This window comes from Panthera leo, chromosome F3, assembly GCF_018350215.1.
Source record: "Panthera leo isolate Ple1 chromosome F3, P.leo_Ple1_pat1.1, whole genome shotgun sequence".
NCBI lineage: Eukaryota > Metazoa > Chordata > Mammalia > Carnivora > Felidae > Panthera > Panthera leo.
Window position 1 is genome coordinate 42106699 of NC_056696.1, and position 70020 is coordinate 42176718.

Below are 70020 nucleotides of genomic sequence, written 5' to 3' on the forward strand. Positions count from 1 at the left end.
CACATCCCTCGTGCACACAGTAGGCTCCCACCAGAAGTTGGACAGGTGGATGGTGTATAATAAGAGCACGTAGTCAACATTGGGCTCATAGAGGCAAAAGCACTTTGAAAAGGCAGAAAGAGTTGTGCAGTATACGGCGGTTATATCTTTCTTCTCTATTCTCCATCTCAGCCCCTTCCTCCCAAGTCCTCCCCAAGCCAGACCAGCAGACTGGCGGAGAGAATTAGCCAAGGTTTACTTGAGGAACGAGCAACCCGAGGAAGAAGTTCCCTTCTAGAATTTCTTTCCTGATATCTGGTGGGGGCGGGTTGCCGCAGCGAGGGTTAATATGTGGTTGTCAGTGTTAGAATCTAAGACGAGCTGCCTCCCCGGCTCTGCTTGCCCTCCTCGCTATTTGCAAGCCTGCTTGTTAGGGAAATTCGAGTCTCCCTAGAACCCACCACCTGGAAAAATACCTCACAGCACACACGGTGAACAAGGAGGGCATTAATGGGGGAAGGAGACCAGTGGTGGGCCCCGGACCGAGGCGCCCATCAGTTCTGGAATCCGGTTAAGTCTTCCAGTTGTACCAAAGGCATGTTGTATCTGGCCCGGAAGGCAGCCACACATGCTTGGCGTCCGAACGTGTCCCTCACTCCCCACTCTCCTAGAGTCTCAGGGAACCGTGGAATCAAAGGGCCATTGCCTCACGGGGCTTCCAGGGTTGGCTCTCTTTGCAGGCCTTTGCTAAGTGCCAAGGGCACCTTCATGTTCAGTTCCCTCCATGAGCAGAGCCCAGTGGGTGTTCGGGGAGCAGGAAGAGAACTCCTGAGATACACAGGTCTGCCTTGGGGGCTCTCAGCCTGATGGGAGACCCTCCTGTCCCTGGGAAGTTAGGGGAGAGAGTCTCCCCCAGGAGAGTAGTGCATGTGGCCATGTATGACCACCAAAGCTACCCACCTCTGCTATGAGGACACCCGCTCCAAGGTGGGCATGGGGGCTTTGGAAAGGTTCGGAGGAGAGATGTGAGTTGGGCCCAGCACAGTTCCCCCAACCAATATGGAAGAGGTTGTTCTGACCAGCACAGAAACAGGAGGCGTGTGCGGGGGCAGGTGTGCGGCTAAAGTCAAAGCCACCTGAGCCACCCCCACACTGTGTGAATAAGAGAGAAAAGACTGGACGTCTCTTTACTTCCAGCCCACAGTCTTCTCTGATCTAAGGTCAGAGAAGGTGACAGAGTGGTTTGGAAAGAGGTGGGACCATAAGGCAGGGGGGAGGGGGTCCTTTGGAGAGAGAGGTGAGCTGTGGCCCAAGCCCTAGGCCTGTGTCACTGGCCGACCCACTAAAGGCCTTTGAACAAGCCCCTCTGGCCCTACACCTCAAAACTCAAAGCCAGCATCTGACTTGGGAGAAGGAACCGGGACGGTCTTGCCGGATCATCCTCAAGCCAAGGCGGTGTTTGGCACTATTGCCAGCTCCATCTCAGCCCCAACCTGCCCCCTGTCACCTCTCAAGGCCAGGGGCCACTCCCCAGCAGGCAAGAGCCGGCGAAAGCACCATCCCTGGAAGCCTCTGTGGCCACACACGTGAATTTTGCATGCACCGCCGGACCTTCCCTTCATCAAAATAAAAAAGGAAACTGACGGGCTGGCGCCACGGGCTGCGTCTCACAAAATGAGATTTAACAGGGATAAGTGTCAGGCCCGGCACCTGAGTCGAAAAATCCAAGTGCACGAGCGCAGAATGATGGAGACGGGGCTTAGGAGCGGCGTGTGTAGGAAAGCTTTTAGGTGTTACGGGATGATGAGCGTGTTGTGACCCAAGTTGCTGGTAAGAGAAACACAAAGAGATGTAGGACGGGGATGTTTACAGTGTGCTCAGCACAATCTCTTGCCATCCTCAAAATACCCTATGGGGTGGGCACTACTCTATTATCCCCCTTTGGCAGAAGACGGAGTGGAGGCACAGGGAGATTTAAGCAGTCGACCCAAGAACTCATAGCTAGCAAGAGGTAGAGCCAGGGTTCCTCTGGGTCCAGACCCTGAATGTTCTGGGATGGAAGCATGGAATTTAGGACGGGGAGGCAAGAGTCATTTTCTGGTCTGTGCTAAAAAGACCTGTTTTCCAGAGCCTTCTGTTTTGTTCTAAGACCCGTACTCCAAGTGTTCCTTAGAGGCCAAACGGAGCACGTTCAGAAGAGGGTGTTTGGAAATGTGGCCGAAAGGGATGTTTGGGGACGTCACGATCCCCCTCTTCGTCCTCCCGGGGCTCCAGCCGCTCTGTGGGGAGTCATCCTCAACACCACCCTCCAGGCCATTCCCCCACATCCAGCCAGCACCAGCCCCGAGTCACGGCCAGCTTCCCAGCCCCTAAAGCCCTGAAGGCTTCCCACACGTGCCACTTCTCAGCCCTGCCTTCTGCCTCCGGAACATCTCACCTTGGTGCCCTCTCCTGTCCCCGGCCACTTCTCGGCCAGAGACACCAGCGTCTCTCACCTCGATCGCTGCGGACCCCGCTAACTGCTCCCGTCCTCACTTCCTGCACGACCAAGCCGCGGCCACACGGCAGCCGGAGCGGGCTCTGACAACCGAAACAGGCCCGTGCCACCCTGCCACGGAGCCCCCCTCCACACTTCACGCTGTACGCGGAATAAAGCCCCACCCCTAACTCTGATTCTACCCATTCTCCAGCCCTCCCCTCGCAGGCCCTCACACACGCTGTTCCCTCTGCCCAAAATGCTCTTCCACACCTCCCAGCTCCTGCAGCCGCTCCTTCTCGTCCTGCGGGTCTGGGCTCCGGGCCCAGCCCCGGGACCGAGGCTCGTGCACGCCAGCCCGCCCCCGACGTGGGCTTGCCCTGCCGTTCTCTGGCCCAGCACCCTGACCCCAGCTTCCTTCACGGTCCACAGCACGGTCTGAGATTATATTTATTCATTTGCGGCACAGGGCCGTTTTGTTTCCTTCGCACAGCAAGCACAAGGCCAAACACAGACACACATGGTAAGTGTTCAATAAATATTTGTTGAGCAAATGAAGGGCCCGGAGAAGAAGAGCCTCAGGCCCGGAGAGCTCCATACCGGAGAGAGGACTGTCATCGGTGTGATCCTGGATTTCACAATCGCGACCCTCTCGTTGAGCAAATGCTGATGTGCACTTAGTAGGCGCCATGGACCACTTCTAGCACCTTCTGCACGGTGGTGATTAGTCCTCCAAACAGCGCTGGGAGGCAGGGGCCAGCATGGCCACTGTGTCACACACGAGGAAGCTGAGACCCCCCGAGAGGCCAAATAACTTGCCAAAGCCTCCACAGTCATTAGGGGCAGAGACTGATTTTGAACCAGAGTCCACGCTCTCGAGCACCTCAATATGCGTAGAAACTTCTGGAAGTCCCCTATCTATCAACAGAAGACACGCCCTCCAAGGAGGTGGTCCCAGATGCAAAGGGCAGGTGCCAGAGGCCTGCTGGGCCAGCGTGCGGGGAGGGCATCAGGCCTGGACACAGCTGACCTCGGTGACCTCTGACGCCAGTCTCTCTACCGGCACTACCCAGGGCTCCAAGGGACATGGGTTCATAGAAATGAAGGTGCTTTGGCAAAGGTAGAATGTGCTCCAGGGTCGTGCTGTTTCCCATGCTGGCCAGGACTGGAATATCGATGAGACCTTCTAGTCAGACTGAAAGTCAGGGGCACAGCCAGGTAGGGACGTGGTTCCTGCTAAATCAACCCATTATTTCCCTTCCGGCCCTTCTGCCTGCCCTCTATTCCTGACCTTCCCCACCTCCAGGAGGGGGAGAGGGGAGAGGGAGGAGGGGGGAGGCAAAAGGGAGCAAGGAGGCAGGCAGCACAAGAAAAGACAGGCTGCCCTAAAATAACAAACAAAAATCCCCTCCTGATTTATGAGGTTTGGTCCAGGCTCAGAGTTTTTGGATTCAACCAAAACCCCTTGGCCCATCCTGCGGTGGCTCGGCACAGGGTTTGTTTTCCAGGCGGATTGCCTCAGCCTGCCCTGGAATTTTCTGGCGAAGGGCCAGTGAAGCCCAGGGAGGAGGGTCTGGGGCAAGGAGAGGTAGCATGGAGAGGTTCCATCTTGTGGAACACACAGAGGCCCCGGGGGGTCTCCTGGTGTTTTGTCAGAGGAGCCAAGAGGGCGGCCTCAATTCCTACTTCTCCCCAAGCAGGCAGCGGGGTGAAATTGCAGGTGGGACCCTGTCTGCAGACTCACTGGAGTTATTTGGTGTCCCTCTGCCCAAACTGCCTGCCACAGGAGCTGCGTGTGGAGACAGAGATAAGCTCTCTGCCAGAAGCAGGGACCGAGTGTGGCTGAGATGCTTGGATCCCGGCGAGACGCTGTGGGAGGAGGCCGTGTAGGGGACACATCTCGTGGAGCCATCTGAAGACAAAGGACAGGGATAGGGAGGCCAGAGAGGGAGGTGGGGGTAGCTCCAGAGCCCTGGGGAAGGGGAAGGAGAAGGTAGGTTAGGACATGGAAGAAAGCATAAACACACAACATACAAAAAGGAAGGAGGACAGAAAAAGGAGTTTTTTGCATCCTTCTGGAAGGCAAAATAAGGAAGATGGCTTCCTCCCTAGACTGCCGCAAGAAGTGTTGGGTTAGATCCCAGGCACAGTGGGGGGAATCCTACCTGCCTTGATCTGCTGGCATGAGTTACACGGCAAGATGTCCCCCTCAGGAACTCGGATGGAGGGGATGTTTTGGAGAGTGGGCCAAAAAGTCCCCCAGAAGCCCTTCTAAGTAGTCTTTATGAGTTTCTAGGAGCCAGGGAAAGGACGGAGAAGCCAGAACAATTCCCAACAACTGGGAGGAAGAAGACAGAATTGACATTCACTGAGTCACCACTGGGTCTGCCATTTTCTCACCCAGAATTCACACGCTGGCCTCGGTGCAGGTGCCAGATCTCCCTTTCATAAAAGAAGAATTGAGAGGTGAACAAGGCCGACTAAGTAGCAGAATCACACAAATGCCCACGATCTTTCCACCAGGCTACTTCTTGGGAAAGGCAGCAGGAGGAGGCTGAGTGGCGGTCGAGGGAGAGAGCCTGCGGTCGTGGGGTGACCGCTGGTCCTCGAGGACCAAGGTCAAACCTGTGGATCTGACATGCAAAAAGGTGCCAGATGTCTCGTGACCTTGGAAAAATAATTTCCATCTTCTGGTCTCAGTTTCCAATCCTATAAGGTGAGGGCGTGGGCTAGGTGCTCTCTAAAGCCTTTTCCAACTCTAAGCTTATTCCGTTGGGAACCTGCTTCCCATTGACTGCCATAGTCTTCTCATTCCGACTTCTGGTAGTATGTTCTATTTTGCACATACACTCCAGGTGTGGGTACCCTGCCTGCAAGCCCATTCAAGACTGAGGGCCAAATATGTACCCCAATGCTTAGAGCAGCACTTTCAACAATAGCCAAATTATGGAAAGAGCCTAAATGTCCATCAACTGGCGAATGGATAAAGAAGACGTGGCTTATAGATACAATGGAATACTCCTTGGCGATGAGAAAGAATGAAATCTGGCCATTTACAGCAACATGGTTGGAACTGGAAGGTATTACGCTAAGTGAAATAAGTCAGTCAGAGAAGGACAGATACCATATATTTTCACTCATATGTGGGTCTTGAGATACTTAACAGAAGACCATGGGGGAAGGGAAGGGGGAAAAAAGTTACAGACAGAGAGGGAGGGAGGCAAACCATGAGAGACTCTTAAATACAGAGAACAAACTGAGAGTTGATGGGGGTTGGGGGGGAGGGGAAAGTGGGTGATGGGCATGGAGGAGGGCACTTGGGATGAGCACTGGGTGTTGTATGGAAACCAATTTGACAATAAATTATATTTAAAAAAAAAGATTGAGGGCCGAGACTGGACATTACGATGACCCCTTCTTTGAGAGGATGTGATCGGTTAATTAACCAAATAAATACCCAGTTATTTATTAAGTCCACTGTGTGACTGGCGTGGCAGTTAAGGAGCCATACACAGGACAGTGAGCCTTGACCTCCAGCTCCGGGGGGCTTACAGACTAACGGGGAATCCACACCCACAAAGGCAATGTTTGCCAAGCGTGATCAGAAATCGTTACCGCCTTATGGAAAAGCTTTGCAAGCCAAGGCCACTTCAGCTCAGCCTCCGCCACTTGGAGATGAGAAGGAAAGATCCACGTGAGCCGGGTCGAGGATGTTTGGGACACACGATCTCTGTTAGGGCGGCTGCACTTTGGGTCCCTGGCTACCAGCTGCCTCAGACATTGGAGTCTGTGTTGCTGGAGTCCTAGTCGCACGTCTCTGACCTTGGTTGGCAGCCGCTGGGGGAATATGGCAACGCGATCACGGCTGGGGGACCGTGGTAAGTGTGAGCGTGGGGCAAGCAAGGGGCCATGTGGCCACACGAGGAGGCCTGACTGACCTGACTGGGAAGGGAGGACCCTGTGAGGGAGAGACCACCGACGTGGAGGCGGAGGGTGAGAGCCTTCCTGCCAGGGGGCATGAGAACGATTACAGATGAAAACTTGAGTCAGCCGGAAGGGAGAGACGGAGACACCGGTCAGAGACAGAGATCAGAGACAGTACTAAAGTGCCTCAGGAAGCCAGCAAAAGGGCTTGGGGGAGATGCCGCGCTTTATCCTGAGAGTAACAGAGACGACGTTCCTCTTGTCTTTTTCCAGAACCACCCTTCTGTGGACAGTCCCCTTTCCTGCCTTTCTTTACAAGGCCGCCTGGGATAACTGCCCTTCTGCTTGGCCTGGTCCAATCCTGCCCACCCTCGCAGGCACTATTTAGATTCCCTTTCCTCCAGGAAGCCTTCTTGGACCACCTCATTTCATTCATTCATTCACTCACTCATTCATTCGTTCAACCTTGAAATGTGCATTAATCGCCTCCAGTGGGCCCAGCACGGTGCTAGGCACTGGCCGAGACCAAGCAGCTACGGTTCCCACCCTCGTGCAGCCTGTGGCTTACAGAGGTTTAGAAGCTTCAGCGACAGCTCCTGTTTTGATCTCCTTTGAGGTGCCCGGCCAATGAGGCGTTCAAGGTCTCTCCCTCCCATAAGCACAGTGTCCTCCCTCTAGACAGACAGCCCCTCGGCGCCGAGGCCAGACCTCTTCGTGACTTTGTTCCGGGGCCGGTCGGCACTCGGAGGTGCTCAGCGCACGTTTTCCAGCTATGTCTGGCTTTCCCACAACGGTCAACAAAGTGCGAACTTCTAGCAGACCCCCGTCCCTTTCCCTACTCTCCCCAATTCCAGCACAGACCCTCTGCGAGGAAGGAAGATGGAAACTCCAAGTGAACCTCCGGCCCCAGGATGCAGAGGGGAAAGCAGAGAAGGGAGGGGCTGGGAGGGAGGAGGCGCCTGGGCGAGAGACGCCAGCCCCCGGGTGTCTCAGGCCAGGCGGGGGTTCTCGGTCCTCTGCGTTTTGGAATGTGACAAGGGCTTGCCAGGCCGTCTCGGAGCGACTCCTTCCGGAGCCACTCACTCCTCACCCTGGACAGAGCCACGCTGGCAGCTCCCCCTGGGCCCTCGCGGTACACTGGTGCCCCACGGTGGACAGAAAGCAGGCCCTGCCTGATCTCACTCCCTCCCGAGGCTTTGGGTCCCACTGGTAGAGAGGGCTCCAGAAGCCTGGGTGTCCCTGCTGCCCGCACGCCGTTCCTGCCCTTGCAGGGGGGTCGGCCTGGGGCACGGCCCCTGCGCTCTCTCCGCCCTGACCAACAAGCCCTTGCCTGGATTCTCGGGGCTTTGCCGGAGGGCACAGCACACTCATTATGAGGATGGGCTGACCCCAGCCCCGGTGTCGTCCTTCAAACCAGACAGAGACCCCCTCCCCGCTGGTGGGCGTATCCCAATGCAATCTCGGAGACAGAAGCGGGCTGTTAGTCTAAATCCCTGCATGGGGGCGGGGGTACCCCGCGTAATCCTCCCACCTTTGGGGTGGGGGAGATGGCAGTGAAACCCAGGCTTCCTCCAGCCTGCAGCTCACTGTCTCTCTAGGCAGAAGTAGGAGGGCACAGTTGGAGGGGAGGGTGACGGAGAAGCCATTGAGGCCGGGGTGGGGGGGGGGGGAGGGCGATGGATGGCTGGAGAAGGATGGAGTTGACCCGGGGCTGAGACAGAGCCCTGGAATGCTCTGGAATGCGGGAACATCCGGGTTTTTTCTATTTGATTTTAATTTTATTCCCCACACTGCCCCCCTCCCCCATATTAAGCTGTGTTCGGCTGCTAGAAGAAGGTGGGTGTTAACACTCCAGAAGCCACCAAGTGAACAGCCCCATCCTTAGGGCTCATCTCTGGGTGCGATGTTGGCCCCTTATATCCCAGGGTCACTGCCATAGGTCTACCAAGGGGGTTAAGCAGAGCTAGTGAGAAAAACGCTGCAGGAAGAGGGGCCAGGGAGGAGTAACTGAGCCTGGAAGATGTCAGGAGGAAACAAGGCCAGAGATAAGGAGGAAAGAGCAGGAAGGCAGCCTGGAGAATTTAAAGTGTAAGGAACGGTCAGATCAGCTGCCAGACGTGGGCAAAGACTGAGCTTATCCACCAAAGGGAAGGAAGAGCTCAGCACCCCTGAGACCCATGTGCTAGGGGCTGTGTCAGGGGTTTGCAGACCCTTATTTCATTTGCCCCTCGTTGCGGCAAAGCCCCGACTTCTTTTACAGGAGCCTGAAACATATATAACTCTTCAAAGTAACTTGCTTTGGTCCCACGGCTAAAGTGGTGGATGTGGATTTGAACCCATGCCATCAGATTCCCAGTGCGTGCCTCACATCTGAGTGTTCACCTGAGAGAAGAGGCATGGTTGATCAGAGAGAACAAGGGGACTTAAACCCCACTTAACCCTACGGGTCCCTGGGGGGCTCAGTCGGTAGAGCATGCGACTTCAGCTCAGGTCATGATCTCACGAGCAGCGAGTTCGAGCCCCGCGTCGGGCTCCTCGCTGACAGCTCGGAGCCTGGAGCCTGCTTCGGATTCTGTGTCTCCCTCTCTCTCTACCCCTCCCTTGCTCACGCTCTGTGTCTGTCTGTCAATAATAAATAAATGTCAAAGAAAAAAAATTTTTTTAATAAATAAACATTTAAAAAAAGAAAAAAGAAACTGAACACTAAAATCAGGCCATCAGACAAGCACAGAGCCAGCCAACCCTTGTGCTTTGCTCCTTTCCCCTCCCCCTCCCTCCCCTCCCCCCTCCCCCTTCTTCCCCTCCCTTCCTCCCTCCTTCTACCCTTGTTTACTGAGCAATTACAACCTGTCAGGCATGGTGTTAGTTCTGAGGAACAAACTCAGATAAGAATCAGCCCTTGCTGGGAAAACTCACAGTCTCTTGGGAAATTCCAGAAAACTGAGGCAGCTCTTTACACACACACACACACACACACACACACACACACACTGCTCACTCTCAAGACGGTTCTGTCCTCCCTGTCTTTACTTCTGAGCTCCTCACGGGGGCCCAGCAAACCTCACACTTCTCCCTCCAGCCCTGGCTCCCTCAGCTCTGAGCGATGGGGCAGCTCCGGCCAAGCCCGTCCCTCCCAGAGCCGCTCCAGGGGCTACGGCCAGAGTGGTCAGTGACGCCACAAACAGGCCCGTAAAAGCCCTGGGCCTTTGAGCTCTGCGCACACATCTGGACACGGCTGGGCCTGGGGCAGCCCGAATTCTCCAGGTCATAAGTCACGCTGGAACAAATGAACATTTCCTTGGCTTCCAGACTCTTCCCCTCATAGCCACCGACCCAACTGTCTCCGCCGCGAAGAACCGCTCACCACACCCCATTCCTCTCTGCTCTGAAATCTCTGCAGCCCTTGAGCCATCACCCACACGGCCCGCTCTCGTGGTGGTTGCCATCAAATCAACTCAGTCTGGCAACCGATAAATGTTTCAAAATAACTCAAGCTGTTTGTGCAGATTCTCCAATACTACAAAGAGGACACGGTGGCTCAGAACAATCTTCTCAAAATCCTGTTTTTCCTCTCCCATTTATTTCTCGGCATACCAGATCGGATCCTGTACCTCTCTTCCAGATTCTTACTTCCCAAAATCCTCTTCCAGCTGAAGCCACACACCCCTTCTCCTCCTTCTTGTCTCCCTTCTCCTGATCCGGCAACACAGAAGCCTACAGTCTGTCTACACGGACACAGACACTGTCTAAACAGTCTGGCAAAGCCGGGGGTGAAACAGATGACTGGGTAAAGCCCCTCTTTCCCAGGCACAAGAGAAGGCCAAAGGCTGGAAACATTCATGCGGTGGTCATTTTCTTCCCCCCCCTTCGCTGGAGCTGTCACCACAGATAGTCCTTCTAAGACCATGCCAAGTCCCAGCAGGGCAGAACTGTTTCTGGACAAAGTGACCGTACCGACTTGGCTATTCTGGTCAGCCATGATCTAAATATTTTGCTCCCATCCTGAGCTACAATGAGCCACCATTAGTCAATTGTCCCGATGTTGAGGTGGGAAAATATGGTCACCAGATCTCTGACCCACCCTTCCTCTTGGCAACCCTAGAAAACCCTGATGATATGAACTACTTTCGATATTGCTATCGACTGAATGTTTGTGTCCCCCTAAAAGTCATCTGTTGAAATCCTCATCCCCCAATGTGATAACATTTGGATGTGAGGCCTGTGGCAAGTGAACTGATGCCCCATTCTGCCCTCCTGAATGGATCAAAAGATCCATTCTGATCCTCCTGAAATGGATATAAAAGAGACCCCAGGGAGTTGCTTTGTCCCTCCTGCTATGTGAGGATACAGTCGAGAAGAGGGCTATGAATCAGGAGGTGGTCTCTTACCTAACACCAAAGCTGCTGGTAACTTGACATTGGACTTCCCAGCCTCCAGAACCATGAGAAGTAAATTTGCATTGTTTATAAGCCACCTAGTCTGTAGTATTCTGTAACAGCGGCCCAAACAAACTAAGACATATGCTGCTACTGATTCTGTTAATGTCTGCTTGGTCACCTGGGGACTGTAGGTTCCTTAAAGTCCCGGACTATATTTATTCTTATTCTGCATTAAGCCTCATGAATAGGTCTGTACTAGTTAGCTAATGCTGCATAACAAATCATCTCAAACGTTAATGACTTAAAAAAACAATCATTATTTATTATCTCTCGGTGTTTCCGTGGATCGGGAATCTGAGAGTGGCTTGGCTGGGTAGTTCTGGTTCACCTCTCACGTGGTTGCGGTCAAAAGGCCAGTCAAGGCTGCAGGAGCTAAAGTTCTGATTGAGCCTAGAGGATCCACTTCCAAAGGTTACCTATTCACAGGGCTGGCAAGTAAGTGCTGACTTTTGGCGGAAGGCCTTCCTCCCTCTTCCCCTGAACCTGTCCATGTGGCCTGGGCTTCCTCAAAACATGCTTGTTGGGCTCCAAAGGCAAACCGTCTTGAAACAGAAGGAGGTAGGCAGAAGCTGAATCCTATTTTCTAACCTAAGCTTTGGAAGTCACATAGCATCACGTCTGTTGTGCTCTATTGGTCAGGGCAATCCCAGGCTCCCACTGATGCAAGGGGATGATTAAGCCCCACGTCTCGGTGGGAGATCCAGCCACGTTTCAAGAAGGAATGGGATAAAAATACAGGCGTGGCCACCTTTGGAGGAGACAGCCGCAGCATCCTTGTGAGCCCATAACAAATGCTCGCTGGTGAACTTAGCATCTACTGGCACCTGGAACTGAAACACCTATATCACAGGGAGCCTGAGATAAAGAGGAAAATCGAGTTCATAGTCCTAATTCTTCACCCCTCCCAGTATCCATACTCTTGCCGTGAAATCTTAGCATGCCTTCCCTACCCCAACCATATGACTTGCCTTGACTGATACCTTGTTAGCAGATGTGGGTCAGGCAGAGGCTTTAAATGCATTTGCACGTTTCTTCTGGGGTGCCTGCACTCCTGCCTTTGACCGGAAGATGAAGCGGGCCGGCCCGTTGGACGGTATGAGAGAGGCGGAAAGGAGCCGATGTGCCTCAGTTGGACCACCTGAAGAGAGCCGACCCACAAATATGTGAACAAGACCAGGGAAGATGAGAAGAGCCACCCATCCCCAGCAGGCTTGTGAGCTATATGGACAGGTAGAGTTTTCAGGCCTCGGGTTTGGGGGTTGGTCAGTTACACTGCATTTTTGAAGCAATCCACAACTTACAGAGGCGTCTCCTCATGCTATCATGGAAAGCACCTCATGAGCTGGGAGCCTCTGTTCTAGGTCAGATCCAGTGTCTATAGTAGATGGACTAAAAGCCCCTCAATGTCCACACCCTAATTCCCAGAACCCGTGGATACATTCCTTTATGTGGCAAAAAGGGACCTTATGGATGGGATTACGGATCTTGAGATGGACTGACAAGCACCAGATCGAACAGGTTGTGAAGATGCTCTAGGACATTGATGCGGCCAAGGTCAACAATACCCTGATCAGGCCCGATGGAAAGAAGGTATGTGTCCCACTGGCTCCCGACTATGAGGCTTTGGATGTTGCCAACAAAATTCGGATCACCTAAACTGCGTCCAGCTGGCTAAATCTAAATATAAATTTTTTCACCATAAGAAAAAAAAAAAGGATCTTGAGATGCAGAAACTACCCAGCATTATTCAGGTGGGTCCAGTCTAATCACAGGGGTCAAAGTCAGAGGGGAGATGTGAGGGCAGAGCAGAGGTTGGAGGATGAAGGGCAGGGCCAAGGAATGCAGGCAGCCTCTAGAAGCTGCCAAAGGCAAGAAGACAAATTCTCCTCTAGGGCCGCCAGAAGAAACACGGTCTGTTGAAACCTTGATTTTCACCTGTAAGACGCATTGCAGACTTCTGACTTCAGAACTATAAGAGAATAAATGTGTTGTTATAAGCCACTAAGTTTATGATAGTTTGTTACAGCAGCAATACAAAACTAACATATCTAAGAACTGTATGACCGAGAAGCAGTCAGGTACCACTATGGGCCTCACTTATTCCTTCTGGCAAATGGGGATGTGTGGTGGATTAAAGATGGCTACTACCCCCCCCCCCCTTTTGAGATCTGGGTTGGTCTTAGTGGCTTGTTTGACTAAGAGAATGTGGCAGAAGTGATGTTCTGGAATTTTCCAAGCTTGTCATAAGAAAGCTGGCAGGAGCCAACTGGGTGGCTCAGTTTGTTGAGCATCCGACTCCTGACTTCGACTCAGGTCACGATCTCACGGTTTGTGAGATCGAGCCCCATGTCTGGCTCCACACTGACAGGGCACAGCCTGCTTGGGATTCTCTCTCCCTCTCTCTCTGCCCCTCCCCTGCTGGCACACATGCTCTAAATAAATAAATAAGCAAACAAACAAATAAGTAAATAAATAAACTTTATTTTGAAAACGAAAAGGAAGCCTGCAGCTTCCTGCCAGTTCTCTCAACACCCTGTGGAAGCCCAGCAGCCAGCCTCCGTTTTAAGCCAGGCCTGTCTCCCAGACAGCCGGTTACCCCCGCTCAATCTTTCACCAAAAATGTCTACCCCTCAGAGAGCTACTGACCACCCCTCCCACCCTGCCCCAGTCCCTTCAGACTCTTCAGGGAGACCCCAGGGACAAAACTTTGGACAGGTGCCCACAGATCATCGGGACAGAGAATCCAGCTTCCCACCCAGTGATAGCTTGGCTCTCCTCCTCTCTGTATCATGCCTTCCGTTGGCTTCTGGAAGCAGGGCAGGCTTGGCAGCTTCCCTTGGAGCTGTCATCCTGGGCCATCCCCCCCTGCCATTTCCCTGGAAGCCAGAGGGTTAGGCCCGAAGTTTGGTGATGTCGGACGGGGTGGGGAGTGTGGTTCCACGGAAGGCCTGGGAGTTAGCGGCCTGGAGTTGAGCGGGGGTGGGGGAGGAGCAAGCTGGGCCTTCACAGGTACCCCGCTTTTCCAAAGTTCTCGGAGTGCCCCTCCGCTTTTGCGAAGGACCCACATTGGTACCCGTGTTCGCTAACCGAGAGAAATCCGAAGAGGATTTTCGCTTTCATGAACAAAGAAGGCGAGCAAAAACAGGGTGTGGTGTTGGTTTTGCAGGGAGCCTTCGCACGCAGCGCCCCCCCCCCCCCCCCCGAGAAGCAAGACCGCCCCCCGCCCCCAGCTCCTTCCCCAGAACAACCCTCAGCATCTCAGCGTCCAGGCGCCAGAGCTGTGAACTTCGTCTGTGAGCATCCAGGCTCTATCTCCACTCATTCTGTGTGTCCGATGGCAAGATGTGTCCTGAGGTATCAGAAAAGCCTAAGAGAGGTTCTTTCGGGGGTCTGGGAATGCTCACAGTTTTTTTTCCACGTAAATTAATGGTAAGTGCTTCTTTATACCATGTTTTCGGTTTTTGTTAGAGAGAGCGCACGCCCAAGAAGGGGAGGGGCAGAAGGAGAGAGAATCTTAAGCAGCCTCCACTCTCAGGGCAGAGCCCGACACCGGGCTCCATGCCCAACCCTGGGATCACGACCTGAGCTGAAATCAAGAGTTGGACGCAGACCCTCAACCGACAGAACCACCCAGGCGCCCCGCCCCCTTACAAACGTTTTCACAGGAAGGCCCCACTCTCCAATATTGGGGGGAAACCTGTATTTGGAGGAAGTTGTTAGTGCATTCCAAACCTTCCAGCTCATTTACTCCAACTTCCCTTTCCCATAAGCTTTTAGCAGACATGGCCTCCACTTCTGTATTTGCCAAACAGGGACGGGTGACTGTTTTCAACAACAGAAGTTTCCACGTTGCCCCAAAGACACCGTCTATAGTTTTAAAATAGGCTTTCCACCTCTTCTCTTTTCCTGCACTTGTCTAGTTATCTCTCAGCTTTCTATATGTCACTCACCACTCCACATCCTTTCTAGAAAATGCTACTGCCTAGGAGTTACGATCCTGGGCTCTGGAGTCAGAGCGACCTGAGTTTAAACCCCAACCCACCTCTTAAAGTCCATACAGCCGTAGGCGAGTTACTTCGCCTCTGTGAGCCTTGGCTTCCTCTGAAAGCCATTTTTCTATGAAAAATGGAGCCGATGAATGTCCCTACCTCCCAGAGGAATTAAATAGGACAGACTACATCAAGGGCCTGGCATAGAGCAAGTGCTGGAAAAAATGTTTAGACTCTCACTGCTTGGTTACCTCTGAATAACTCATTACACAGCTGACTTCATCCCTGGGTCTTTATCTAGAGGACAAGATGCTGGGAAGGGGGGAGACCGGGGTGCACGGCCTTGACCCAAGCAAGGAGTTTCTGTTCTCCATCCCCACGATGGGCAAGGTCAGAGGGGTGGGCTAATGAATTCAGAAATATTCCTAGGTTTGACAAGAGACTCCGGGACAGGGTCAGGGGAGGGAGGGTAGACTGTTATCTTCTCTGTTCTGTCCATTTCTTTGCTCTAGAAGGCCCTTTAAAAAATGCAAAACTGAGTGATGGCATTAAGTGAGGGAGTCACCCCCTGTTTCCAGGCATTTTTTTAAATGTTTATTTAGTTTTGAAAGAGAGAGAGACAGACAGACAGAGTGCGAGTGGGGGGCGGGGCAGAGAGAGAGGGAGACGCAGAATCCGAAGCAGGCTCCAGGCTCTGAGCTGTCAGCACAGAGTCTGATGCGGGGCTCGACCTCATCAGCCGCGAGCTCAAGACCTGAGCCGAAGTCGGACACTTACCAACTGAGCCACCCAGGCGCCCCCTCCAGGCAACCTGACCCAACTCCCACCATCCCGGTTTCCCTGGGGACACGAACCTGTGCTTTTTGGTCCAGCTGATCTGGAAATGCTCCCTGATGTCTAACATGAATCCCTCCCCCCTGCAGCCCTCCAAAGCCCTTTTCTCCCTCGTTAGGGGTCCCCGTCTTCTTCAACAAGAATATTTTCCAAGTGTGTGTTTGCAGCCCATCCCAGTGGGAAGCCACTGAAGGTTCCATGGCTCCACCTCACAGACTGGAGTGGGTGGGGGGGGGGGGGGGGGGGGGGGGGGGGGGGGGAGGGAGGGGGCGGGTAGGGTGTGGAGAGTGCAGGACTCTCCAGGGTGCCCTTCACAGGAGTGGGCGAGGCCGCTGTTCCAGACATCAAGGCCGCCGGGACATTAAAGACATAAAGGTCAAAGGAGCCTGTGTCTGGACTCTCCTCAAGGCTCCCCTCACCAGCAGGCACTAAAACACGCTGCGTTCATGACCCCATTACACCACCCGAGGTGGCGACAGCTACAAAATTGCAAAACCTTTTCCATCTCTAGCCCCTGTTCTGGTAACTTCACTGTTCATTGCGAATTCTTCCAGTTTTTCCATATTTGCCTAAGATGAATGAATGACTAGATTCAAGAGATTTTTTTTTTCAGTGAAATGTTTGGAAAATGGCTGCTAGCACTACAATGACCCTCTTTCTCTCTCCCTCTCTCTCTCTCTTTTTTTTTTTTTCAAGGGAGAGGGGTTGGAATAATTTTTCCTGCTTCTTTTAAAAGGCACTTAAATAGCTACATTTGTGGTGAGCATAGCATAACCGGTAAAGAAGTTGAATGGCTATGTTGTATACCTGAAATTAATGTAACATTGTGTCAGCTACAGTCAAATAAAAAAAAATTTAAAGCACTTACAGTACAGTGGTCACCCATCTTGTATCTTCCCAGAAAGTCCCAGTGTTTTAATTTTTTTATTAAAAAATGTTTTTAATCTTTACTTATTTTTGGGAGAGAGGGAGGGACAGAGTAGAAGCTGGGGAGGAACAGAGAGAGAGGGAGACACAAATCCGAAGCAGGCTCCAGGCTCTGAGCCGTCAGCACAGAGCCTGACGCGGGGCTCGAACTCACGAACCGCGAGTTCATGACCTGAGCCGAAGTCGGACGCTTAACCGACAGAGCCACCCAGGCGCCCAGAAAGTCCCAGTTTTTTTTAAAGGCAATTTGTTAAATCTGTATGTCAATATGACCTAAATTTTATGAATCGTTCACAAAGTCATGTGTGCAAGAGGTGTGACTCTTGTTTTCTTTCATTTCTGTTTTGACTTTTCATTCATGTGGACTGGCAGAATCTTCAAGAACCAACCCTCTTCCCAGAGTTGTGTCTAATGGATAGGGTAGAGTGGGTCCATGTCCCCATTCGCAGAAGCCTCCTTTGGGACCTCCACTACCCCACTGGTCTTGGTCAATGGACGTTTCAGGTTGTGGGTAGATGCCTCTTGTTCCTGCCCCATGATCCCTTCAGATTGATGGCTCTCTGTTAACTTCTCAGCCACTTGGCAGTGACTCCTGGAGCCCCACCTCATATGGAACACAGAGAAAATTCCATAAGACCTTCACCTGCCAAGATAGCCCATACAAGCCCTTTCTTCCCCAAGCTCATTACTACCTGGAACTGTCCCAGGATGTAAGGTCCAGACCCCTCATTCATAGATTCCTTGTAATTCCTGGTAATTCCCCTTCTCTGGGACTCAGCCTGGACACTGAGTGAAGAAATGGGTGTAGGGCCAGCTTCTCCAAAGCTCATCAATGTCTGCGCTCCGTCCCCCTCCTCGAATGCCATACATCTGAATTTTAGCAAGTGTCACTCTGGACAAGGGGAGGAAGACAGTCCTCTCCCAAATCTTTTATCTTATTCCTATCATCTAGTCCAGGAGACAAAGCCAGGCGGAGAGTGATTTTGTGCGGCTGATACAACCCTGTCCTGAGGCGATGAACAGAGAAAGGCCTGACTTTGGAGGGGAAGGGCAGAAGAGAAGGAAACAATGTGAGAACATGAGTTACTATTTCCAAAAATTTTCCTGCCCGGCCTAAAGGCTTTTAATATGGTGCCCACATGTTCGCTATTTTCTGTGCTTGCCCCCAGTTTGGTTAATTTTATTCTTTAAAAGGAGACCCTCTGTTGAATCTGTAGCTAAACTTGCTTAAAGTTGCCTCCTTTGGCAGGACTTTTCCTGTAGCTATATTCACGGGTGCAAGTGGGGAGAGGGTGGGAGGACCCTGAGGTCAGCCTCGGTTCCCTCGTGTGTGGGATGCTTTACGGCAAAGCGGGTGCCACCAGTCAGCAAGTCCCTTTGTGCTAACCGGAATGGAATAAGGCATTTCTCAGAAACCCCTCCAGAAAAAAAGGGGGGAGGTCCCTGAATATTTACAGCTCTTGAGGGACCATGAGTGTGATCCCTGGTTCCCCAGCCTGCCAGGGCAGCTACCCCCTCATCCAGAGAACTGGGGCATCCCATCTGCAAGGACCCTTCCAACATGACCTCACAAGCTGGTCCCACCTGAACTTGGAGTAGTGACAATGACATCTTTCACTCCCCACTCATTTTGTCCTTGCTCTTGTCCCTTATCTCCAAGGGGAGCATCCCTGACTTTCCTAGTATGTTGGCAGTTGACCGTCAGGGTTTCCTTTGCAGAGCGTGGTGTTCCGTAAAGGCGAGTCTCGTGTGTAGAAGTGACACCTGAGCCCAATTCTTCCCGCATTACTCCCCCCAACCCCCACTCACTGCCTCTGGGTCATCCCAGCTACTCCCAGGACTTCAGCCAGCACCAGGCTGCAAATGACTCTTGGAGTTTCCAGGAAATGCCGTCAATGTGATGTAGCTGGTCCTTCTACCTGAGGGGAGTTGCCCGCCCTCTTTGCCGGCAACCTTCAGGCAGTAACTGCCTGCCCTGGGAAGCCTCCCCTGCCTGTCCCTGGCAGACCTGATCCGCCCGTACTCAGTGGCCTTCTCCACTTCTACGTGACACCCACCACGCTGTAGGGCAGCCTCTTATACCTGTGCACCTTTAATCAAATACAGACGCTCCGGTTCTGCCTCCTCTCTGGTGAATCGGGGGGTTCTGAGCCTCACCCTGCATGGGGAACTTTCTGCAGGAAAGGAACCCTGCAGGGCCTTTCTTTGTGTTCCTATTGCTTGGATGCACCAGACTATGAACTCCTTGAGAGCAGGACAGGGCGCGCAGAGCAGTGCCCGTACCCAATAGCGTGAGCGAGCACTGCCGCCGTCCTGGAGGCTTTCCATGCACTAGCCCATTCAGTACCTCATAGTTTCCCCGTGAGATACTTTATTAATCCCATTTATAGATGAGGACATAGTTAATGAATGGATGAATGAGTGAATCATACTTTCTAGAGAGCTGATTGGTTTAGAGAAATCTAAACCAATGATTCATTGGTTTATTTATAAACCGTATTCATTTTACAAACATGACGTTTTCGGGGACGAGAAGTGTCTCACTCTGTTCTGATCACGTCTAGGGAGGGGAGGAGAGGATCCAGGAACAGATGTGATTATTTTCTGGAAAAGAGAACTACTCGTGTGGCGGCAGACGAGGGCTTCCAGAAACCCACCCGTGAAGCCCCAGGACAGTCCAGCCTGAGCCAGCCTCCCCCCAAAGATGAGAGGGCTCGGCACAGGACAGACCCCGAGAGTGACAGGATCGGAGTGAAGATGGCACTCTTGTTTCCCACCTCCTTCTTCTCATGGCCACTAGCCCCGAGACGCAGCCTCTAGATGGCACTTGCTCTCTTGGGCGGAAAGTGACCAGAGGACTAGTTTATATCATCAAGTTATTACAAAGAGGCAGGCCACTCACCATGCCCATTCATAGCTCCTGGCAAGCTGAACAAGGTCGTTGAGACTCCAGAATCCTGCCCCTTACCACAGAATGAATCGTGGGACACTCCCCGCCGGAGGTTTGTCAGGAAGGGCAAGAAGGATTCAGAAAACAGTGCAGAAAAGTTAGTGAGCAGGTCCCCAAGTCACGGCACAACCGTGACACCTGCGTGGCCCCCATTGTCACCGGCTTCCCATTTTTCAACGTCCCTATCCTTCAGGGACCATGTCTTCCAGAAGCCTTCCTGGAAATGGCATATGGCTGTCCTCTTGCACGTTCACGAGCGACTACACAGCAGGGATGTTTCTCGTGCCGATCCTTCTTTCTCCCCAGTTGGAGGCTATGGGCCTCCGCGTGCAAACCTCTCCCCGGGGGACTCCCGGGCATGCAAACTTCCCTGCCAGTGCTGCTACCCCACGATGCTCGAGAGACTCGGACAGCCTGTCTGTTCCACTTCCAGACAGACTGAACAACTTGCCTTGCACTTCAATGTCGACTTTAGGGTCGTCTCAACGCTATTTTCTAGAAAAAAAAGGTACAGCAAGAGCTTAAAAGGGTCCTGAACGCTAGACCCCCGACTTCTTGGTTTCCAATCCCGCTCTGCCACTCACTCAACGTAAATTCACAGGCAAGTTCCGTAAACTTGCTGTGCCTCAGGTTCCTCATCCGTGATGTGGGGACAACGGCACCTACGTCGTGGGGCTCGTGAGTGAGCGTGTGCAAAGTGCTTGCAACGGGGTCTTCCACACAGCAGGAGCTCATAATGTGATCGTCTCGTCAGTTAAACGGATGTGATTCCCCCCAAGTTTCGTGTGATTCTCCCAACTGGAAAGCAGGTAATGATGCGTCCTCTTCGCAGAGGAGGAAACCAGGCACGAAGAAGCCCAATGACTGGCCTCAGGCAGCACAGCTGGTAAGTGACCACACGGTTCCTCAAAGCCAGGATTCTGAGCCCCACAGACGTGGCAGTTGGGAGCCGTGAACTCTGGCGGCGTCCCTACCGTTGCTGCCTCCCCCTCCTGTGGCATTCCTGTGGCTTCCCGGCATGTTCTTGAAGCCTCCCAGTTAACGGCCTTCCCACCCCAAACCCACCATAGGCCCGGGGAATGGTGTCCCCCTCACCACATTCCTGCCTTTCTGGTCATGGGCAGGGAGCCCTGCAGGAACCACACTGGGCTCCAGAGGCAGTGCTGGTGGGCGCTGTGGGGCAGGCAGCCTCTCCCAGGACCCGGGCTGCGCAGGATCCTATAGATGATCTCCTGGCATCCACCTGTCAGGCGTGGCCGGCCCAGCTGCCCAGGACCTGGTACGGTGGAGCCTTGGGTGGTGGGGACGCCACCGACCCTACGACTCTGCCACCGAGACAGCCTGGCAGAGCAGATGTGCCGGGAAGGGGGCTGAGTAAGGGTCCCGGGACAGGCTGGGGACCTGCTCTGTCGGGAGCCAGATGTCATCGCAGTGGCAGATGATGTTGCGTAGAATATGCGGGTGGGACCCTCGGACGGGACCGGCCCGGACAGCGGCGCGCTGGAAGCCCCTTATGAAGTGCTCACGTGAATTGCTGTGAGGGGGCATGCAGGTCCCTTCGGAATGTTCTAGGTTTTGCAACCCCCACAGCCCATTCACAGATGCCGTCTCATAACCGCCTTCTGAGTGGGTATTGACACTATCTCCATTTACAGGTGAGGAACTAACACTCAGGGCCTCTGCCTCCAGTTCAGAGGGCTTATCACGAACCTTACCTTTGGACAGTAGTAAACCTAAGCCGGAGACCAGGCAGGTCCCAGACTCATGAGTGAGTAAAGCGGGCAGGGAGCAGGGTGGGGACAGGATAGTGGGCGCTGCCCGCTGCCTGCTGATTATTGCCAGGTGGGAATGCAGCCTCAGGATTGCGAGATCTTTGGATTTTTCCAGAGAAGCTGAAAATCTGGATTTTTTAAATGTGAAATTTCCCCGGTTTTTCATGTCGGAAACTGATTTAATTTATCTTAGAATGTCTAGTGGGCTAAACAAAACACATTCTTGGGCTGGACTTGACTCAAGGCTGCCAGTTTGCCGACTTGGGCCCACACATTCGCCTCCAAGATGCCAGCAAAGCTGGGATTAGCCCCCACCCTCCCCATCTGAATTCAAACATTCAAGTGCCCCGGCAGCAGGGGGGGAGGGGGTCGTCACACATGAACGTCAGATTTCGTTTTGGAGGTTATGGATATAACTTGACAAAAACACTCATGTGAAGCTTATATTATTCTAATTTTTTTAACGTTTATTTATTTTTGAGAGACAGAGAGAGACAAAGCAAGAGCGGGGGAGGGGCAGAGAGAGAGGGAGACACAGAATCCAAAGCAGGTTCCAGGCTCTGAGCTGTCACCACAGAGCCCGACGCGGGGCTCGAACTCGCTCACGGACCTCGAGGTCATGACCCGAGCCAAAGTTGGGCACTTAACCGACTGGGCCACCCAGGCACCCCGAAGCTTATACTATTCTAAGTGGAGAAACATAACGTGAAGATAAATTTGTAAAAAGTTTTAATGTGTTAATAACCGCTAAGGAGAAAGTTAGCAGGGAAGTTTTCTGCAGGAATTTCAGTTACAGATAAGGTGGCCAGAGATAGCCTCACTGAGGAGAGGAAAAGTGATAAAGACCTGAATGAGAGGAGAAGGGGGAATAGTGCACTCATCTGCAGGAGAAACATCCAGAAAGAAGAAACAGCAAGTACAAAGGTCCTGAGGCCCAAGGAGAGTACTGGAGTGGCAAAAAGGAAGGGGCAAGAGGGGCAGGAAAGGGGGTATATGGTAGAATTAGAGGTCAGAGACGTAAGAAGGTAAGGGAGGAGGAAGCCAAAGTACGTGGGGCCTTGGGTTTTACTCTGAAGGAGATTGGACACCATTGGGGGAACGGGATCATTCTTGCGGCTGTGTTGAGACTAGAATGAAGAGAAGCAAAGAATGAAGCCAAAAGAGCCTTCACGAGGCCATTGCGATAATCCAGGGGGAGGAAATGATGGTGGCTGGGGCCAGGGTGGCGACTGTGAAGGTTGGCGAGGAGTGACCCAATTCTGGACATACCTGGTAGACAAATGCAATGGTGTGGCGGTAAAGGCTTACCAACCAGGTCTTTGGGGACGCGGCTAGTTCCCATGGTGTAAATATTCCTGACATGGCTGGTTTCGAGCTACCCACAGGACGTCAACTGGCTCACAGGATTCCTAACAATTTTGCAATTGGCCCTTGCAAACCGATACAGGCAGGGTCCACACACCACTGGGCAGAACTAACAGCACTTGCCAGTGGATGGGGCGGGAGGGGTAAGAGAAGGAGACACAGAGAACTCTAAAATTCAGGCAATTGATAAAATGGAGTTGCCACTTGTTTAGATGGGGAGGAATCTGATGGGATCAAGCTTGGGGGAAACGTCAGAGGTCTCAGTTGGGACATTACAAGTCTGAGAAACCCATTATACCTTCTCGTTTGAAACCTCACAAGACATTGTTACCGTTTCACATAGTGAACGTTCATTTAGATTTACCCACATATTTGCCACTTTATTTGCCTTCATTCTTTCTCGCCTCTCAGACCTTCCATTCGGGCTCATTTTCCTTCTGCCTAAAGATCAGGATTTCCCATAGTGAGAATCAGCTCGGAGCAAATGCCCTGTTTTGTTTTTTACTTTATCATCTGAAAGCATCTGTATTTCACCCTCATTCTTGAAATGTATTTGAAATGAAATTCTTGAAATGAAAAAAAAGAATTTTAGTGGGACAGCTATTTTATTTCAGGATACCGAAACAATTTTTTTTTTCAAATGGGTATTAATTTTTGAAGGAGAGAGAGAGTGTGTGAGTGGGGGAGGGACAGAGAGAGAGAGGGAGACACAGAATCGGAAGCAGGCTCCAGGCTCTGAGCTGTCAGCACAGAGCCCAATGCAGGGCTCGAACTCATGAACTGTGAGATTATGACCTGAGCTGAAGTCAGAAGCTTAACCAACTGAACCACCCAGGCACCCCTGAAGCAAATTTTTAAGATAATATGTGTTTCATGTTTTTCTTTGTGTTTTGATCTACTAAAGTTCCATGATGATATGTCTGGTTGTGGATATCTGTTTATCATGCTGGAGATTCATTTGCTTTCTTGAATTTGTGATTTGTTGTTGTGTTTCATCAATTCTGGAGCATTGTCCGCTCTTATTCATTTACCTTACTGTCTTTGAGACAACTTCTCTCTCTTTTGTTTCTGGGACTCCGATTACACGTATGTTGGTTCCTCTCCCTCCGTCCCTCTACAGATCTTAACTTTTCCTGAATAGTCTCCATCTTTTTATTCCTCTGGGCTAAATTTTGGTTAATTTTTCTATCTTCTAGTTTATTAGTTCTCTCCAATTGCATCCTTTGGGCTTTCATTCATAATAATGAATAATAATAAATTCATTATTTATATAAATTCATTTTATTTATATTCATTATATTTATATTCGTTATAATATTCATTATATGTATATATTTATATTCATATAAATTCACTATAAATTCATTATTGTGAATTTATTATTTCTGGAAGTTTGATTTGGTCTTTCCCCAGATAGAAGTTTTGTAGTTTCTTATTAACTACAAGTACACTCAAGCACATCTTTTATTTATCTAAACATTGTAATCATACTTGTTCTATAATCTGTGTCTGATAAATATAAAATCTGACATTTTTGCCGTTTGGTTTCTCTTGTCTGTTGTATCTGTCCTTTCTTCCTTATGGTGCCCATTCTCTGGTATATTTGATTATTTTGTGTTTGCTGTTCATAATACTTGAAAAATGATTTGTTGAGATAGATGGAGGGGATAAGAGTGCCTTCCTCCAGAAAAGCGTTATTGTTTCGTTTTGGTTTTTGCTTTGGGCAGGCACTTGTGGGTGTTTTTGAGGTTCTCTGAACCAGACATTGATAGGAACTCTGTGAAATTTTTGCTAAGCTAGTTTAACCTTGGTTTATCTTCCCCCTCAGGGTGTGGTCCTTTGGGGCCCTTGCTTATGGAGAAGAACATCTTCCTGGCTTCTTCAAGACCCACGCTGTGATTTGCATCCCCCTGGCCCTTGCAGGTATCAAGACAAAAGTTCAAATGTACTGGGATCAGCAACACCCTCGGGCCAAACCTTTACTTTCTGTCTCTGGCTTTTCCATTTTTCCTCTTCAGTTTGGCCTGGTTGTGCATTCTCCATTACTTACTTTCTTGTCCGCTCTTATTTTTTAGGGGGAAAAATTTAATATCTGGCTTATCAGTTTTGCTTTTTTTCAGTGGTAGAGTTGCTTCAAATAATTTAGCCCACCATCACTGGAGATTGGAAATCCCACTGGATGGTTGGGGCGTAGTGGTGACACGATGGAGTTTTTCAGGGTAACGGAAACATTTTACATCCGTTGGGGTGAAGGTTACCCCAATGAGTACGTACATTTGCCAAAGGTCATCCAACTGCACGCTTAAACTGGGTGCATTTTACTCTATGCAAACCGTAACTTAAAAAAGAAAGTTGGTTTAAAAGTAAGAAAAAATACCTCTTGTTCTTGATGAAGAATGGATTACAGAGTAGTAAGAGGCCCTGTACAGGACCCTTAAGAGAGAGTAAAGACTAGGCACCGTTCACTGTCCTAGCCATCTGTGAGTCTAGAGTCTGATTGTAGGTGGAGAGTGAAATTCCCCCATTTATAAATGCAGTGCTAGTGAGCGTGTATGGCTGTTAAGATGGGTCAGTAGGTAGCACATGGGGTTGGGCTATTTACCAAAATAAATCCAGAGCTGAGTGGGAATGGATCTGGAGGAACTGAGGAGCTTGAGATGGGCGGGATGAACCCAGAGATGCGTCTTGGAGAAGGCAGCCTTGTCTTACAAGAAGAGAAGGGCCCAGAACGCCTTATCCCTACCTCCCTTATGGGCAGACCTTCGCGGAAGGGAGGGTAGGTAGAGAGACATAGAAGCAAAGATGGTGGAGTGTTCTGGGACATGAGTGTCAAGGCCTGGAGACCAGGGTGGGCCTTCCTGTGCTTCTGACAGTGCTTCCTCAGGTGCAGAGAGGTGTGTGAAGGCACCGAGGCAGGAGACCTCCAAGTAGTAGATCCAGCAGGAGCCTGGGACAGAGCTGTCCTTCCAGGTCTGTCCGTCCCCATCTGCTTGGTTTCCCAGCAAGTTTTGGGGAATCCTGGGGGCCCCTGCCCATGGGGTGATGAAGAAATGTAAGACACAGATCTACTGGTGCTAGCTGTGTGGCTTTTGACAAGTTATTTAATCCGAGCCTCGGTTTGCCTATGTTTGAAATGGGGATAAAAATTTAGATGAGGCAATATATCAAGGTTCTCAACATTCGCCTGGCACAGAGTAGCCGTTTAACACATGAAAATTACGATGATTATGATTAATGAGACAAGACTAACACAAGGCAAACAAATGAGAGACTAATTTAGGATGCGATATAATTAAGGATATTTTTAAGCGGTATAGACCAGACAGCCTTCAGGCTTGGAAGCAAGTAGGGGCAAGAAATAGGTTTAAAGAAATTGTAGTTAATTCATCATTCATGCCTATGTATTGGGCAGCTCCTATGTATCCTTTCTCTACAAAGCACTACCTATGACATGGTGATTTGACATATTTTTACGTTTATTTTTTGGTTCTGTCGACATAGGACTGAAAATAATTGTACAGATTTAGGTTTTACACTGCGATCCTTTTTTTTTTTTTTTTAAGTAGGCTCCACGCCCAACATGGGGCTTGAACTCGTGGCCCAGAGGTCAAGACTGGCATGCTCTCTGTAGGCCATGCCAGCCAGGCACCCCTATGCTGTGATCGTTTTAAAGGTGTTTTATTTTCTGTTTCTCCCACTAGACTAGCCCTGCAGGAGGGCAGGGGACAAGTCTGCTTTGGCATCTTCAGAGCCTAACATGGTGCCAGGCACCCAGTAGGTGCCCAGTAAGCCTCCGTGAATGGATGCCAGGCCCATGCAGGGCACCGGGACATACTGTGAGCCTCACACAGCTGTGAGTCGAAAGGGGAAGCCTGACTGATTTCACTTAAATAATCCCTCTGAAGGCAGCGTCAAGATCTTTCTGAGAGCAGAAGGTATCAGGCGAGAGGCCTCAGGTGGTGAGATGACAGGGCTGGCACCGGAGCCCTGACAGGGAGGCAGCAGGGGGACCAGATGATGGGCTTGGGACTCACAGCAATGGCGGGCTAGGTGGCCAGAGAAAGGGCCCAGCGCTGGGCTTAGAAGACAGCGTGGCACCCGAAGGGTGGGGGAAGACCCCAGGAGGGACGCTGAGAAGTGAGCAGCTAAGCTTGGAGCCCCCTGGCCTTCACTGGAGCCCCCTGGCCCTCATTGCTGGGGGTGGGGGAAGGGACCTGGCTCTGGCGTGGCCCAGGGCCTGGGGGGCAGTGGGCACGGGAGCTGAGCTGAAGCCGGGCAGTCCTGGCGGGCCTGCAGGGTGCGGAGGCTGTTGGGCCCGATGGGAGGGGAGGAGAGCACTGCTGGAGAGCCGCGGCCCATGACTTAATCCCGCGGCAATGTGGCCGCTAATGAATTTCATACCCCTCCCGAGCTCTCCCCGAGTGGGAAGAGAGAGGAGGAGGCCAGGAGCAAAGCAGCAGCAGCAGCGGAGGAGGAGAGGAGGCCGGAAGCACAGGTGAAGGGGGCCAAGGGGGCAGAGAAGGCTGGAGACGGTCGGGAGGAAAAGGGTCTCCAGGCCCCGGAGTCAGAGTGTGACAGCCTCATGGGCCAGCTCGCCCACATCACACCCGCCCCGCCTCAGCCCTGCCACCAGCGAGATCCTGGAGGTGGCCGGCTCCCCTCTGCCTGGCCTCCCGCACCCCCGTCTCCAGAACAGACAGGAGGGAGCAGTGGCCGCCTGCCGGAGAGCTACTGAGTTCAGAAGGGCCTAAGGATGAGTAACACTAATGCTAGAGCAGGGCCAATGACAACGCCGCCGGTTACCCGGCACCTGTCTCCAAGGAGCCCAAAGCTCCGCAAATCCAAGTTCCGCTTTAGGCAGGAGGGGGCCTCCCTGTTTCCCAATAAGGTTCTACATACAAGAAAGGAGCCTGAAATCCAGCAGGAGAGAGGCAAGGTCGGCGAGAGGAAGAATTTCCCGACAAGAACATTTCAGGCTGAAGCGCCAGGCCACCGAAGACTGGGGGAAGGAAGCGCGGTGGGGTGAACGGCCTTCCTTCCTGGGGGTCTCTAGGGAAAGCAGAGCCACCACTGTCCTGCTGTCTTCCCCAGCCCCCACAGCACTTTGCCAAGCCCACAGCCTCTCGTCGAGCCCTGGCCCACGGAGCAGACAGATGGGGCTGCCAACCACCTTCCAAAACATGTTTTGCCTTTTTGCCTTCGTTCTGTGGCTTGGCTCAGCTGGGCCCGAAAATTCCCCACACCTGAGGTGGGCCAAGATGGGCCGCTCCATGGCTAACATCACTGTTTCCAGCCCGAAAGCCCTGCTCTGTCCTCAGAACCGCCTTATGGGATGGGACAGCGGGTCTGAGGCCCTCAGATTAGCAAAGAGCAACTTCCAGGGCCGCGTGACGGGGGGCGAGGCATGGGTGGGGGGGCATCACAGGAGGCCACGACTCGGAGCCTGGGTTGGGAGTGGGGGTTCTTGCTGCACAATCCCTTGTCCCATTCCCAGAATGCCTCCCAAAAAAGGGCATCCAGGATGGTTGTCTAAGACCTGGCCGGGGTGGCCACATGAGCTCACTGCAGAGGTGACTGGATCGATGGGGCAACAGCTGTGCCCAGTAAATTACTTCCCAGCTCCCGGCCTTCAGGCTGGAGCTCCCTTGGCTAAATCCTCTGTTGATGGATGCCAAGGCCAGCGTAAACACACGAAGGAAACACAGTGTCTCTTGGCGAAGACACTTCATAACAATGCTCTGGATCCTTCCATAATACTGTTTTCTGAGCCACTGCCATAAAAAAGTATCCTTTACTGTGTATCTTTGGGGTCAGACAGCCGTTATGGGTCTTGATGTACCTTGGTATCCTGTCTGTCTATGTGTGTATTGCCCGTTTTAGACTGTGAGTCAGCTCTCAGAGTAGAAGAGAGCAAGTCTCCTCGCTTGCCCCATGGAACCCTTTGAATGGACCCCAAGGCCCCCTGCCACCCTCGCAGGGTACCGACTGCGGGGAGGGAGAACAAGGAGGTAGCCAAGCATGGCTGCTCTTAGCTCTTTCCCACGCCATCACCCAAGAAAATCCCTTCTCACACTGCTTTCGGAAGTGCCAGTCTGATGGGGGAGACGCGGCCTCTGTCTGGGGACACGGTCAAGCTGATAGCCTAAGGGCCGAGCAATGCCACAGGAAGAGTGGACATAGGAGACCCAAGAACAAACCACAGGTAGATGAATGTGGGTGGAAGGCAGGGTGAGTGTAGGAGCGGAGGGCCTGCTCAGGGGGCCCCTTTCCTTGGCGAAGGGATGCTTACTTGCACACAAGTTGGGTGGTGGCTTCACTCTCTGGAGAATCAAGCCAGGGCACAGGCAAGACAGCTACACAGGGGCAGGGCTCCCCCTCCTTTCTGCTTCAGCCTACTGCTGTGTGTCACCAGCCCCAGGAGGCTACAGAAGCCCGGGGCAGTGGGTGGGATTTCATTTGCACATGGCTTGAGACATCCTCCGGGAGCACTTCTGACCCAGCAGGCTGAGAAAGCAGGAAGCTGGGGGCCGGAGAACATTCTGGCCTCCATCTTTGCCTCTGGCTGGGTCCTTTCCCTTCACAGGGCCCGGAGTCAGGAGGCTCAGGGACTCAGAAGGGAGCCGGGGTTGGGCAGCCTTGTGGCTCAGCCCCTGAATAAGGCTGTGATTTGCCTCTGAATAAGGCCAGGGCTGTGCATCGAAGGTGGAAGGAGGGGGCCCAGGGGGCCAGGGGGGAGATGGGACATGCTCCTCGAGCCGCAGGCCAACCAGTCATTTTTCTCAGACTTTGCAAAACAGAATAAAGGAGACATAAGAAGAAAGAAGGCTGAGGCTTGTGCGGCAATGGAAGAGGTGGGCGAGCGTCCGTGTCACCTGCTAGAGAAGAGATGGGAGTTCTGTTATTTCAGTAAAAACCACAGACCAGGCCTCCAGAGACCAGGGTTCCAACCTAGTTTGACACCAGGAATGGCGTGGGCAGAAACTGAGTCATATCATGTTTTATTAACTAATACCCCCCCCACACACACACATACACACACACACACACACACACACACACACACACACTGCGGATTACCATTCATTCTGTGAGTACTGTCAGTATAGTGTAGACAGCAAGGACCTTGGAGCCAGGCTGCCTGGGTTCAAATCCTGGCTTCAACATTTAGTGACTGTATAATGTTCTGTAAAGGGATGATAGTACCCATTCCTGGGGTGGTTATGTGGATTTCACAAGCCAATGCAAAGTGCATGCCTGGTGCATAGCAAGCTCTTGGTAAGCGTTAGCTGTTCTGATCCTTATATATCTGTCAGGTCCTTTGCCAGGATCTGGTTTTCTTTTCTTTTCTTTTTTTTTTTTAATTTTTTTTTAATGTTTATTTTTGACAGAGACAGACAGAAGGCAGGTGGGTTAGAGGCAGAGAGAGAGGGACACACAGACTCCGAAGCGGGCTCCAGGCTCCGAGCTGTCAGCACAGAGCCCGACGCGGGGCTCGAACTCACGAGCCGTGAGATCACGACCTGAGCCGAAGTCGGACGCTCAACCGACTGAGCCACCCAGGCGCCCCATCAGGATCTAGTTTTCTGCCTTGGAGACCCTCAGTCCCACAGAGGGGGTAGACAGGGAAGTGAGCGGTAACTGCAGGAACAGAGTAAGCACAGTACCAGAGCTGTGGCCTGGGGGAGCACTGGTGGGAGCACTCTGCCTGTAGGGATCAGGGAGAGTGCCATATAGAAGGCAGTATATGATCTGGGCCTTGCAGGGTGAATAGGAGTTCCCCCAAATGGAGAATAAGGGAAGAAGGACATCTGAAGCCAGGCTGAGCAAAGGCCTAGAGACGCAAAAACCAGGAAAACCTGATCTCACCAATCTGGTTCTCAGGTGCTAGAAGAACTATGGAAGGAAATGAAAATGGCAAGAAAGCGGGATCAGATGACGGGGGCCCCAAGTGTCATGCTAAAACGTTCGAATTCCATCCTGTAAACAGGCGACAGACACTGCAGACGCCTAAGCAAGGGAATTGCATGATCAGGTCTGTGTTTTGGGAAATAACACGCCTCGTGGGTCCCGGAAAATAGATTAGGAAGTCAGAAGGCTGCAGAAACACGCAGGAGGGCTTTGCAATGACTCAGCAAACACAGAGGAGGAGAAAGTATTCTTAGTGCTTCCAGGCACACTGCCGGATCACACTGGGGCCAGGGCACAGGACACTGGAGACCTGCCGTGTGTCAGAACGCTACCAGGTCCTGGGGCTCCAAGAAGGGATCCGGTCAGGCACAGGTGCCTGGGGAGCTGGTAAACCAGGCAGAGAGGAGAAGAGAGGAGGCCGGGGAAGTGGTGCAGGTCCTGGGAAGGACACATACTAGGGGACAGCTGCAGCACATGGACAGAGTGGTCATCCCTACACACGGTGGGAGAGGAAAGCACTGTCAGGAGAGGATTCTAGAAGGTGGAACACCTGGGGAAAGGGGTGGTTCCTAGACAGAAGGAGCGGTGAGCAAGGAGGTGTAGGTATGAAATAGCTTGGCGTATTCCGGGCGCTGTGACACAGCCTCAGAGTTTGAGAAATGGGGCTGGGGAAGTAAGCAGAGGTCAGAGCATGGAGACGGGGCTGCATCCTGTGTGCCTGTAACCGTCAGCCAAGGGCGTGGGCCTCGATCACTCATGGTGACAGCCTTTAAAAATACAGATCGGCCTGAATCAGAGGCTGGGGCCTTTAGGCATTTTTAAGAGCCCTCAGGTGACTCTGACATGCACTATGGGGGTCCGAACCATGGCTGTGGAGACAGGGAGCCACTGAAGGGTGACCTGGTGAGATCTGTGCTTAGCAGGAGCCAGGAGGGAGGGGCAAGGCAGGGAGACCCGGAAGGAAACTCCAGTAGTGGTCCAGGCACATGGCAGGAAAAGTGGGGGGTGGGCATAAAAGCTATTAAAGAGGGGCACCTGGGGGGCTCAGTCGGTTAAGCATTTGACTCTTGATTTCAAGAGGTCTCATGGTTGGTGGGACTGAGCCCCCCCGTCGGGCTCTGCTCTGAGAACGTGGAGCCTGCATGGGATTCTCTCTCTCTTTCTCTCTCTCCCTCTCTCTTTCTCTGCCTCTCCCCTGCTCGCACACACTCTCTCCCTCTCAAAATAAATACACTTTAAAAACAAAAGCCATTAAGGAAATAGACTTGATCTTGGGGAGCCCATATGGAGGGTAAGAAAGACAGGAATTGAGACTGTTTTAGAAATTGAGAAACTGAGTCCTAGATCAGTGGCTCTCAACAGTTTCAAGTGTGAGGATTTCTTTTCGACATCAAAAACAAAAACAAAAATATCCGAGGATAGTTAAACTTCTATGAATAGAAAACACGTAATGACACCAAGCTGCATAGATCTGGAGATGATTTTTTTTTAATTTTTTTTATATTTATTCATTTTTGAGAGACAGAGACAGAGCACAAGTGGGGGAGGGTCAGAGAGAGAGAGAGACACAGAATCCAGAGCAGGCTCCAGGCTCTGAGCTGTCAGCACAGAGCCCGACGCGGGGCTCGAACTCATGAACCGTGAGATCATGACCTGAGCCGAAGTCAGACATTTAACTGACTGAGCCACCCAGGTGCCCCGGAGCTGGGGATGATTTGAAAGGATTTGCATTTTTATCTTTCACAACAGCACAAATGTACACAAACAAGAACGTTGGAGGCGGAACAACCTGGGTTCAAATCCTTCCTCTGTCATTACTAGACGTGTGACCTTGGGCACTGTAGCGCCTCAGTCTCTCACCTGTAAAATGGGCAAGACAGCAGTACCTGACTCACGGAGCCGAATGAGGACCAGAGTTGTACGTATAAAAGGACGCCCGGCACCTGTAAGCCTCCACAAGCTTTAGATATTACTTTCACTATTATTCAGTTTATTTTTTAATGTTTATTTATTTTGGAGAGAGAGAGAGCGCCAGCAGGGGAGGGGCAGAAAGAGAGGGAGAGAGAGGATCCAAAGCAGGCTCCGTGCCATTTCAGAGAGCCCGATGTGGGGCTAGAACCCACAAACCACAAGATCAAGCTGGTCGCTTAACCAACTGAGCCACCCAGGTGCCCCGCTGTTATTCAGTTTAAAGATGATGCTTGGTGCCCACGTGGATGTGAGGACCCCCGAGGTCATGTAGGGTGGCTGCCTTGCTCCTGCCCTCCTAGATCTCGTGACACGAGGCATAACTGACCGTGCAGGTCCGTAGGCTGGTCATCGTCACATGGCTGCAGCACGGCCGTGCCCCCGCGAGGCAGTGTCATTAACAGTCTGTAACATGGAGCAGGGTTGCACTAGCGACTTCTCAGATTATACCCGGAAGCTGAAAGTCAGATCCAGGTGCTGCGACTTGTGAAACGCAACGTTTACAACATAAAATTAAGTTAGACCAGAGCTCCCGGATGGTGCGATCGCAGGACAAAAGAGGCATCCCGGAATCTGGGCGACGTCACCTTGGAAGGCAGAACGCGGTCACCACTCCCTTGAGCCTGGCTCCTCCAGCACCCGAGGGGCTCCAGAAGCAACGCTGACCGAGCGTCCCCAGGTCAGCGTGTGCTGTCACACCAGCTGACGGTGTACCGGGACTGCTCAGCTGGCCCACAAGCCGACACCCATGGACAGGATCGTGGACATCGAGTGGAAAGGGATTTCAGGGTCCACCTGTCTCAGTACGCTCACCACGTGGCCGACAGACAATCCGTTTCTTCCTTCCCTGCCTTTGCACCCCACCCCCCCTTCCCTCTGGTTAAAACAAGGAGACCAGCTCTGTGCTCCCTGCCTCAGGGCACCCAGGAGACGGAAGCAGCCTACAAGGGTCACTGGCTTCATTTTCCACAAGCCTGCGCCCTTGGGGTCTTCTGAGCATAGATATAGTGTCTTGCCTAGAAGTAAGGGGGACAAGGAAGCTTCCTCCCCCAGAGAAGAAATGGCCCCCGGTCGGGGCCAGGTGGGGGGAGAATGTGGGGCTCTGTGGAGTGTAAGGCCCTGGTAGAGAGCCAGGCAGCCAGCACGTCTCCAGGAGGAAATGGCAGTCCCGGAGAAGGTTTCTGTCCTCTCTGTACACAGCCTCAGAAGGTGGCAGAGGGCTGCCTGCCCGGGGGCCTCGGTGATGAAGAACGTGCATCCCGGGTGAAACGTCGGCAGGGAACCGTGGGCGCGCCCCACCCGGACACCCTCCCACCCAGGCCCTGGCGCCCCACAAACTCACCCCAGCTGCTGTATATTCCCAGGGGGAGGGCTACGACGAAGGACCGAGAGTTTTCCACCGGGCCACTGAAATGAGTGCTCAGATTCAGAAGTAAAGTCCAGTTGTAGAAGGAAGTTAAATTACAGGATCGTTTCGCTGCTGAGTCGATGTACTGCCATGGATACCTGTCCCAGAGAAGCCGAGAACACGGAGGCTCGGAGAGGACCAACGAGTAGCTCCAGGCCACCCAGGCCACATGGAGAGGAGGCAGAGCCAGGAGGGGACCCAAGCTTGTAAGGCTCCAGGCTCAGCACTGCCTACCTTACACATGGGGCAGGAGGACCCAACAGCTATCAGGAAGGACTGGTCAGAAAGATACGGGCCAGAGAGAAAGAGAGAGAGAGCCGTGTGCCCCACTATGGAGTGATCATCAAAATACACCACTAAGGAAAAATAAAATGCACGCTTGCTTGTACTTTCTGCCTGTGTGCGCGTTAAATAAACCCGGCAAGACCCAAGAAACTGGTACGATGATTGTCTCTTGGAGGAGACTGGACGATGGGGAGACAGGCAGGGGAAGAAGCCTGGTCCTTGTTCACCCTCGTGTATCTTTTGGATTTCGAATCAAGAGACTGTATTACCCATTCATGTTCAAAAACAAACATTTTTTTTTTTTTTTTTAAAGCGAGTGACAGAGAATCTCCTTGTTCAACCCTCTTAAATGTGATGAGACAGACTCCTACTGAGCACCCGGCGTGGGCCAAGCCCCTGGTGGGGGCTGTGGGTTTATGCCGTGATACACGGGATGCTGCCTCCAACCGCCAGGAGCCCACTTACCCCAGGCAACCCCGGCCCCCCAGGCTGGAGGGGGGGGGGTGGGGTAAGTGGCCACAGGACGCCCACAGCTTCTCCCTGTGGCTCACTTGCCCAGACCCCCAGCCACCCTACGCCGTGAGCCGCGGCTGGCGAGGCGTGAGGGTCCGTCCCAGGGCCAGCCTCCGTGCGCCTGGTGACCACGGGGCGGTCTGAGCCAAAGCGCCTCCAGGCCACACTGCTCCTTCCCAGCAGGGGTTGGGGCAGGGCAGTGGGGAGGTGGGGAGCCTGAGCGGCCTCCCTTCTGTATTTCTACGGAAAGGATCCTACGCAGTCATGCCCTTTCTCCCTGGGCTGCAAGCGTTCCCTGTGCGGGTCAAATAAGCAGTGAGCCTCCGAGATAGAGTTTCAACCCGGGTGGGAAGAGCGAGAGGGACCTGGTGTGGTCCACCACATCGGAGAGCTGCCTCCCTCCCCTGCCTCTCCCCCTGCATTTTCTGCCCCACGTCGTCCCCCAGCCCCATCCTAGGAGGAAGCAAGCGGGAGCCAGCATCTCCGGACTTTCCACCGCTCTCCCCAGCATTGACCTCACGTTGTCCTTAACACACCGGGGGGAAGCTGCACCAACCGGGGTCCCCCAGGACTCCGGGACAGGAAGCTCTTTCTGGAGGAGCCACATCTTTCTAGAGGAGTCTCAAGGTCTGGCCGTACGAAGCCAGTGAACCACAACATGCTCTCCCAGCTGACGTTTCCAATGAGCCCCGAGTTATCCCGGGTGTGGCCTGGGCAGGACGTGGGTTATTGCCTTAGACGAAGATATGTTCAAGACCTGCTCTCCAAGTAGCTAGAGTAGCGGAACTGAGACGTTAGCCCAGGGTCCTGACCCCAGATCTCAGGCTCTCTTCACACTCACTGGAGGAGAACGCATAGTACAACCTCACATTTCCAAAGGATGAACTGAGGCCAGAGAGGGCGAGAGAGACATCTCTAAGGTCACACAGCGAATGAGAGGCAAAGCCTGTTCTCGAGAACCTAGCCCCCTGTCTGCCGCTGTGGAGGCGGATATGTCCTCCGTCAAGGGGATGAGGAAGGCAGGTTGGTTGAGGTGACCCTTCTCCCTTATAGCATCCCTGATTTGTCCCAACTCACCTCATTTCTCAGTCGCTGCCCCTAGACCACTGCTTGTGGACGAAAAGGTCTTGGAGAGCAGGCAGGTAAGTAACTGAATGGGGCCATCGAGCCCGTCCAGTCTAAGACGAGATGGCACAAAGGGTGCTGATTATGTTGCACGGGGAAGTGCTTTCTCTCCCTAAAAGCTTCAAATCCAGTTTTAAAAAAATATTACTGCTTAAAAGCCTTCCAGTGAGGGGGGCACGTGGGTGGTTCAGTCAGTTCAGTATCAGACTGCAGCTCAGGTCACGATCTCTCAGTTTATGGGTTCAGGCCCCACGTGCTGACAGCTCAGAGCCTGGAGTCTGCTTCCGATTCTGTGTTTCTCTTTCTCTCTCTGCCCCTCCCCTGCTCACACTCTGTCTGTCTGTCTCTCAAAAATATACTTTTTTAAAAAATTTAAAAAATCATATTCCAGTGGGGTTTGGGGGAGGGGGGAACACAGAGGGAACAAGGTGGGCCGCGAGTTGGTGAGTGTTGAAGCTGGGTGCTGGGCCTATCGGGTTATTAATACTATTCTGCGTAAATGTGTATAGTTTTAACTTTGCCACGAGAAACAGGTTTTTGCCAAGAGAAACGCAAAAAACACGTTGGGTCCTCAAGCCACGTTAGATCCACGGGCCACCCGTGAGCAAACTCTAGACGCTCCTGAATATCCTCCTGGCCGTCGGTATGCTTCACCCCAATTCTCTCTGCTGAGCCCAGGATAAGGCAGACGAAGGAGGGAGCGGGGGAGACGCACGGGCTTGTCACGGCTTGGGGTTGGTCACCATCAGGGAGCAAAGACTCTGGGATTGGATGGACCCCCATGAAAAATGGATACAAGTCACAACCCTGCCCCATATCCTGTCTAAGCCCTCCTCCCACCCCCCTGCCCATCCTTCCTGTGCCTCATGTGTCTTGCTCGTCTTTCTGGGACTCGACGTACCACCCGCCACAAGCAAGGGAAACGAGCAAGTCTAGGGTCTGCTGCGCTCAGCCTGCAGGAGGGGACATACGCCACCTGGGTGAAAAATAAAAAGGCACACGTGGCCTGGCACGTCCAGGGTTAAGGTGAACCTAGAGTTCTGCTGGCTTCCAGCAACTCCTCCCCAGCAGGGCGTGGAAGGCACAAGGTTTAGGGTGGAAAGGGGGTGGGGAAAGAAGGAGTGGGTTTCGTTTCCCTCCTCCACGGCTTAGGCTGACCACCAGGCACCGTAATCTCGCTCCTAAACTCGAACATCTTCCCAGTTTATCAAGTGCCCTCACATCCGTGATTTCATTTAATCCTGCCAACCCCGTGAGGCAGGTATTATCCCCACTGCACAGATGAGGAAACTGAGGCTCCACGTGAAACTGAGGGACTTGCCCGCCATAGCACAGCTTGCGAGTGGCAAGAGCCCAGGGCTGCTGATCCTAATGTCAGTGTTCCTCCCTCTACCCACCCCCCCCCCCCGATGGGAGGTGGGTGGAGGGAGTTCCTTGTCACTAGGCGCCACGGCTCTCTCTACTGTGATAGAAAAAGTAAACCAGGAGCAAGGGACCCTGACTTTAGGTCTTACGTCAAATCTTACTTCTGCCCGCCTTTGCTGTGTGACCCCAGGCCGGACTTTGCCCTCTCTGGTCCTCAGAGCATCCCTCCAGCAGGCAAACCGAGGCCATCTTCCTGCCAGCTCACTGCATGGCAAGACCCCACTCCCTTTGCAACCCTCCTAGAGAAGGTGGGAAAGGGCAGGATGACCGCTGCTCGCTGCTCGGAGGAAACGCCCCACGCCCCTCACTGGTTCGGGAATTTAACACCGGGGGAGCAACGGGCAGCAGAGGCAGGGCGATTGTTCGGAGGAGGCGTGAAACAGGCTGGGGCTGGACCCAGCTATGCAGCTGTGGCCTGTACAGAGGTTGCTTTTCATGCCTGTTTCCTCTGTTCGTTTGGCTTGTTTTCCAAACATGGGTCAAACAATCTCCCCCCCAGAAGCAGCAGCAACAGAAGGAAATGTTATTAAAAACGAGTCCGTTAGTGGGCATGGTGTGTGGATGAAGTCTTTGGGAGTTTTGGCTGCCAAATAAAGACTTTATTGTTGTCATTCCTCCTTTCCCAAGCTCCCTCCCTCCCCCCCTCCTTCCTCCTCCCTCCCTCCCCTCCCTCCTCCTTCTCCTCCCTCCCTGCAATCTGCCCATCCCTCCCCCTAACCTAACCTCCCCACCCCACTAGGATCTGGTAGAAGCAAAGTCAGGCAAACACAAGCGGGCAGGCACCACCGGGAGATCAGAACTTCTAGCTGGCTCTCTGCTGCCACAGCTCCACCGAAGGGTGGGGGAGGAAGAGGGGGAGCCTTGCCTGGGGAATAAACCCACAGCTCAGAGGAGAGGCAGGTGTGTGCAGGTAAGCCCAGTGGGGAGATGCGGGGGGGAAAGACCCCTTCCTCCAGCAGGTTTCCTCCTGCTCTGTCCAGCTGACGTTACTGATCTGGTCTCTACGTCCTCCTTGCCTCCTTCCTTCCTCCCACCTTTTTGCCTTTCACATGAGCTCCAGTTAGCCTTCCCCATTTCTTCTGCGCCCTCCTCCACTACCTTCTCTCCCTCATTCCGTGCCTACGTATTTGCCTGATGCAAAAGTCACACCTTCTGGGCGCCGATGTTTGCCGTCGCACAGGGAGTTAGGCTGCACACAGTGTTCCTACACCTCAGGTGTTTCTATGGAAACCCGATTCTAGAACCCATTTCTTTGCACCTTTCGCATGCTGTCACGGGCCATCACAGGCGCACACACGTCCCAGGGAGACAGCACTTACCCTGCACACTCACGTAAATACACACACAATATGAAGGTGTCCTGTCCGTCCCCTCTCTGACTGCATCCGACGTGCAGAGCTAAACCACATAGTGACTGGGTGCCAGCACACACACACACACACACAGTCTCTGTCTCTCTCGGTCTCTCCGTCTTGTCTCTCACCCTCTCACATGCCTCCCCAGCTGTAAGAGCAAAGAGAAAGTGGGTCTCCCACTGAGATAGCAGAGCCAAAAGAAAATCATGTGTCCTGAGTGAGGCCGAGCAGGGAGGAGATGAACCAGGGCAGGCGCTGGAAGGGTTTCTTCGTTCTTTAGAAATTAATTGGGTAGGAGGGAGAAAAAAAAAGTGCCTTTCCAACTTGCACAGTGTCTTCCCAGTAGCTCTGAATTTCCCTCTCTGGTCCAAACCACTTGGCTTTTGGAAAGAAAGGGAAGAAAGCAACCCAGCTTCTAAGCCTTGGAGGTCCTACTTCCCAGCTCTGGGGACAGTTCATTGATTTTTTTTTCCCCCTGTGGGCAGCCAGAGAAGATTTCTCTTTAAAGCAATTTCAAAATCATCCCAGGTTGGCGAGGGGTCCTTGTGGCAGAGGGCAAAAAGACGGTAATTCCTCCATCAGTCAGGGAGGGGGAGGCTGAAGTGGATAATTCAATGGGTCTCATTTCCTAGTAGGCTGGACCCCCTCCTCCACAACCTCCCCCCCACCTTATGCCTCTACAAAAGCAGAGAGAGTGCTGTCCCAGGACAGGTAGCGGTGGGCAGATCAGGGTTGCCAAATGTGGTCAGTCTTCAAAATTACCTGTGGGGGAGGGGGAGCCTACTAAAAATATAGACCTATGGGATGGAACCCAGGAATCTACTGTTGTTTAATACTCGAGGGGATCCTGATGGTCAGCTAGGGTTTGAGCACCTGAATGAGGGGCCTGAGAGAGACCCATGCCTGGGCAGTGTTAGCTGGGCAGAAGGGCTGTGTGGTTTCCTGGATGAGGACCGCCGGTGGAGGACCTCCAGGGTGTCCCGAATGGGCCACCCTCTTCCGGGGAGTGGGAACGTGCACCTGAAGGGACAGGGAAGATCTGCTGTGGGCCTCTTCCTTGCAAGCACCGGCAACCATATCATAGGGAACCTTCCAGAAAGAGAGTTCCCCCCCCAAAATAGCTCCAAAGAGCTTATGTGTCCTCTCACTTGCTAATCTGCTTGAGCACTGCACTGGGCCCTTCCCCATCCCTTCTAGATCCCCTCTCCTCCTGCCCAACAGCTGTCTGTTCCGATGTGCTCAGAGGATGGGCTGAACACCAAGCTCTGCACTCCCCCTTCACCTCCCTGGTGGGCAGCCCCACTTATGGGGCATGTGAAGGAAGCACATCCAGGCTGGAAGAGGCCAAAAAAAGCCAGGTGCAAGAGGTTGGGAGGGGAAGTCATGGATCACAGGGGGCTCCAGGGCCTGCTGAAGAAGTGAGCCTGTGCCTTACCTGGCCAGCATCCCTTCACCTGCTCTAGAAAGACTTCAGGTGGGGTTAGTGAATTGGAAAGACAAAGTGAACCTTCCCCCGGGCGGCTGGGGAGCTTCTACGGTCTCCAAATAGTTGATTCTAAGGCCCAAGTGTGGTCTCACAGGCCCCAAGGGAGGAGGTTGCTGGGTGTATAAGAGCTGGGGGAAAGCCACCAGCCAGTACCCACCTGGGAGAATCCCTACCTTTGGGTAGAGGGCAGGGTTGCCCTCTGGCCAAGTTTAAAGAGACCCCATTGCTTTGCAAAAATGTCAACAACAGCTTAACATTCACTGAGCACTCACTTTAAACACATTTACTTATTTAACCCTCAAAGCAATCTGCTAAGAAGGAGTTAATGTGCCCACGTTACAGATGAGGACACTGAAGCTTAGTAGAGGTGGGAGGTTTGCCCACGGTAACCAGCTGAGCAACCGAAGAGTTGCAGGGTTGAGACCCAGATCTAGATAGAAGTGCTGAAGGCATCGGACAGATTCTTCTAGGCTTTCTTCAGGGGGTGGAGATACCGGGAGAGGGAGGCAGAACGAAGGATACGGGGAGGCGACAGGCTGTCAGAGGAGGACCGTCATCCCGTCCCATTTTGTCCTTAGTCCCTTGGAATGGAAAACTTGCTCTTCTGGACTAGTGGCCTCAGACCAAAACAACTTCATTCTGTTTACACTTTGCCTTGTGGTAGACGCTGGGGAGACAGATGGTCTCTCCATAGTAGTGTTATATTTATTTTTAGTATTTGTTGATCTGTGGTTCATTTTAAAGTCGCTTATCACACTTGTTTCCGACAACAGCTGAGTGAGGAATAGAGGGATAGGGAAGACTTGTTATCCCCATTTTACAGATAAGAAAACTGAGGCTGAGGACAGGGCCGCGTAACTAAGTAGCAGAAGATGGGCTGAGAATTCACAAATCTCCCTCCCCAGCGCCCCAGTCAGGCTCCCCTGTATTCTTATTCACCCCCAGCTGCATCAATAGTGTGTTGAATTCATCATGCCTCCACAGCCTTTTCCTTACCTGATGACCACACAAGTCCACACAGCCCTACTTGGAGGCCTTAAAAGGGGTACAGGCAGCCTGAGACTGTCTCACTCGTCTGTTCACAAATGATCACCTGATTCTCTTGACTTCGTCCTTCTGGGCTTCGGAAAGAGAAAAGGGGAGCAGGATAGCTTTCAAATGTCTGAGTTTAGAACGGAAAGAAGGAAGCGAAGAAAGAGGGTCATCCCAATGGGCACAGCCCTGGGGCAGGGGGCACCCCCATTCTCCACGGCAGGGATGCTGGCTGGGTTAAGCCATGGAGGCTTAGAGGTGACCAGCTAGGCAGGAAATCTGACAAGAAAAAAAACTACCAATGAGTACAGTTGACCCTTAGAAAAACTCAAGGTTAGGGGTGCCAGTCTCTCCCCCGCCGCTGCACAGTTGAAAATCGGCATATAGCTTTTGATTCCCCCAAAACTTAACTACTGATAGCCTACTGTTGACCAGGAGCTTCACCGATAACATCAACCAACAGTGGATAAACACATGCTTTGTATGCTGTATGTATTATATGCTGCATTCCGACGATGAAATAAGCTAGAGAAAAGACCATGCTATTTTAAAACATCAGAAGGAAGAGAAAATACATTTACAGGGCTGTACATATATATATTGAAAAACATCTGCACATCAGCAGACCCGCACAATCCAAACCCGTGTTGCTCAAGGGTCGACCGTAGCGTGGAGTAAACCTTCTTCTGTCAGGCCAACCTGACTTCCAGGCTGACCCCAATCCCACACTCTCCACGCAAAGCCAACTACCCTTAAACTTGCTCTTACTGACTTGGCAAACCCACGCGAACCTCAACCCAGCCCTGCCCTGCGTCTCAACATTAGTCCTGGGTTTCAAGCCTTAAATGAATGAATTCAGGAGCTAGGTAGGGATGCGGGCTATCTCACTTTAAAAAGCAGAGTTTCCCTAGAGAACCTGCTCTTTTATAAGCAAACAGATGAATGCGTGAAACCCCTGCCACTTGTAGAGACTTTAGTGTTCTACGACATGCCTGCGTGTGTGTGATTTCATTTCATCCCCACACACACGAGGAGCCTGGGGCCTGGGGAGGAGGGTCGGAGCCAGGAGTCAAGCCCAGATCTCCAATACTTGGAACTGAAATTCCAAATGAGAACTCTCGTAGGAAATGTTCTTAACTGGAGACAGTGAATGTTGGGCTGGGCTTTGCCCCCGTGAAGCAGCAGGTCTCTGAGAGCCCGTGGCCAGAACAGCGGGAGGTTAGTGCTTACAGCTGGTTAACAGGCGCCCATTGACTAAGCAGTGAACACAGCCCAGCAGAACGCTGCGAGACGCCCAGAACGCTGGGGCGGTGTGCTTGCAAAATTTAAAAATCACGCACACTTGTGACCCACCCTAAGGGAGTTTTTGATTGGACAGAAGGCTCTGGAAGGCAGGAACATAAGAAAGTGTGACTTCGGGCTTTGTTGGGGGTTGGGGGGGCAGGTTATGACTCTCTTGGAGTCCGGGGACCTCCACTTTGTCACACAGATTCTGCTTTGGGGGACGTAGGACATCGCTGTGTATTGCCGGGGCAATGGCTGAGCCGTCGGGACCTCCCCTCTGGACAGTTAGGCTCCAGCAGGAAGAGGCGTTGCCTAAAGAGAAAAGCCTTAGAAATGAGCTCTGTTTTCTCAAGAAAGAAGCATGGGCGCGCGCGCACACACACACACACACACACACACGCACACGCACACACACACACACACACACACACACACAGAGTGGTTGAGCCGTGGGGCTAAGAGAAGGGTTGCTGAACAGATCCATCCAGTGTTTCTCCACGGAACAGGCACAGAGAACTTTTCCTCTAAAACCTCCTAATGGCTCTGAGAAGAGCAATCTTTGCTGGAAGCTCTGGACCAGCTTTATTTGCATGACTCGGGGCCCAGTACCTGGTAGACGCTTTGGGTGACAAGGGCAAGGAGGGGAAATACGGAGCCCCACGCAGCCAGTGCTGGGAAGCCTTTTGCTCATTTCCAGCTTCCAGGTAATTGGAAAATAAAGACGTGTCAAAACAAAAAGGGTCACGAAATTGGGGGCTTTAAAAAATGTTTGTTTTTAGCATACGGACCCTTGAACCACCCCCTTGAAATGCATATGACTGTGCTATTTTCAAGAAAAGCACAGGGCTAGTAAACTGTTAATTCATAAATCATCAGTCAATAAGGGGTACGGACCCCGGCAGCAAGACTCATGTTCAGTTTACAATGAATGTCTTCTCTTTCCAGTCCTTTGGGGACTGTTGGATCCTCAGCTGGAGCTAACGTCAAGAATCTAACTGTGGGGTTCTTTGTGGTAGGAGGCCCGGGGAAATGGCCCCCGTGGACCCCCTTGGAGGAGCCTGCCTGGGGAGAGACCCCTCTGGACGGAGGAGGAGGGCAACAGAGGCTGCAGGGCAATCTCTTGCCTCCTTCCTGCTCATCTGTCTTCCCTCCCTCCCTCATTCCCTTCCTGTCCTCCTTCCTTCCCCCTCCCTTTACCCCCCTCCCATTCTCAGTGTACTATGTAAGGACACACGCGCACGCACATGGCATGTGAACCATACACATAGGTGTATGGTGCAGAGAGGGGAGCGTGTGTGTGTGTGCGTGTGCGTGTGTGCATGAGAGAGAGAGCAGACTAGGTGTCCTGTGTGTGTGTGTGTGAAAGGTGAAGGGAGACACCCTCCACCCCTCAGGGTTGAGCTCTGCCCTCTCTCCCTCTCTCCTATTTCTTGTCACACTCGGTGCCTCCTGAGCACCTGGCCCAGGACGAAGCAGCTGGTGCCAGGCTTCTACCATCTTCCTTTGAGCAAAGCCAGCAAGAAGCATGCAAGGGAGGAGTCTAAGCTGATGTGGGCTCAGAGGAAAGACAGCAAGAGGCCTGGAACAGATGCAGGGATCCCAGGGTCCAGATGCAGCTGGGGACACTCTGCGGCCCGCTCTAGCTCAGAGGACCCCAGCAAGCCTGTCCCCCGTGCCCCAGACCCCAAGAGGGGAGGGACAGACCACCACGTTGTGAGGAATCAGCAAGGAGGGCCTGGCGAAGCAGTGTGGGAACGGGGACCCTGGCTGCAGACCAGAGGGGAGTGTCCTACGGCTGATGGCCCTGTGGAGGGGAGGGAACAGGAAACCCCTCCCTGCCCCCTTCCCAGCCAGGGGAGGGGAGGAAGCCCGTGGGAGCTGCCACTTTCTGTCTGCAGCCCGGGTCTATTGCTTTTTCTCCAGCTTAATTCAACTCAAACCACGTGACTCCCTCTGAAGGGTCATCAGAGCCACTGGGAGCACAACCCCCAAATATCCTTCAGTGACCTATTCCGCTATGTCACAGAGGCTAGCGGGAAGTTCTTCTTCATACCCTGTCTCAAAACCACCAACTCCAGTGGATATGGGGGCAGCAGTATCATGTCCGAAGAAATGAAAGTGATTTCCCCACAGCGTTTGATCCCTTCCCTGTTTATTTTCATAGGAGCCTCCACATCTGGGGAGAAATTCTTGGTATGCCTCCTGCTGGCAAAGACCAGCGCTGAGCACAGGGGTAAGGAGTGAGCAGGGGCAGACACAAGAGACAAGCGTGTCTACAGCACTTTCCTTCCTTTCCAGGACCTCCACGAGCCCTGCTCTGGAAGGCAGGAGACCTGGGTCTTTGTCCTGGGCTTGCTGTTAAACAGCTTCCTGCCCTTGCTTGGCAAGCCGCTTCTTCCCTCCAGTGCTTAATTTTTGTAAACAGTGGAGTCTGGGCTTGATTGGTGGATTTCAAACCATTTTTAGCAACGCCACTCTTCTTTCAAATACGCGCTTTGGCCAGTCCTCTATACAGAACAGATTTGAAAACAAAGGGACTGCTCGGGTTGGCACGGGGGTGAGGTGGGCTGCCTCAGATCCGCCCACTTGGTCGCCCTCCCTTGGGGGTGCTCCACAGAAATAGAGGCACAGTTTGAACACCACTGGATTATGGGATCTCTAAGGACCCTTCCAGATGGAACGCTTAGGACTCTGTTTCCTAACATCCCTCTTACAGGAACAAGGATGATTTTCTCCTGCTGCTGATAGGGAGACCGAGTGCTAGAGAGGTTAGGGTTAGGGTTAAGGTTAGGGGTTAGGGGTAGGTTAGGGTTAGGGTCTTCTCCAGCAAGCCCCAGAGCTCCCGATTCACAGCCAACGTGCTTTCTGTAAGGATGGCTCACCCTTGCCAGAGCAGGCTTAACACACTGAGCAGCTCGGCCTCTGGGCCGGGGGCCTGGACCCTCAAGCCCTTGTTATTTTCCCATCTGCTGGATACGGGCAAATGAAGAGTGCTTCTACAGGTCCCTCCCACAGCCCCCCCGGCACCCATCCTGGCCAACTCTAGCCACCAACACGGGGCCCCTGACTATGGAGGCCCAGATGGCTAATGATCTCGTGTGTCTCCTCCCTGCAGGTACATCACCTGGATCATGAGGTCATCCCTCTGCTGGATCCTCCCACTGCTCCTCATCTTGGCCTCAGTGGCCCAAGGCCAGCTGACAAGACGCCCGAGACCTAGGCCCAGGCCCAGGCCCAGACCCAGGCCCACACCCGGCTTTGTTCAGCCCCATGAGCCATCAGAGCCTACAGACCTGCCCCCTCCCCTCCCACCAGGCCCTCCATCTATCTTCCCTGACTGCCCCCGGGAATGCTACTGCCCCTCTGACTTCCCTTCTGCCCTCTACTGTGACAGCCGCAACCTTCGAAAGGTCCCCGTCATCCCACCCCGCATCCATTACCTCTATCTCCAGAACAACTTCATAACTGAGCTCCCAGTGGAGTCCTTCCAGAACGCCACGGGCCTGAGGTGGATCAACCTGGATAACAACCGAATTCGCAAGATAGACCAGAAGGTACTGGAGAAACTACCCAGTCTGGTTTTCCTCTACATGGAGAAGAACCAGCTCGAAGAGGTGCCGTCAGCCCTGCCCCGGAACCTGGAGCAGCTGAGGCTGAGCCAGAACCAGATCTCCAGAATCCCACCCGGCGTCTTCAGCAAGCTAGAGAGCCTGCTGCTCCTGGATCTCCAACACAACAAGCTGAGTGATGGCGTCTTCAAGCCCGACACCTTCCAGGGCCTCAAGAACCTCATGCAACTCAACCTGGCCCACAACATCCTGAGAAAGATGCCACCCAAGGTCCCCGCGGCCATCCACCAGCTCTACCTGGACAGCAACAGGATCGAGACCATCCCTAATGGGTACTTCAAGGGCTTCCCCAACCTCGCCTTCATTCGCCTTAACTACAACAGGCTGTCAGACAGAGGGCTGCCCAAGAACTCCTTCAACATCTCCAATCTGCTCGTGCTCCACCTGTCCCACAACAAGATCAGCAGCGTGCCCGCCATCAGCAACAATCTGGAGCACCTGTACCTCAACAACAACAGCATAGAGAGTGAGTGGGGATGGGGCAGGGCCGCGGCCACGGCCACAGCCAGGGAAGGGGAGGTTCTTATTGCCTCAACTCTTTCTTGGGAGCACTGGGGGGGAGGAGGTGGAGCCAAAAAGCACCCGACTTGGCACTGGACTTCAAATCTTGACCGTGTCACTTACTATCTGTATGACCTTGAAGAGAGAGGTCAGCTCTACAGAAGTTTTCTCATCTGTAAAGTGAGAATGGGAATAGTACCTTCTGTCACAAAGTCGATATGAGGATTCGGTAGGTTAACATCACGTGCCTAGAGTTCCACGCTCGGAGGGTAACAGCTTGTCTTCCTCTGTCCCTTCTCGTTAGCCCCAGCTCCTCTGCCCTCCGATCTACAGGTGGTAGGGTTGACACGGAATAGAGTCATGGACATTCTCATGAAAGCGGAACGGTGACATTTAAATGCCTGCCCTGAAATGTCCTGGGCCTGTCTGCCGCAGAAGCTGTGATAGCAAGACTGAAACGAGGTTTAGAAGAATCTCTTGAAGAGGTACACAGGCTGGCAGCCGCATACTCAGGATAGGCAGCTGGCAAAAAAAAAAAGTGGCAGCCAGAGAAACATGTCAGTGTGAAGGCTCTTTCTGAATCTATCTGGAAGGCTAGACTATTTAGTCATATAAGATAGTACATTTCAGGCAGAATTTGCCTCAGCTGCACTTCTAGGATCCTGGGCTTTGGATAAAAATCACAGCCCAGAAGAAGAGGCTGGAAGTCCCAGTTTTGCTTCGATCAAAAATGTCAGGTCTGAGTAGAGCCATCAACAGAAAGCTTTAAGAACAAGGGAGAATCCCATCTGGTCCTTGAATAAAACCAGGCTACATCCATACCAGGAACGCGGCCGCTATAGGATGAAGGGGACCGAGGGAAAAGGGACGTAGCCCCGAAATCATATCAGCAATCCTTAGTTTCCGAGCCAAAGAATGAGAGGGAGATTGTTGAATTTCGACAATCTTGAAACAAATGAATGGGAGACAAGTCTCGTTCACTCATCTGGTATAATTACAGAAAGTGGGGGAGGGCTTTCTTTTTTAAGTTTATTTATTTTGAGAGAGAAAGAGAGTGAACACAAGTGAGGGAGAGGCAGAGCGAGGGGGAGAGAGAGAATCCCAGGCAGGCTCATGAACCATGAGGTCACGGCCTGAGCCGAAGTCTGCCGCTCACCCGACTGAACCACCCAGGTACCGCTAGGGGAGGGCTTTTTCAAAGCTTGCAAAAAAACAAATTCAGGAAAAGGGGAAACTCTAATTTTATCCTGCAGGTAGTAAGCTGATGGCATGCATTACCCCCAGAAAGCTAGATGGGTCGGGAAAACAGGCAGAAAGAATACTTCAATAAAGGGCTCACAGGTTTCGATCGGGTTACAGAAGAGCAGGCTGCTAGCAGATAACCAGCCTTTTGAGGCTGAAGTCTGAAAAATCACACCCCCTCCACAGGTACCCCTTACCCCCAGCCTGTCTCCCGTGTCGCTGACAGACAGAATGGGCGGAGTGAGCCCTGGGTCAGTGTGATAACCACGTTCTCAGCAATGATCTTAATGCTGCCACCTGCCCCGTCCTTTCCAGTTTGCAAAATGCCTTCACCGACATTCTCTCATCAGAGGTGAGGGGCAGGTACCACTGTCCCCATTTCGCGGATTTGAACGAAATGTCAGGGTGGTAAGGTGACAGGCCAAAGTCACAGCGGTCATAGGAAGAAAACCCACCTCTGTCGGGGCTCTTTCTGCTACTCTGATGAGGAATTGAGAGGAAGAAGGATACCAACATCAGCAACAATGATGCTGACCCCACAGATGATGATGAAAGAGGCAAGGTTTAGGGAGAATAAGAAATTCATTTGGAAGGTGACATATCCGATGTCATCTGAGCAGAGGTGGAATCTCGTTTTCCATCGGAAAGCCGACCACAGCGTGGCCACTGCTTACCTGCCCAGCTTATCACCCTGGTGCATCTCATCGTGCTATTTATTACTCCCGGATGTCAGATGTCGCCGTGAGCTTTGCGGCCTCTGCAACTCTATCAGAATAGGTCACTCTCTCAGAACACCATCCCCCAGGTCTCCACCTGCGGTGGTCCCACCCACGTGTGAAGGTCCAGCTCGCAGCTTACTTCCTCCAGGACGCTGCAGAGCGAATTTCCGCTAACAGTGGTTGATCGATTCTGACTTAGTTCGTTCTGCAAACGAATAGAGTAAACCCATGCACCCAAGGTCACGGCTCCCCAAGGTCGGCCAATCCCAGAGAAGAGAACTCAATTTCTTTTTTATTTATTTTATTTTATTCTTTTTATTTTTGAGAGTGGGGGGAGGGGGTGGAGAGGGAGGGGCGGGGAGAGATGGACAGATCTGAAGCAGACTCCCCACGCTGACAGCGGCCAGCCCGGGGTTCTTATCCTCAGCCGTCCTTCCCCTCTTCCTTCCTCGTGTTTGCCTCCAGCCCCGTGTGTCCCGACCCCCCACCCACCTCGCTGGCTGACTTCTCCCTTCTTCCTCCACAGAGATCAATGGGACCCAGATTTGCCCCAACAATCTAGTCGCCTTCCATGACTTCTCCTCGGATCTGGAGAACGTGCCCCACCTGCGCTACCTGAGGCTGGACGGGAACCACCTGAAGCCGCCCATCCCACTGGACCTCATGATGTGCTTCCGCCTGCTGCAATCCGTGGTCATTTAGGCCTTACGCTGCCCCTGGGTCTCCTCTGAGCGCACTTGAATGCTAGTGGCCCACGTGCCGGTGCCCACCATTCGTTTTCTCTGTCTTTGTTTCTTGCTCCCAGCTTTGCCTTTCTCGTCCCACCTTCCTGAGGCAGGGCCTAGCCACACACGCCGCCGCACCCGCGGCTTCTAGAGCAAGACGTCTAAGGGCTAGATGGGGTTCACCCCGCTCACAGACACCCACAGCACACCCAAACCTCTAGCCCCAGGAGCTAAAGACTTCACATCCTCTTCTGTCCTCCTCCTCCTCCTCCCTGTCGCTGCTGGGTAAGTCCGGGCCACGGACTGACGTCGGAACTTGGTCCTGACCAAAGCAAGCCGAAGACGGTCGGGAGGAGCCCAGAGGTGAGGTTCGGCAAGTCCTGCTGGAGACGCCGCCATGATGGACAGCTCCGGCCCCAGAAGGCCCCTTAGCCAAGGATCCCGCCTTCTAACACTGCCACCCCACCTCCCTGCCCACTGGCACCACACACATCGTGCTGGCTCTTTACCGCCTGTGTTCTCCAGCAAGGAAATGCAAGGGAATGGCCGAAGGAGGGCAGAGGGTCGGGGTTCCTGCAAGGATCCGCATCTGGCAGTCTCTTCACAGGGATAGCTGGGGCTCTCCTCAGCACACACCCTTCTGGCTGGGCCTCGCTCTTTCCAGAGGAAGGACAGGGAGGAACAGCCCAGGAAAGTAGCTTTAAGAACTAGGTATCGGCCAGCGGGCGAGGGGAGGGAGTCAAGAGCCCTGGGGTTGGGCCCTTGTGGGTGCAGATGGTCCCACAGCCCCTTGCCCGTCTAGACGAGAGGCTAGGCCTCGGGCAACACAGTGTCCACAGGGAAGGGTGCAGAGCCACTAGCCCTGCCCCGCCATCTGTTCTCGATCAGTGTGGACGGCCCAAGCCTCTCCAAAGCCCGGAAGCAGTTCAGGAGAAAGTGTTCTGGGAGAGGCGGAGCACCTGGAAATCTCCCAGAAGCCTCCTCCACCAGTTCAGATTGGCTTCCCCCTCTAAGGCAGACGCATCAGTGACACCTGGTGGCTGCTACAGGTCACAGCTGGCTCCCGTCTTCCCCCTCGCCTCCCTCTGGGGTGGTTTCACGAAGTCAAGGAGCCGGCCTCAGGTTCCAACTTGAAGAGCCAGGGGGGGAAGTACACAGTCTCCCTCTCCTCTGGGATGCAAAGGGCGCGAAGGTACAGAGGCCTTGAGGCCAGGGGCTGATTCCTATCGTGGGTGAGCACAAGTGGGAACCTTCAGGAACGCAGGTGAGGATATGGCTCGTTCCCGTTTGCTGTCTGACCTCGCCGGCCCCTTCTGCCCTCGGTCCCCACATCTGTGCGCCGGGGCCTCTCCAGCATTCATGCTCTAGTCTGCAGCTCCACTCTTTAAACCATGCTCTAATTATCTAATATTATCCCTTTCCCTTGCAGTAATTTATTCCCTACCTGGACTGTCTCTCCCCTCACAGTTCCCCACCCTCCCTGCCTGGGCCAAGTGTGGAGCTTGACAGGCCTCCAAGCAGAGCCTGGGCCCCACAGGACCTGCTCCCATCCCCTGTCCCTTCCGCCCTCCAGGGGACGCGGCCCCTCTACAGCTCCCTAGTGTGTATGTTGGTGGAGGTGAATGTTCTAGAAATAAGTAAGACACCGTGCCCACCCTCGTTAGGTGGAGAAAAGTTCCAGAGATGTTTCAGAAATTGGATCAAGCCGGGTCCTTAACTTCAAGAAATTCCCACTGTACTTGATCTCGTCTTTCTCTCTTGCTCATTTACGGAAAACGGGGCCCGTTTCATCATAGCCTCCCCCCGCCGTGCCCCCCACCCCTGCTGTGCTGCCATGTAACTGCCTCATTCTTCGTAGCTGCAGCTGGTTTCTCCAAGGCTCCTGCTTAAAGTCAGTATATCACTGTGGCTATAAGCAAGCTGGTGCTAAGCCTGGATAAGCCCCCCTTCTGCACCTTACCCACACCTTGCAAGCCTCAGCCCCTCACATGGGGCCCTCAGGGGAGCACAGCTCCTGTGGTTCCCCTGAGGGCAGGGGTCATTTCTGGTCCTGCAAACCTAAACTGTTTCGCTCCAGCAGCAACACAATCAGCATCATCCCATCGGCCCGTCTAGATTGTCTGCTTCCTCCGTTGCTCCCTGCAGCTGTAAGCCAGAGGGGATTTCCCTAGGATTTGAGGAAGCCCCTCCTCCACGCACAAGTTCATTCTTTCAGTGCCATTGACATCTACGCGTCCAGGTGTGTAAGTAGGTGTGTAGGTTACTCTACATAGATCTGTTCTTTCTTCAAAACCATGTTAACTTTGTGAAACAACTTCTACATTCCAACACGCTTCACAGCAGAGGAAATAAAGTGATATGAAAAATATCCTGCTTGAACTTGACAGTGTGAACAAGTCAAGAGCGCCTTGGAGCTATCTTGCCACCCTTCTCCTCCCACCGCCCACCTCTTACCTGCTCTAAGGAGATGATGGGTGGAGAAAGGATCCGATTCCTAAGAAACTCTAAGAAAACCATTCCAACGCCTTTCCTCGGCAAATTTCTCCCAAACTCACAACGGTCATAAAAAACTATTCCTAAAGTCAGATCGGCAATCTGAGAGTTACATTTGAAGCCCAAAGGCTTGGATTCTTTCAACCCACAGATATCAAATTGTTGGGGGTCTCCCACAGGCTCATTACTGAGCCAGATACCGAAAGACACAAAACAGTCACCGTTCCTGACCAAGGAAAACTTACGGTTTAGTTGCGGAGATGTAGTTAACAAACACGAAAGAGTGGCAAAGCTATATCAAGGGCCGAGAAGAGAGATTCTACAGGCCTCGCAGAAGGGCAAGAACCGGGTGCCCAGAAATCTGCCTTCAGATAGAAGGTTGATTTCAGAAGTGGGTTCGGGATCCTCCCGGCCTACGCCATTTTCTTTAGGCCGAAAACTGCCAGATACTGCCTCACCCTCTAATACCTGCCTTAGTTCAGTGGACATCGACTATGTGCAAGGTTCCCAGCTCAGAATTAAGGGTAGGCCATATCCTTGTCCATGCCCTTGAGGAATTCTTAGCTTGGTAAAGGGGAAAACCCTTGGAGTAATTCCATGTCCTAAGTGTTCGTAGCAAGGCATTGTACAAAGAGCATGGTGGGGAGGGCCTCTACCCCTGTGGAGGGACGCCAGAAGGACTCCTATCTTTTGAGCTGGATCTTAAGGGATGAATCAGATTTTGTGTGGTGGGGGAAAGGGCGGGGGGGGGGGGGGATCACATAACCAGGAGAGAAAAGCCAAAAGGTAGGAAGGCATGGAGTATATAAAACCTGCAGTGTGTGTGTGTGTGTGTGTGTGCACGCCCGAGAAAGGAAGAGGAATGTGTTTAGGGTCACAGAGTGGCCTGCCTCAGCAGGGAGTATATACCCATTGTCCAAAAAAGCAGGAGGGTTCCTGAAATTTCCACCCCCGCCCATGCAAGGGGCAGCAACGGGGTCAACTGGCCAGACTCCTGTCCCCACTGCCTGCCACCTCCTTTCCATCAGCATGCCTTGTGCTTCTCCTAATGAGACATGGGGATTAGAAGGGCCTCTGCACTGCCCTCCCCGTGTGCCACAACCGCATGATGGTGAGCGGGCTCTCACAGATCACACACATGCACGGAAACTAGAGCGTATGGAGGGAGAGCTTGTAAAAGCGGGAGTAGAAGCTGGGACGGGGTCTAGGATGGGACTCCTGAGTCCGAAGGGCGCTCTTTGCCGGGATGTGGGGGAGCCTGCGCATGCGCCCTAGGAGACTGGCTCAGGCTGCGGGCCTCGCCGCCGCCTCCTCCTCCGAGTTGGCAGAGCGTGTGGGAGGAACAGTCACGGGCCAGAGTCGTCACGGAGAAAGTGGGGAGGGAGAGTGGGAGCAGGCGGCAAGGGGAATGAATGAACATTGGCATTTGCCTTGCTTGCAGGGAATTAATGGCGTGGGATGGGGGGGGTGGGGCAGAGCCCAGCCTGACTGGGGTCTGGGGTGGGGGAGGGTTAGTCTCCGCCTGCAAAGCTGTGGAGAGAAAGTGGGGGAGGACAGCATGCCAAATGTGCCATCTGCTTCCTGGGCACCCTGCTGGCTCCAGGGCTATCTCTCCCTCCACCAGCAGAGCCCCCTTTGGTGACTGTCTCCAGATGGTGGGCTACCAGGGCCACAGGAACATGCGTATCTTCGGTGACCGGGTCCTCGGGCTGGGGGATGCCTCCTCCACACCAGCTGGTGCCCGGGAACATTGCAGGCCAAGCACTGGCCCTTGGGCCAGGCTCTTCGATCTGCCCCTTCACCTGGTATGCCAGGGCAGAGATGCGTCCTGCCAAGGCCATCTGTTCTGAGGGCATCGAGGCACATGATATCAGAACTGGGGTGGGGGATGGGGGATGAGGTGAAAAGAGGCAGGGTCATATGAACAAACGACAACTCTCTGGCCTGAGAGTCAGAAATCTAAGCCCTGGTCCTGGCTCGGTGTGACCTTGGGTAAGTCACTGCACCTAGCTGGACCTCGGTTTCTTATCTGTTGGGTAAGTGGTTTGGACTAGATGATCGTCAGGGAGCTTCACAGCCAGGAGTCAGTGTGTGGTCAGTGGGAGGGAGTAGGGAGCAAGGGGCAGCAAGGAAGAACCCCCCACCCCCAGGCAAGCACGCAGGCTGGCAGAATACGGGAAACCCCTTAGCCTGAGGCACCAAGGAAAAGATCACCTCTCCTGATACATACATCTTTGGTGGGGGTTAGGGGGTGGGGGGAGAGGATTCTTCTCGGCCCCCTGAGGACCCCACACAATGCCTCCTGGTGTTCATGATCAGGAATTCCTTTCTAGGGTCCACCCTCAGTGGACTGAGAGAATTCCTTGTGTCCTCCTTGCCGTCGTCATCATCATCATCATCATCACTGGAGAACTTGAAGCCGGGTCTTCAAATCCTGCCCCAACCCCGTTCACCTTCTCTTCGAACTGCCTCCCTCTGGTGACTTTTGGGCAGTTATGGCCCCATGTTGGGGCTCCAGGTGGTGGGTGGTGGTGTGGTCAGAGTGCCTTAACTCAGCCTCTTTGAATCTTCGGGTTCCATCTGGAAAAAAGCAAGAAAGTCAAGCCCCATCCTTCTGAATGCTCCCCCCACCTGCTGTCTGTTCCCTTAGGGAGTCGGAACTGCCAGCCCCCTCAGAGCGGCCTGGAAAGGAGAAAAGCAGCAGAGAAAGAGGAGAGAAGAGAGTGGGAGGTGGGGGGGGGGGCGGTACATGTGGGGGTGGCAGTGGAGGAGGTAGAGGGAGAGAGAGAAATTCCCAGCCACCGAGCAAAGGAATAGGATGGGGGACCCGCTGAGCAAAGAGAAGGGGGAACAGCTGGAGACCAGCAAGAAGAGAAGTCTGATTGGCCACACGCTGGCCTCAGCCAGCGCCCCGCTGTCTACCCTGGCCCACTGCAGACGACCTTTCCAGCAGAGTCCCTACTTCTCGGGAGGCTGCGAGGCTCTGTTCCTTCGGAAACAGCATTGTGTGGGGTAAGGTTCAAGGTTTGAGGTGAGATTGGTATGCAAATGAGGGGCTGTGGTGCAGGCTGGGAGGGACTGAGTGGGGGGGCAGGAGGATGGAGGGAGTTTCAGCCTCTGGGCAAGAGAAGTTGGAAGGGGCTGCTGGGCGTTGGGGTTCGGGGGGCAAAAGCTCTGATGAAAAAAATCATTCTTGCCACTGCAGAGGGCTTACCCTGGGCCCAGCTGAAATGAACAAAGGAGACGAACGTGCTAGATACTTCTGCAGCTGCACTATCAGAAACACGCCCGCTCCCTCACACCCGCACCACACACATTCCCTGACCCGTCTGTGCCTCTGTGCAGGAACTCGCGCAGACGCTTCTGCTTACGTGCTCATCACACACGCACGTAATCACTGGTGCACACACGCAGACATCTAGGGAACTCTCTAGATGTGTACATGCCCCCCCAGCTACATGCAAGGAACACTTTCTGTTCCCGTGATCATTTGTTTCTAAAAAGCTGTATTTAGGGGTGCCCCCGGGGAGGCTCAGTCGGTTGAGCTTCCGACTTCGACTTCGGCTCAGGTCATGATCTCACAGTTCTTGAGGTCGAGCTCACTGCTGTCAGCGGGGAGCCTGCTTCGGGTCCCCTGGCCCCCTTTCTCTCTGCTCCGCCACCACTTATGTTCTCTCTCTTTCTCTCCAAACAAGTAAACGTTTTTCTTTTTTAAAGCTGCATTAAAAAAAAAAAAAAAAAGCTGCATTTAGGAAGTATATTTTATAACTAACGTTCTTTTTACATTATATGTCAGTTTTTAAAAGCATGAACTCTGAGCGTGCTAGGTGTGCCTTAGTTATCTCTGCACCTCCAGAGAGGAGTCCAGTGCCCGGAACATAACGGACACCCCATAAATGTTTGTTGAGCAAATGTGTGATGGATGCATGATCTTTTAAAAAGCCACAAGGCTCCTTGATGATGAGATTTCTCTAAACCTAGCTTGGTGACTAATGATGGTACTCTGCGCGTGTGGTCGTTAGGACATTTGTATAAATGCACGAGTGTATGCCTAATTAGTAGGGAGGTGTGCAGACAGGGAGCCTTGCATGAGATGAGTAAACGAGCCTTTGCCAGGTGTCTACACGTGCCTGTGTGAGCGAAACTCAGCGTGTGTGAGAGCCCACTGGCACTGAAGTTGGGTGGCGGTGGGAGGGGCTGGCAGGAGAAGCCCCCTAGACAGAGCCCCAGCCGTTCGGGGGCTTGCACACGCAATAGATGCACTGAGTGTATAACGACATGGAGTCGGCAGGTGTGGGGGTGGGAAGTGAGTCGTTCCCGAGAGAACCCTGCCTCTTGGGCGGCTGCCCCTCCTCCTGCCCGTCCCCCAGGACTGGGCTCCGACGTGATTTAACCTCCTCCTCATTTCTGCTGCCACTGCCTCCCAGGGTCCCCATGAAGCTCCTGGCTTTCCTGAGCCTGCTGGCCCTGGTGCTGCTAGAAGCAGGGACAGCTTCTCCCCCAAAGGGGAGGAAGAGGAGAGACCCGACGAACGAGGAAGGAGATTCTTACGAGGTCCTGAATCTGGGGAACTACGTCCCTGACCCGGACAACTACGATGAGGTCATTGACCTGAGCGACTATGAAGGGCTCATGGACTATGAGGACCAGCTCCCTGAGGTAAGGAGCACACAGCAGACCAACTGTGTTCCCTGTAAGAACTGGGTGTCGGGGCCCGGCCCCTCTCCAGCTGCCCGCAGTGCAGGCATCTCAAGCCTCCACGTCTTTCTCCAGGAGGGGGAAATTCTTGTCCCTCCATAGGAACTTATCACGTAGATAATGCTAAGAAAGAGGACGGCAAAAGTTCAATTTCTTCGTCGGCTTCTAGCAAACCTGACGGGATCCCCCATAGAAGTCATACATCTGTAGCCTGCCGTCACATAAGACCATAAGCCATGTCTCACTGGGTGGGAGTCAGCGACGTCTTCATATTCTCGCTAGAAAAAGAAGCTCCAAACCCCATCTGCTCTGTCTTCTAGTCTGAAGTTCTTTCTCAGCACTTCCTGGCCTTTGCAGGGGCTGATCTGCAGCCCGCACCCGTTGGCTGCGTGAGCTCAGTCAGTGCTGAGCAAGAGGAAGCGTGGCGGCCCGGGCGACCCAGAGACACGGATTCCAGCTCTGGACAGCTTGGCCACCAGCCGCCTCCTTGATCCCTGGTGCTCTCCTCTCTGGGCCCATTTCCTCCTCCATGTAAGGAAGATACTGGACCAGATGCTCTTTAAGAAGTTCCCTTCCTCCCTCCCCTTTTTCTCCACAGTGACTCTTTGTAAGTTTGAAATCGGGCACTGAGGTCCGTAGAGTCCAAAGTCAATAACTGGCCTACTGTGTGCTACGTGCTATGTCTCCAGGTCAAAGCAGGATCCAGCCTGGATCCTCCAGCCAGGATCGGTTCCACTCAGAGCACGGTGAATCCAAGGACACTCTCGTCAAAGCCCACCGTGGCCAAGCCTACTATGCTGGGCCTCCCAGGCTCCCCAAGCAGCCACGGTGAGTTCACGGTCACAGGTCTCAGTACGCATAGGTCACAGGCCATGTAGCCATGACCCAGCCCTGGGGCTACTACAGTAAAGTGTGGTTGGGGTAGGGAGGGAAGGGTCGGGAGCTAACCTTTACTGTAAGGGAGAGTTAAAAGCTAACCTTTACTGTAACCTTTACTGTAAGCTGTCCCTACTGCTTTTTGCTGGATAGGAGGCCAAAAAAAAAAAAGAAAAAGAAAAAAGAAAAGCAAGAACTCTGCTCTTCCTAGCAAAGCCACCCTACCTTAATTAACAGCATCACTAGGGGAGCGGGTTGAGTGGTAATTAGATTAGAGACAATTAAAAGCCTGTAGAGGAGAATAAATAACTTTGTGGCTGTCACTTGGCATGGGGGCAGATGAAGCAGTCATACTGCTTTTCGGCTCTAAATTCCCCCTTAGCAGCTCTCTTCCCCTCCCTGATGCCCTCCTGGAGACTGGGACACCGGCACATCTGACAATAAGGGGTTGGCACTCTTTGGGGATCAAACTGAAGCAGAGGAGGGATGCAGTTAATTCCTGACTTGCTTGTCCCTGGTCCCTGTTCTCCTGAGATATTTGCCTTGGATGGATCTAGCGTATCCGGGCATCAGTAGGAACCCATGACCTCTCGGAGCTGTAGCATCCCGGGCTTAAAAAGACCATAAAAGGCCTAGCTTGATCTGCCATTCAAGGCCTTGGGCTAAGAAGGGCCCTGAGGTCCTCTCTGCTCCACCCATAGTGGTCACTGCCTGCAAAGAAAAGCTGCCTCTTAATCTCGGGGCTGTGTCCCTGCTAACAGATTTCGCCCTTGAGTTGGATGAGCGGTGGTCTCCCGTAATCTCTTGTAGTGGCAAGTAACGGAAACTACCCGCACCAGTCGGTTGTATGAGCCAGCAAAGCCGTCCCAACTTTTCAAAGCCAGTTTGGGCTTGAAGGCCTGACTTATGTCTAATGACCACCGGTCATGGCATGAGAACAGGAGAGAGCTATTTCCTGGGATGCTGACATCATAAGAACGGGAAATGAATCCTAGGCAAGCACTGTCCACTCCGTCGTGGCTTCATTCTGCTTCTCGGAGCCAGACAGAACGTGTCTAACTCCTCGCCCACAAGGCAGATGGCGGGACCAGCAACCATTAGCCATTTCGCCTAGTTCTGCCTTTAGTTTATCTTCATTGTGCCTTTGGGGACCAGAGAGGAGCCCCTATGGAAAAAAGACCAATGGATGTCCTAGAAACACCCACACAGGCCCAGGAAAACCTGCATCGGATTGGGGCCTGATAAGAGGACCAGTGGGCCGAGACTGGGTGACAATGGGGTGAGGATCTGCTCCTCTTGGGTTGGGGGCTGAGGGCCGGGCCGGGGGCAGCCCACGGCACTGCCTCGGCGCATTGCGACATTGAGTTCTAGCCGTGGCTCAGACACTCCCTGGGGCAAGGGCCGCCGGTCCCGGAGGCTGAAGGCAGTCGGAGAAGGGTCTCCCTGTGTTCTGCCTTGCAGCTGAGCCAGGCCTGCCTACCTGTCTGGTATGCGTGTGCCTTGGTTCCTCCGTGTACTGCGACGATGCTGACCTGGAGAGCATCCCGCCTCTCCCCAAGACAACCACTTACCTGTACGCCCGCTTCAACCGCATCAGCCGGATCCGAGCTGGAGACTTCAAAGGGCTGAGTATGTAATGCTCTGGCACAGCAGGAGGGCAGGACTGGCGGAGGGAACCCCACGGGCCCTCCGCCTGGGCCCCAGCCACACGAGCTGTCACACAGCGTCCCACCTGTGTTAGCCTTTCCCTGTTCGTTTCCAGTCTCCCCAGCTACCAAATGGAAATAGCCCCAAGTCTCCCTGATTCCTTTCCTTGAAGATGTTGGATAACAGAAGTGACCCGCCCACCTTTGTTCTCCCCAAAGCTCTGGAAAGCGGGGAAGGGGAAGATAGGATCAGGCCTCCATTTTCAGGATTCCCAGCCACTACAGCTCTGTGCCCTCCTGGCCTCTGGACAAGACCAGGCTACGTCGATTCTCCACAGCACTGACGCCATTTATCCATTTTTTGTTTGTCGTGTTTTCCTTCTGCCTTATACTTATTCCTATTCCTATTCCTAACATTCCTAAGGCATGTTATTCCTATGCCTTATACCCTGCCTCAGATAGGAAACCTGGGCTCAAATCCAGATGCTAGCACTAAATCCCATAGCCTTCTGGGCCATGGCGTCCTTTCGCGTCAACTAATGGTGAAGAGTGGGAGTGGGATGGGTCTAAGGATTGGTGGGCCTATCTTGCCCTACAAAGGTTTCTACCAAACCCATATCCATGGGCAGCCACCCCACAGGACAGAACTCCATGAGAAAGTATGGCCGAATCTGAGGGCTTTCCCAGGAGGCCCTGGTTTATCACGTCATTTCTTCTGGCTTGGACCTCACACGGGTGGAGAACTGGCTGGCATTGCCTATCTTTAAAAGGATGGGGCAGGGTACAGGTAGGTCCAGCAAGGGCCAGGAAGGATAGCGCGTCTCGTGACTTTCTGTATCCTCCCCCGTACCCCATAGCAAAACTGAAGAAGATCGACCTTTCCAGCAATTCCATCTCCTCCATTGATGATGATGCCCTCCGCCTGCTGCCTGCCCTGCGGGACCTGATCCTCCCAGAGAACCAGCTGGTGGCTCTGCCCGTGCTGCCCGCTGGCATCGAGGTCCTGGACGTCCGCCTGAACCGGCTCCAGAGCTCCGGAATACAGCCCGAAGCCTTCAGGGTGAGCCAGGGCCTAAAGTCCTCCATTTACCACTCTCCACGCATGCCCACAACCACACGCACACACACACACACACACATACACACACACACACCCTTGCCCTCATGGGATGTCCCTGCTCCAACACTATCCTGGGTATGAAAATCGAACCCCATTTTCTTCATCTGTTCCCATTTATTAAACTTTTTTTTTTTTTTGGTTTCAAGAAACTGATTCTGACTCCAGAAGAGGGTGTCTTACGACACGCCATCCCAAGAACTTCCAGGAAAAGGAAATGCAGGCCTCATGGGCTTGTTACTGGAAATGGGGGAGGGGGGGTGGCACCAGAAATGAGAGTCAGCAGCTCTCCCTCCGCCTCTTTTGGCACGTCTGTCCCATTCGCCTCTTGGCACCCGCAGCACCTGCGCCCCTAAACCTTAGGCTGTGCTGTGGCTTGAGATCGTGCTGGCTCCAACCCTAACCCTACCTAAAATTTGGAAAAAAGTGGGCTTTGGAAAAAAGCCCACTACTAACTGATTTTCTCTGACCAAGTGCTTGCGAGACACCATCTGATGGATCTCTGGCTGGCCACTCGTGCTGGGAAAGGCTAAACCCGAGGCACAAACGTGGCCCCTGCGACTGTCCCCTCAACGGGGCTCTGAGAGCTCCAGGAGTGGTGCCAGGGAGGCCGCGAGGAGGGGCTCACGCCCAGCTCTGCCACACGCACCCGCTCAGCCTGCCTCACGTGTGCTTTGGGCTCTCACTCTGCCGCTCCAGACGTTTCCAGAACATTCTCTTCACAGCCACTCCAGGACCAGATTTGGAGACTTCTCATTTGGGAAAAGTTGAGGCTGAACTGGGATGGCCCCTTGTCCTCCCTCCCACCCCGTCCGCGCCCCCTCTCCCCCGCCTACCCCTCGCTGCTCCTCATTACCAGCTCCGGCAGGCTCCCCCAGCTGCCAGACCTCAATGACAGCAGCTCTCCTGCTGCCCCTGGTGAGAGTTAGTGCCTGTGAGCTCCCGAGAGACTGGGCATCCCGTGCAGCACCCAGGCCCGAGCCTGACACGTGGCTGAGGCTCAGGAGGCCCTCCGTGAACACTGGGGCCCCGCTGGGCACCTGTCACTGCCAGGTCCCACGACCCCTGCCAGCCTCCCATGCCCTCTGCCTCCTCCCCAGGGGCTAGAGAAGCTGCAGTTCCTCTACCTGGCTGACAACTTGCTGGACTCCATCCCCGGGCCCCTGCCCCCCAGCCTGCGCTCACTGCACCTGCAGGTAAGCAGCCTCCCCAAGACCAAGAGCACTGCAGAGAGCCCAGGGGCATCCTGAGAATGCGGTGGGGTCTCCTTCCCAGGGAGCTTACTGGAGGCTTGGAGCAGAGGTCTTGCCCAGGCCATCGCCCACAGCCTCGGAGCGACTGCCTTCCTTTCCTTCCGAAGATGCTTCCTGTCCCTCAGCATCCTTCACCCCACCTCGCCAGCGGCCGGTTCCTTCCTCTGTCTCCTCCTCCTCCTCCTCCCTCCCTGCTCTCCACATCCATCCTCCACAGGCCTTCTCTCCTCACCCCTTGCTGCGTGGCCTCGGCCTCATGTGCCTCGGTTTCTCCACTCCCAAGAGGGGCGCGGGTGGGGAGAGCGGATTGATCCGTGCCTTCGGCGCTGCCTGGGGGCAGACTCTCCAGGGGGAGGTTTGGCAGCTGTCAATGTGTTCTTTCCAGAATAACATGATAGAGACCATGCAGAAAGACGCCTTCTGTGACACTGAGGAGCACAAACACAGCCGGAGGCAGCTGGAAGACATCCGCCTAGACGGCAATCCCATCAACCTGGGCTTCTTCCCCAGCGCCTACTTCTGCCTGCCTCGCCTCCCCACCGGCCGCTGCTGCTAGCTCACCGCTCCCCGTGCGGCGGCGGGAAGGGTGCGGGCCTCGCCTCCACGCGGTGGTCTGTCATCCAGGCCGGAATCGGCCCCCTGATCCAGTCGCAAAACTCACCCTCGCCCCCTGCCCCCACGGGCTGCACACGCGCACGCACACACACACACACGCATGCACACATAGATACACACACACACACACACACACACAGACATATAGACGTGCACGCGGAAACATAGACATACACACAGACACACGGACACACACGCGGGCACACGGACACAGACACGCACACAGACACACACGCGAAAGCGTCCCGCAGTAGCCAAATTTGCATTTTCTCATTCTCTTTCCTTAGCACCTTATGGCTCCTGACTCAGAAAATAGCAGCGTCTGGAGCAAAGCTCACTCCCATATTCGCCATCCGTCCTACCCACACAGAATGCCGGGAAGTCATGTACGAGGAAGAGGAGGAGGAGGAGGAGGAGAGAAAGAAGGGGGAAGTGGGAGAAGCAATGGCATGCGGGAGCCAGCTCTTACTACGAGGCTTACAGAACCAATTATTACACTTCCCAGACTTTTGTAAGCCAGTGGCCGAACAGGGCTTTCATTCAGGATTACATTATAAGCTCGCATTTAGATATATGATGTTGAAAGCACATGTAATAAATACTCAAACTCATGACTTGCCAATTATTTTACTAGTAAGCAATAAGTTCTTGAACTTACTCGCATCCGTGATGTAGTATCCAGTGACGGGCCCCTTAGTGCTTGTTTTTCCCGACAACACTTCCAAATGATATCACATGGGTAGTTTGAAATCGGCCATGGTGAGAGTTCTACCATGGAAATCAGTAAACGCGACACATCGGGATTCTCTGAGAGAGAGAGAGAGATGGTTGTTAAACATTTGCCAGCTCACCACTGAGGACAGAATAGCTACGTCGCCCACCAGGGTAGGGTGGGGTTTCTATGAGGCTTTCTTTATTTTCTTGCTCTTCCTAGGCCAAGGGCTTCCTGTTAGATTTGGAGGGGGACATTCATAAGGATGGAGACTAGGGGCGCCTGGGTGGCTCAGTCGGTGGAGCGTCCGACGTCGGCTCAGGTCATGATCTCGCAGTTCGTGAGTTCGAGCCCCGCGTCGGGCTCTGTGCTGCCGGCTCAGAACCCGGAGCCTCTTTGGATTCTGTGTCTCCCCCTCTCTCTGCCCCTCCCCTCCTCATGCTCTGTCTCTCTCTGTCTCAAAAATAAATAAAACATTAAAAAAATGTTTAATAAAAAAAATAAGGACGGAGACTGACAAGAATCTTCACCTGGATGCCCTCCTTGTAACGCTTACCTGTTCCTGGCACACTGGGGACCCTCTGAGCCCGGCTCAGCCGGGGCGGTTCAATCCTTCCCGTGCTCGCTTCCGTGTTTAACCACCAGAGGGCAGCCTTGCGCAAGGATAAATAAATAAATAACTAGCAATTACTCACCTGCAGCCTTGGGTTCTGGGCGAGGTCTGCTGTGATGGGAGATGGGAAGAAGGCCAACTATGATCTAGCTGACTTGTTCCTTGAATCATGAAGACAGGAGAGATGTCGCCCTTCTCCTTATAAGGAGATGTTGGGCAAGAGGGACGTAATAGATGGGCGCTTGGCAGCAGGTGTTGACTGAAGGATAAAAGGGGGTCGAGGCAGGCAATTGACTCCTTCATCCAGCAAGGATTTTATCGAGCACCTACCTGCCCGGTGCCAGGCACTGTGTTACATGCTGGTGATCTGATGATGTGCAACAGACGTACTCCTTTTCCTCCTGGAGCTTAGAGTCTGGCACCGAAGATACATGCTAAACGGTCACACAACCACACTATGCAACTCCTGACACACGTGATAAGAGGATTCTGCAGAATGCTATGAGAGCTTACAGGAGGGAGACCCAGTCTGAGGCCCGAAGACCTTTAAGAAACAACATCTAAGCTGAAACTAGACCAAGGAGCGGGAGCTAGCCGGGCACTCAGTTGCCACGGCAATCACTCGAGGTGGCGGTGGGGGGACGGTCCCCGAGTCCGGCTGGGCAGGTATGTGTCTGTGGCCTGCGTGGAAGGGAACCCGCTCAAAGTTCTCCAAGTTCTTTGGGTCCTCAGGACAGTCCCGTACACAGACAAGTCAGGGGTTATTAGCCACATTCTTCAGATGAAGAAATCAAGAACTCCAGAAGATAAAGTGCTTACTGGAGCTCACGTGGCTAGCTGAGGCCTGAACCAAGACTCGATACATTTCACGGGCTGCAAATGGAGCGGGAAGTTTTTTTTTTTTTTAACGTATATTTTGTATTGTATTTCTGACAGAGAGAGAGAGACAGAGCACGAGTGGGGGAAGGGGCAGAGAGAGAGAGAGAGAGAGGGAGACACAGAGTCCGAAGCAGGCTCCAGGCTCAGAGCTGTCAGCCCAGAGCCCGACGCAGGGCTCGAACTCGTGAACCACGAGATCACGGCCCGCGCCGAAGACGGAGGCTTAACGGACGGAGCCACCCAGGCGCCCCTTGGAGTGGGAAGTCTTAAAGGTGAGAGGGTGCCCTCGTGCTTCCTGTGCTGCCGGCTCCCGCTCTCCTAGAGATCCAGGGATTCCGGCACAACTGAGGCTGGGAAAACAGCCAATCGCTCCCTGCCTTTCAAAACGGCAGAGAACAGCGGAATTTCAGAACAGTGAAGTCTGGCTCTTCCTCTTCCGTCTTCTAAGGAGCTCGATACAGTGGGAGGGCTCTCTCTCTCTCATCCATCGGTTCTATCCTCTTCCATGTCCTTCTCTGTTTGGTTACAACGAGGCCTAGGCATACCGCACCTGAAAGCTTCAAGACCCCAACTGCAAGAAGCCCTGTGTGGGAAAAAAAAAAAAACACCAAAAAAAAAAAAAAAACCAAAGAGAACTTTCCAGAACTGGGGCCCCTCTGTGCTAGAAGCCACATCATACCCACATGCCCCAAGGTTAATCTGTGCTGAGTAAAGAAAGTCATCTGACCCCCGCTCTGTGGCAGAGAAGGGGCCTAGTAGTCCCCGCGCTCCGGAATTGGCCAGATGCTGTAATAGAAGCTATTAGGCACATCACTGAACCCCAGCAACAACCCTAGACAGTAGGGATGTTTATCTCCACACTGGGGACAGGGCAACAGGCGGTGGCCCAAATGAACAGAGCAGCACGTGGCGGGGCCGGGATTCAAAACCGCGTCCCTCCCGACACGGGGTCCCAAGTCCCGCTCTTGTACCTCCCTTCGGCGCAGGCACCTCTCTCCAGGCCAAAGGAGGCGGCGGCTCCCGAGGGTTTCTTTCCTGAGGCTGTGTTACTACCCTGGGCAGGAAGGATCTCCCCAGGGACCTGCTGCCTGTGCAGCTGTCCCCCAGCTCATCTCCCATTTTGGGCAAGGGAAGCCCCAGGGGTAGGAAGAATGCCCTTGCTGGCCGCCCCCCTGAAGAAATTCTAAACGGTGCATCTGTCCCCAGGCCTCTCTGGAATCCGGAGAGGGGATGGGCAGGGAGAGAAATCCAAGCCGGCTCCCAGCAGCTGTTACATCTTAACAAGAAGGAGCTGGGGCTCTGGCTTCTCAGGGACCCACAGGCATTAGGGTCAGGCTCCCGGCAGGGGAGCAGAGAGCACCTCTTTATGCAGAGTGAGGCCGAGGCACGTTGACTGCCGGACCGACTGCTGATGAGCAGTCCGAGGTTGGCTTCCAATCCACGTCTTCTAAGAGCAGGACTTTCCAAGGCTCACTCATCCGGGTCGTTAGTGGCCATCGGCACCTGTGCTCAACCTTGGCCACCTTGGTGAGGGCCCTTGCTCTCGGGTGGCTCCTCGGTGGCCATCCAGCCAGCGCTGTAGGAAGAAGCCCCGCCCCCCCCCCCCCACTCTTCAGACTTCTGTCCTGCCCTGTCCTGTGAGGAGGCGGGGATGGGGGGGCAGGCAGGGAACCCCAGCAGTGGGAGTTTGCAGTGACCGCCCCTCCACTTGCCCGCCCTCAGATCCACGGCAAGGTCAGGGCCAGAGGGGACTGGTGGAGGGACTGACGGAGGGCGCCAGGAAGGGCTTCCTCCCCTGACCCCGCCTGGACTTGCTTCCTCCTGCCTTTTCCTTTAGTCCCCTCTGGGAATCATAATCTCTTATGCTTCCGCTGTGAATTTGCACTCTACTGAGCTCTTTCATATATGGGATCTCATTTACAGTCCCACCAACTCTGTGAGGAAGGTATTATTATCTCTGGTTTCCAGATAGAATATGGGAGGCTGAGTGATTTAAGAGAAAGATGACTCAACATATAGAAAAAACAAGACCAGGGGCGCCTGGCTGGCTCAGACCAAAGAGCATGCGACTGTTAATCTCGGGGTCGCGAGTTCGAGCGCCACGGAGGGTGCAGAGATTACTTAACTAAATAAAACTTGAAAAAAAGAAAAGGAAAAGGAAAAGCAAGACTGAGGGTGAGGAGGAAGGATCGCCATCATTTCTTGGGAATCCCGGGAGGAGAAACGCGAAATCTCATCCCCAGCTGCAGGAGCAAAGGATTGGTCCCCTCGCTCAGCAGCCCCCAAGGGCTCCTTGAAAAGCAGGAACCGGGAGAGCATCGCCCAGGCTGAAAACATGGGAGTCGCTCACAGAGCCTGAGTCCTGAGCCCGCCTCGAGGCAGTCCGGCCGGAATCCTGATGCAGCACACGAGGTAAGGGGGTGGCGGTGGCCTCTGAGGATCTGAGCTCGGGGAAGCCCTAAGGCTCAAGGACACACTGCCCCCCCATCTCTGCCCCCACCCCGCAGGCGCGCGGGCGGCCCAGCACCCACATGCCCGTGTCTGCGTGTCTGCGCCCTTGTTGCTTCTGGCCAGAAGGAGGGAGGCAGACAGACGGGAGGTGGACCGGGCTGTGCCCCGCCCCCTCTGCCGTCTGGAACTCTCTCATCCTCTCCTTCCTCCGTCCGCCCCTCCCCTCTCCCCACGCTCCACGCCAGCTCAGGTTTGCCCCTCCTCTCTCTCAAGGTTGTCTCTCCAGCTGGCCCAGCTGCACCTTGTCCAGCAGCCACTGTCTCTCTCCCTCCCTCCCGTTGCTGCCAGCCTGAACCAGGGTCTCCCTATGGAGGGAGGACGTGGCTTTTCCCCCCACCCCTCCCGTGTCTCCCTCCTCTTCCAGGGGTGACACAGCCGCCAAGGGACCACCTTCTTCCTGCTGCAGTAAAATAAACTCTCCAAACTTAGGCCTCCTTGTCTTTAGACCACCCTGTGCACCCCTCCCCGACTTGGCCAACCCTGCGGCCCTGGTCACCCATGAACACCTCCCGCCCCCCCCCCCCCCCCCCGCAAACACCCCCCTAAGCATGCACCCAGAACACTCTCCCCCTCCTCTCCTCCCCCTGCAAGCCCTCTGTCTCCTTTCCCTTTGTCCCCTTCTGTGCCCCAGGCACCAGAGCAAATAGCTTCTAGTGTTCTCCTGGCCTGGCGGTCCCAGCCCTGCCTTCCAGAATCCTTGCCTTTGCTGTATGTCTAACACACGGTTCATACACAGGAGGAAGGGCAGTGTTTCCCGCTGCAGCCACCTGCAAAGGGACCGTGGTACAAGGGAGTGAACACTAGAAGGAGAGTCCACAGCCCCGGGCCCTGACTAGCTGTGTGACGTGTGGTGGGTCACACCAGCACCCCACTCTGTCCACCTTCCCCTGGGAACTCCCTGGGCCCCAGCTCCCTTGCTCAAAGCATAGCCAAGCCCGAGGGGTTTCGTATGTATCCACAGCCCCATCCCATTCCTAGTCCAAGAACAAAGACCAGACCCTTCCCTGCTGTTGGCTGCAGCACCGACCAGCACCGACGAGGAGGTACCAATGGTGAATGAGAAGAAAGGGAAGCAAGGACGGAAAACAGGCAGCACAGGACATGTCCCGTCTCCCAAGTTCTGATCCGAAGTCAATTGCACTCTGACCCTAAAAGCTGACTTAGCTGCAAGCCCTCCTGAGCCCCTCCTCTGATCCCTGCAGACGAGGGAACAATCCAGACTCTCCCGCTCAGGCAGAGGAACCTTTGACAGGGACACCTGTCCTGACCCATCTTGACAAGATGCTACAGGCCTTGAGCCACACGTTGTATGTAATCAGCATACCCCCACCAAAGGATCACCAACATGCTTGCTCAGGAGGGGCACTGTCTCCCCCAGAAGGGCCCCTGCATCCCAGGACAGGCTCCTGGGGCCCGGCACCTCTTTGGGGGAATCTAAGGAGTCCCCAGGAGACTGTGTCCTGGGAGACAGGTGGGAAGGTACGTTTGAACCTTAGAAACAAGAAATGGCAGGTGACTCTTTGGCCTTTGGAGGAGTGCTATAGGGTGGGGTGGGGGCAGTGAGGAGTGGGGTGGGCAGAGGAGAGGTGGGACTCCTAGAAGTGGCTCTGGGTAGTCCTGAAAAATACCAGGCCAGAAAGATGCAAACAGCCCCCAAGCTGGGAATATTCTGCAGAGTAGGAAGGTATTAAGCAGTTACTCAGATGTTTCAAGCTAAGGCACCCTGCAGAGGAAGAAAAAAAAAAACAATGTAGTCTTCTGGGATTCAAGTCTTTCAGAGCATCCATGTACTTGGTTAAAATCAGCTTGCTGACGTGGATGCTGCTCCTTTCGAACAAGGTGGTCTGAAAATCAGGTCTTTCTTAAAGTCAGTGTATCAAGACATCATCCCTGCAGAGATTCTGGAAGGTAGAGAAAGAGGAGAAAGTGAGAAAAATCCAATATTCCACAGGCCCCGAGATTCCCCAGCATCCTTTGGTCCAAGCCCCTGTGTCCAGGCAGGACTTTACCTGGTGCAGAAGGCCATCTCCTCTGGTTTTAAGGAACAGCCAGAGGTCCGGGAAATGCAAGCCAGCCCGCCCCCGTCAGCAGGAAACTGTGCGAGCCCTCTGCGTTGCATGGATTACCACATCCAGTCCCCATAGTGCGGCCATGAGGTGGGGCACTGCCCATTTTATAGAAGAGCTCAGAGGCGTTAAGTTCCTTGTTCAAGGTCACACAAGTAGGGCAGAATGGAAATGACTGCAAAGCCCTCAGCCCTCCTGGATCGGTGCTGGGGGTCTAGCACAGCTGCTAAAACACCATCTCCTCACACTTCCTCCGGGAGCCTTGCACATACAACACACGTAATAAACACATGCTGGGCGCGCTCCGGGGCCGCGGGGGAGGCAGACCTGCTATAGAAATAGGACTGTAAATGGCTCATTTTCTGCCCCTTCCCCCTCCTAGCCCACCCCCCCCCACCCCCCCAGATGGGGGCCCAGGCACACCTGGATTTCTCCTCCGAGCCTTTCCAATGCAGATCTTGTCACACCCCCTCCCTTCCTATCTATTGTCTCAGAGCCCGGCTTCTTGGCTCCAGAGCTCCTATTCACGGATTTCTTTCCGCTCCTTCCACCCCGAGTACAATAGGCTCCTTCCCTTATTAGTAAACAGAATCCCAACTAGCGGGGGGGGGGGGGGGGGGGGGGGGGGGGGGTGTCCAGGAGGGGCGCTGAGCTCCCCATGAGCTTTGGTCTCATCCCAGTGCAGATAGGAACCCCGGGAGAGGTGGCCTGGCCCCTCTCTTCCTCTCTGCCCAACCCCCCCCCACACACACACATTCTTGCACACCGCAGCTTTGGAAGACTAGGGCGACTGCTTCTGCCCTTTCTGGAGCTCAGGAACCATTCATTCATCGTGTGCCTGGAATCCCGGAAGAGGGAAAGCATTTGTTTGTTTGTTTGTTTGTTTGTTTGTTTGTTTTGAGCCACTGTCAAGCCAATTCCCACCACTCCATTCCCAGGGCAAGGTCTGGTGGGTGGGTGTCTGTTGCTTCCTGAGTACCGTCTAGGACCGTCTAGGACAGCCTGCGAAGAAGCAGTAATAAATACGGCAGAGACACCACGCTGGAGAAAGGGGACACGCCCCACTGGGGAAGCCAGCAGCCGCGACTCCCCCACCACCCAGGCTGATGCGGATCCCCTAGCTCTCCATCTGGCCTCACATGGAGCCCGAGACTCAGTCTTCTGGGCAGGGTGGCGGAGGAACCCCGGAGGCCCACCAGCGATATTTACATAGATCCAGCCCCTGCCTCAGTGTTGGCCGTCTCCAGTGCCCTCCGTTGACTCTTGGAACAACAACCCTTT

At 53.6% G+C, this 70020-nt stretch overlaps 2 protein-coding genes across 2 annotated transcripts; both read left to right on the top strand.

The window, feature by feature from the left end:
* Positions 1-38053: 38053 nt before the first annotated feature.
* LOC122212110 (proline and arginine rich end leucine rich repeat protein) lies at positions 38054-51628 on the top strand. Its single transcript, XM_042925790.1, has 3 exons — positions 38054-38197; positions 45560-46539; positions 49062-51628. The coding sequence occupies exons 2-3, from the start codon at positions 45576-45578 to the stop codon at positions 49235-49237; spliced, it is 1140 nt and encodes a 379-aa protein (XP_042781724.1). The 5' UTR covers positions 38054-38197; positions 45560-45575; the 3' UTR covers positions 49238-51628.
* Positions 51629-54499: 2871 nt separating this feature from the next.
* Positions 54500-62056, top strand: OPTC (opticin). Its single transcript, XM_042925278.1, has 7 exons — positions 54500-54765; positions 56181-56412; positions 57141-57279; positions 58789-58956; positions 59831-60033; positions 61191-61286; positions 61729-62056. The coding sequence occupies exons 1-7, from the start codon at positions 54572-54574 to the stop codon at positions 61897-61899; spliced, it is 1203 nt and encodes a 400-aa protein (XP_042781212.1). The 5' UTR covers positions 54500-54571; the 3' UTR covers positions 61900-62056.
* The last annotated feature ends 7964 nt before the right edge of the window (positions 62057-70020 follow it).

What these genes read in the sequence shown, in the direction of transcription:
- LOC122212110 (XM_042925790.1), top strand. Translation starts at nt 45,576, where the DNA reads ATGAGGTCATCCCTCTGCTGGATCCTCCCACTGCTCCTCATCTTGGCC. An exon ending in CAACAACAACAGCATAGAGA is followed by an intron (nt 46,540 to 49,061) that starts GTGAGTGGGGAT and finishes CTTCCTCCACAG; the next exon opens with AGATCAATGGGACCCAGATT.
- OPTC (XM_042925278.1), top strand. Translation starts at nt 54,572, where the DNA reads ATGGGGGACCCGCTGAGCAAAGAGAAGGGGGAACAGCTGGAGACCAGC. An exon ending in CGGAAACAGCATTGTGTGGG is followed by an intron (nt 54,766 to 56,180) that starts GTAAGGTTCAAG and finishes ACTGCCTCCCAG; the next exon opens with GGTCCCCATGAAGCTCCTGG. An exon ending in TACAGCCCGAAGCCTTCAGG is followed by an intron (nt 60,034 to 61,190) that starts GTGAGCCAGGGC and finishes CCTCCTCCCCAG; the next exon opens with GGGCTAGAGAAGCTGCAGTT.